This window comes from Saccopteryx bilineata, chromosome 6 (assembly GCF_036850765.1).
Source record: "Saccopteryx bilineata isolate mSacBil1 chromosome 6, mSacBil1_pri_phased_curated, whole genome shotgun sequence".
Lineage (NCBI taxonomy): Eukaryota > Metazoa > Chordata > Mammalia > Chiroptera > Emballonuridae > Saccopteryx > Saccopteryx bilineata.
The window spans coordinates 206,833,313-206,903,063 of NC_089495.1; the positions used below are offsets into that span (position 1 = coordinate 206,833,313).

The 69,751-nt window shown below is 56.4% G+C and overlaps 1 protein-coding gene and 1 long non-coding RNA gene across 2 annotated transcripts; one reads left to right on the forward strand and one right to left on the reverse strand.

Moving 5' to 3' along the window:
• Positions 1-3,642: 3,642 nt before the first annotated feature.
• On the reverse strand, positions 3,643-5,154 carry LOC136308871 (uncharacterized). The gene is made up of 3 exons (XR_010726184.1): positions 4,918-5,154; positions 4,376-4,651; positions 3,643-4,283 (listed from the first exon to the last, which is right to left on the reverse strand). It is a non-coding gene; the product is annotated as an uncharacterized lncRNA (long non-coding RNA).
• Positions 5,155-7,810: 2,656 nt separating this feature from the next.
• Positions 7,811-51,973, forward strand: TGM3 (transglutaminase 3). Its single transcript, XM_066235816.1, has 13 exons — positions 7,811-7,946; positions 20,500-20,673; positions 22,028-22,270; positions 22,891-23,009; positions 24,301-24,429; positions 27,329-27,506; positions 27,861-27,996; positions 37,726-37,829; positions 39,555-39,800; positions 43,535-43,843; positions 46,503-46,660; positions 50,401-50,534; positions 51,321-51,973. The coding sequence occupies exons 1-13, from the start codon at positions 7,940-7,942 to the stop codon at positions 51,466-51,468; spliced, it is 2,085 nt and encodes a 694-aa protein (XP_066091913.1). The 5' UTR covers positions 7,811-7,939; the 3' UTR covers positions 51,469-51,973.
• Positions 51,974-69,751: the final 17,778 nt, after the last annotated feature.

Here is a 69,751-nt window from a genome sequence, read left to right on the forward strand (position 1 = left end):
ACTTCCAGTCCTTCCTCCCTCCCTTCCTGAGAATTAAAGAATAGTAACTGGATCCATCTGGCGAGGGCCAAGGTGGCCGATCCCATCCAACCAAGAGCCAGGACGCCAGCTGTAAAATAATTCAGTACGACGTCGTCTGGGGCTGCACCCATTTTTTACTCAGCTCATTCGGTACGTGACAAGAACAAACCAGGGAGGAAGATGCTTCCTTCACCCCCATTCATAGCTGCCTCGCTTGAAAGGTAGGGATGGGTTTGATGACCAAGCTTGGAGGTGGGGGTGGGGTGGAGTGGGGGCCGGCAGCTGACACCACTGTCCTATGAGGCTCTCTTATCAGCTCTCTGCTGAGAAGGCACTTTTTTTTTCCTCTCTCTTGTTTAATAATGTATCCATATTCGTGATTGACACGCAGACAACACAGCAAAACAAAGTCAGGGAAACAAGAACCATTTGGGTTTTTGTTGTGCGACCTCCTAGGCTTCTGGAATCCCTGCCTTGGCCGTAAGAGAGGTCAGAATCGGATCATCCCCCTCGTAGAGCCTTCCGGTCTACTTGTATGTGACTGTCTACCGCTAACGTCCTTCTGAGAGAACACGGCCGTTCTTACAAACACGGCACTAGGTTGTCCGGCTGTGAAAAATGTCATCATTGTTAAAAAAAAAATTTTGAGAAAATATAGAATTGCATAACAAATCAAGATGACCTTTTAATACTTTTTTTTTTTTTTTTAATGTCTGGGGGTGACGCCGGTTAACATATTTATACAGGTTTCGGGTGTCTAATTTTACAGCGCATCTCTGCACAACGTATTGTGTGTTCACCCCCACCCCCCCAAGTCACGTCTTCATTCACCATCATTTATCTCCCCAGTATTCTCCCGAGCAGTCACCACAGTCTTATCCACGTCCATGAGGGGTTTTCTTGTCCTTTCTTTCTTTTTGGCTCTATCCCTCCCCCTCCCTGCCCCCTGCCCTCCCCAGCCCAGCAGCTGTCAGCCTGGCTCTTTCTATCTGAGAGTCTGTCTCTATGTGCTTGTTAGTCCGTTTTCCTCATCAGAGTCCTCACCTGAGTGAGATCATAGGGTGCTTGTCTTTCTCTGCCGGGCTTATTTCACTCAGCACAACGCCTTCCAGGTCCACCCGTGCTGTCGCAAAAGGTAAAGATTCCCTCCTTTTTTATGGCCGTGTAGTATTCCACCGTGTAAGTGGATCACCACTTTTTTTTCTTATCGACTTATCTACTGATGGGCACTGGGGCTGGGTCCAGATCTTGGCTGTTGTAAACAACACTGCAGTGAACATGGGGGTGCAGGCGTTCTTTTGAGTTAGAATGGACCGTTGCGCACATTCTAGTGTAGAGCTTCCCCCACTCACCACACTCTCCCGGACAGCCCTTCACCCCTTCCCAAACCTTCCGGTTCCTTCGTGAACCACATCCATATTCGAGTGGATTATGGTCTGTCAGATGGCAAAACATATCGCCAAGCACGGAATGCACGTGATAACCAGGGAGCCTTCAGCAGGCGTGTGATTTGAACATGCCTTCCCCTTAATAAAGCCCGTTTATTATCAGTGCCTAACATGAGGTGGAGCAGAAGACTTGGAATTTGAGGTTTCAGCTTGGAGTCTGGCTTCTGCTGAGACCCACAGCCTGTCCGGGCATCCGTCTCCTCCCCGTGACCCGGGAGGTGTATCCTGAGACCTGCTTCCTAGCAGCCGGCCGGGCACAGGGGACACAATGAAGGCCAAGGCAGATCTCGCGATAACCATACGAATGTTTCACAAGGTTCGTAGCATTTGCTGCCGTGGATGACACTGAAAAATAGTTCCCTCCTCTCGCGCGCCCAACCCCTTGGGCCTTTTTCTAAAACGGATTTTCTCAACCGAATGGGAGGGACTGAGATCACCGGGCAGACGGGGGCGACGAGGGCGGTGTTCAGGGGCCTGGAAAGCCGGCGTTGCCAGGTGACCTGGGCCTCGGCATTCTCACGGGCAAGAGGAGGAAACTGGACCAAGTGACCCCTCCATGCTCCTCTGGCCCTGAGCCGCAGGCAGGTCAGGCTGTCATCCTTATGCAAATCACTTCTCTCAGCGTGGTCTGGGTGGGGCCGGTTGACCTCCCCAATCTGTTTCCCTTCTGAGAATTTACCCAACCCCGGCGACCTGCCCTCTGCCCTCCCCTCGCTGTGCCCTCAGTGCCCGGGCACTTGGGGATACGACCGCCAGGCGTGGCCCTCAGAGTCAACACACAGGGGGGTTTGGCTGGGGTTCCTCCTCTTTGCTTTGTTTGGTTTTTCCGCTGCGTGCTCGCAAATAGCCAAGTGACAGCTCAGCGGGTAAGCCAACCCTTCCCGTCCAGGGGCCTCCGACCCCGGGGTGAGCCGGCGCTGCCCACTGAGCTACCCTCCCCAGTGCCCCAGGATTGAGCATCCCCGTATGTTTCCGGGTGGAGCCCGGGCCTTGCTGGTCCTTTCCCATGTCCCCAGATGCTGCGTTCTCCAGATAAACTGGGCTGCGGTCTTTCCCCGGGGGTGGGGGTGGGGGTGGGGGTCGGCCCCCTGCGCTCCCTCCTCTACTCTCTGTCCTGCGGCCTGGAGCGCCTCCCTCTCTGTGATCTTAGATTTCAGGGAATGCCTGAAATGCCTCCTTCTCAAAAAAACAAAACTAAACTAAAAAATCACGCTTTTTTCTCTCCATCATCTGTAATCATCATCACTCTTGCTGAATTCTTTCCTCTTTTGGTTTTTACCAGATTCTGTCTTTTCAAAGAAAAAGCTCTGTGGCTCCCCGCCTGCCTGGCCTCTCTCAGTCCTGGTAAGGGACTTTCACACCCTGACCCTCCCTCCCTCTCAGGTTTTGCCTATTACCCTCGAGGCTGTGATGTTAGTCTCTGTGGGGGCCCTGCCAGCGGACTCAGCCCTGAGTTAGTAACACCATCATCACCGGTATCAGTTCAGTGACAGCAGTCTCTCCTGAAGGAGAGACCCAGAAGGACCCAGGTTTTCACGGAACCTGGTGACTCGTCAGAGACGGGGAGATGGGAAGGGGCTTTCCACCCCTCGTCCTTGTCTCGTCTTGGGTTGGCTGTGGTTCAGCTCCTGCTGTTGCTGTTGGTTGCCTAGTTACGGGCCGTGCTATTTAGCCTCTCTGAACCTCTGGCTTCTTTTCTATACTACGGATTAACAGTGCCTTCCTCGTAGGGCTGGCCCGAGGCTTCAAGGTGAACTGATGTGAAGTGTTTTTGCACAGAGCCTGGTGACACAGACTTACCACTGCCAGATATTTTTTAATTTATTTTTATTCAAGTATAGTTGGCCTACATTCTATTTTCATTTTTCTTTCTTTCTTTTTTTTTTTTTTTGTGAGCAAAAGAGAGAAGGGAAGGGGGAGAGATGAGAAGAAGCATCAACTCATAACTGAGTCACTGTAGTTGTTCATTGATTGCCTCTCATGACACACAACCGTATATTGGCTGTATTCGTTTCAGGTGTACAACAGAGCGATTCGACATGTTTATACCTTACATGGTAATCACCTCCCCCACACTCCCCTTCCCCCCCTGCACTGATTCTAGACACCATTTACCAGGTTTATTAATAGGTGGTGCATTGTTTGTTCAGGGACACAGGGGCACATTCGAGGCTCAGTGGTTAGGGAAGTCAGTGCCTCTGGTCATTTTCCAAGGGCTTTGATAGATGTCCTGTCGTGATTCCCCAGAATGCCGTGGAGGGTGGGTAGACGGCGCCCATGTCATCGTACCCACTTTTCTAAGGGGACACCGGAGGCTCAGAGAGGTTGAATGATCTGCCCAAGGTCTGTCTGATTATATTGAATAAAAACCGGTGCTCCGGGTGAGTTAGAACACGTCTCTGCGACTTAAACCGAGGTTTGCTCGGACCACCGCCAACCCTCTTTCCGCAGTGGGATGAGGGACTTGCTTCCGGCCTCAGTGAGGCTGAGACCCGGATACAGGAGAATCAGGGAGTGTGTTCCAGGCGGGGTCATTTTTTTTTTTTTTCAATAGGCGTAGAGACAGGCTGGGTTCCGGGAAAAAGGACGAGGCGCGTCTTGCCGGGGAGTTCATGGAAGAATGGCAGAAAATAATGGGAATTAAGCTCGAACACACACCCAAGGGCCTTGAATGCCAGAGTAAGGAATTGAAGCTGTGAGGGGCCACTGGGAGCCACGGACGGTTTCAGAGGAGGGGAGTAACGCGATCTCACGATGTGAGGCGTTTCCGGATCATGACTCCTTGGGAACGGTTGATGAAAACTGATATTTAACCTAGAAAAAAAGACAAGACTTCTTCGAAGGCTTTGGTGGAGGGACCGGGGGCGGGGGGGTGGGGTGAGGTGGGGGGGCAGCGTTTGCCAGACCTGGGGAAGAATGCGACTATTGCCAGGGGAAGGAGGAACCGGACTTGTTTCACGCGGGCTCCGCGAGGGATTGGCGGGGAAGCAGCGAGGGGCAGTGGGTAAAAAGCTCTCGAGACAAACTCTCAGCTCGAACGAGGAAGACCTTCCTGGTTCCTGGTCCTCTCCATGCATTTGAACCCCAGCCGACTGAGAGCCCGCGGCACACCCTGGGCACTGGGGGGCGCTGGGCACGGAGCAGTGACGGAGAGGGACGAAGTCCCCGTCCTCACGGAGCATCTATGAAGCGGGGGAAGGACACACCTTAACGAGAACCACCGCGGAAATGACAGTAACAGCCAGAACCGTCTCTGGGGCCAGCGCGGGTGTCTAAGGAGAAAGGTGTTAGGAAAGGGGACCCTTGTGGTCCGAGAGAGGCGGAGTCCATAACGTCTCCTTGAACACACATGTTGCAAAATCTTCAGCAACCCTAAAGCCCTTCATTAGAAGGAGAGAGAGAGAGAGAGAGAGAGAGAGAGAGAGAGAGAAGGCAGAGCTCAACTAACTTCTCCTTTTTGCAAAAGCCCGTATTTCCCCGCTCCGTCTGAACTGAAGTTCGAGGAGCAGAGAGAGTGTGGCCCAGCAGGAATTTCATCCTGCGTGTAGCTGGGTGACTCCACCTATGCACTGAAAATCATTTAGCCGTCATTGTGACACAGAATGCAAATCATGGCCCGCCCGCCGGCCTGGGGCCGCAGCAGCGGCCATGGCGCAAGCCTCCAGCAGCCACCCCCAAGATGGCTCAGGGCGGACTCGGGGGTGGCGGGCCGGGGGGGCACGGGGGGTGGGGGGCAGGAGGCTGGCAGGGCCCTGCTGCAGTGAGCAGGCTACCGGGGAGCAGGCGGAGCAGCAGGGGCTGGCGGGAGCACTGCTGTCACACCACCCTGTCTCCAGAACAGGGTCACCTCCGTGACTTCATGCCTCTGAGCCTCGCTCCAGCCCCGGGAGGCGTGTGGGCAGGCTGATGGGGAGACTGAGGATCCGAGATGTGCAAGGACTTTGCCGGGGTCATGGGGGGGGGTGGCAAGCAAGCTGCAGAGGCTCCTCTGCAAAACCTGACGCTCAGGACCGGGGAGCCCTTCTGAGGGGCAGTAAGGGTCCCGATGCCGTCCATGCCGGGGCGCGGCGGGCAGCGCCGGACGCAGTGCTGAGCTCTCGGTGGTGGCCGTCTCCTGTCGTCTCACGGGGTTCTCCTCCCTCGGTCTCACGGGTGAGGAAGCAGAGACCCTGAGAGGTGAGGTGACCGGCAAAGTCCCGGGGTCCTCTGTAAAGAGAGCACTGCCTCCCTGTCCCCGCTGCAAGTGGTCATCCAAGGAATGCCCAGGGTCCAAGGCTTCTCGGCTCCCAGCCCAACAATACCAGCAATAACTATAATAATAATAATAATAATAAAAACCTCTGTTTCTTTACAAGACACTTGAGAGTGGGCGGGGCACGTGTGCATCCATTCATCCCGTCTGACTCCCACAGTCCTGGGGATTTCTCGCGGGACTGACTGGCCACAGGAGGGCCATGTCCCCATCCCAGCGAGTGCCGGGGGCAGGGGACAAGACCCTCACGCAAACCTCCTCCTCACAGTCCAGCCCTCCTTGCCACACACACCCTCTCTCTCTCTCCCTGTTCTGGGTCACCTGCCAGAGCCCACGGCAGTCATTCTGTCTGGCCCAGCGGCAGAGCCACCTGTCCCTTGGAGCCACCGGAAGCCCGGGAAAGAGGGAGGTCCCCGCCTCTCTCTGGCAGCCGACCTCCAGGTCAGGTGAACAGGTTCTGCACCCGCTCACATACGGATGTGCATGTCCTGACTGCATAGATTCAGGTTAAACACCTTCCCCCCCACACACACACACACACACAACTCCCCGCCAAAAAATAGCAATAAAAATAGTTCCCATGTCCTAGGATCGATATGAAGATAGGGAGGAAGGTAATAGGTGCGAAGTGGTTAGCCAGTGCCGCCCGGCGGTGAGCCCTGAACCGATGGGAGCTGTCCCCGCCTTCACGGCGCGCGTGACTGCTTCACGCAAACGAGCGTCCGCGCGCCCCTGCTGCGTGGCCCGCCCACACTGGGTTTCCGAGGTGGGAAATAATATTCAGCCTGTGCCTTCACGGAACTCGGTCTAGCGCTCGGGCGAACGCACCCAGATCCTCCTTCTCGGGAGATTCCGATGGTCACAGAGGTCCCATGACGTTCAAAATGCTGTTTGGAGCGAGAAGACGAAGGTTCCTCTCCCCCCCCCCTCCACCCCGCCCCTGTCTATTGGGTCTCACCTTCCTCAGGACCCAGCACTCCCCACCCCGTCTTCTCAAAGACCCTAGGTTGTCACCGTGGTGCTGGGCCTTCATTCCCGCTCCAAATCCGGGGTGGGGGCCCTGGGACACTTCTGCTCTGTCGTGAGTCCTCAGAGCTTTAGCTGTGTTGTGAAACTCGCTTGTCTATCATGGATGAAATGTTGGCGTTTGTAAATATCCATAATAGGATCTCCTGGGGGGGGGGAATCTATATATCCCCTTAAAACAACACGCAAGCAAACAAATAAACGAAGGAAAACAGAATTCCTGCTGCCCCTCTTTTTTTTTTTTTTTAAAGCAACATAGACCCTGGGCCCAGAGGGGGTCCGTGACTGACCCTCCAGTCCAGCAGACAGCATGTGACAGAACTGGGTTGGAACCATGTCACCACTACAAGATCAGTGGCTGTCCCTGAAGCCTCATTCAAAAGAACCGTTCCCCACCCTCCCACCCCAACCTACACAGTCTGGAATCAAACTGGCATTCGAATCCAGATGGTATCAGGCTTCTTAACCCGTCCTGGGTCACGTCCCTGCACTTTGGACTTGCATCGACTCATGCGATGCTTTCCTCTCTTTAGTGAGTTGACGAGAGTGATTACAACCAGACACAGAAGAGGCTTCCGTGGCCCCGAGGTCAGCCATGGCCCAGTGGGCACTGGACCCGGTGGCTGCTTCTAACCGCAGCCCAAACGCTCTTTCTGTGCTGGGTGTCCCACCACCCTGTACAGGTGGAAGCCACCCCTAGGCGTGCATAGAACACGAGAGAAGACTGAGCCGTGTCCACGCTCCCGGGTTCTGCGGAGACCTCGCTCGGGAGACTCCTTGGCTCCAGCTCCGGGACCAGATACTTCAAGAAACACCACGGCCAACCTTCCTAAACCCTAAAATCCAGAGAGGCGTTCGTCTTTGGGAGGAAAAAAAAAAAAAATCTCCAAAGCGAACTCTTTCTTCTCTCCCTTCTTCTCCCCAAGCCGAGCAGGTGTTGCACAAGCAAGACCATTGGCGCGCTCCCAGTGGGGGACGGGGGATGTCGTAAGAAACGCTTACAGGCACTACAGGAATGACCTGGTGCCTCGCCCCACCTCATTACGATTCTAATTGGGGTGTGGAGGAGAGGCTGCTATAAATGGTAAGGCGATCCCCAGCAGGCAGCTGGCCTCCCCACTCACTCACTCAACTCACTCCTGCCATTCCCAGCGGAGCCCCAAGGAGAGGAAGAGGCCGAGGAAGGTGAAACATGACAGGTGAGTGCGTGCGGCATCGCCGCCGCCGCCGCTGGCTGCGTGCGGGGCGCCCGGGCTGCTCCTGGACCAGGGCGTCCGGCTCAGGTCAGCCGCCTGCCCCGGAGGAGGCTCTGAGGGCTGGAGCTTAGCCTGTCAGGATTCTGTCCTTTCCCGGAGGCTGGCCCAGTCTCTGCAGCCTGGTCCCCTGGGGAGAGGGGGGGGCGTGGGACGTATTTGGGATGTCGGTCCTGAGTCGCGGGCCGGGTAGCCGGTGCGGCTGGAGGTCACACACATCCCCTCAGACTGGTGGCCGGGCTTCCCCGCGTCCCCCTTGGCGCGGTTTGGCTAGCTGTCAGGAGCGCGGGCGGAGAAGAGAGCACCTCTCAGAGAGGCAGGAGGAATGCAGAGGGTGACAGCCGGTGACTTGATTTAAAAGAAACCGTGAGCAGCGCCAGAGTGCTCCTAAGTAAACTGCACCTGGGCAGGGAAGCGGCCCAGCCTCTGGGAAGGGGGCCTTGATGGGCTGCAGGCTCCCCGGCAGCAGAGGCAGGCGTGCTGTCAACACGGCCCCTCCAGGCAGCCCCCAGGGGAGACGGGGCTGGATAAGGGCGGCAGGGACAGGAAGCACGGCTCCTTCAGCTCGTGGGCAGGGCCCCTGTCGAGGATTGGGGCTCCTGAGAGACAGACAGCACCCCTGCGGAGCGGGATGCTCACCGCCCCTGGCCTGTCCCTGGCGGGCGGGCGGGCGCTCAGTCCAGCGCGTTGCCAAGCCCAGAGCGTGAGTCAACCCCGCTGTGGACGGCGGCGAGGGCCGCAGGAAGGCTTGCCGGGGGGACCGCTGAGCACGGTGCGGAAGGCCACAGTGCCGGTTACTTTCGGGGACGGCAGACCGGGACAGGGTGGCTGCAGACCGGGACAGGGTGGCTGCCGGAGGAACCCCCCCCACGCCCCCCCCCTCCCGCCGCCCGGCTTTCTCCTGTGAGCCTGCGTGGGTGTGTCAGCACACGAGCTGGCTCTAGGAAGAGGCGCTTCGGAGCTGGTAGACGGAAGGGGAGGTCAGCTGTCCCCGAAGCCACGGCCTTCCCTCCAGGCGGCCAGAGCGGGGCCAGGAAGGTCTTAGAGGCTTATCCAGTCGCTCAGACAGTTGGCGGTGGCAGCACCCAGGCTGGGTCCCCCACCCCCACCCCCACCCCCACCCCGGGCTTTTCCCACCGTGCCCTGTTACCAGAGCCGAGTTCACCCACGAATGTGTGTGACATTCAGGACACAGCAGAGCGATGCTGAGCCCTGTCACCACCCAGCCGCAGGTCCCCAAGGGCCAGGTAGATCGACGTCCATCCGGGCTCCTTCCGGTCCGGGTGACTCTCACCTGGAGAAGAAAGCAGGGACAGAGAGGGCTGGGCCCCAGCCGTGCTCACCCCCTGGGGGCCTGTGCCATCCCTGCTCTGCCCCCACCCCGCCCCCCACAAATGGCCTCACACCAGCCCGCTGGGGAGCCCTGCGTGACACCCCGACGGCCCCGTGTGTCAGTGCCCATGAGTCATGGAGAACGCGTTAACCTCTTAGACCTCTCAACATCTAAACCAACCGGAGGTCCTCTGAGGTCACGGCCGGGCGTGGAATGACTGGTTGGGAGAAAATGAATGTGTTAAAAGGCGGGGAACAGACGAGGGATTACCTTGACTCCCTTCAATTCGCCGCGCACGCTGAGCTCCTAGCTCAGCTCCTGTCACCCGGGCCGGGCAGCGCTCGGCCAACGTCTGGTGAATGACTGTATCTGTTGGACACCTGGGGACAGGAGCCACAGGAGGGGTCTGGGGAGGGCGGGGAGGCCTGAGCTGCGGTCCCCGTCGTCCCCCGTGAGCTCTCCGCCTGGTCGAGCTTGGTTTTACGGGGCCGGGGGGTGTTCTGGGTGGAGGGAACCGGAGAATGAAGGTGGCTGGGTCCGCAGGTATGACCCAGAGGACTATCAGCTCAACGTATGCTCGTCGGAGAGAGCTGTGCCCAGCTTCCAACTTGAGGTTCTTGTTGGAACCGGCATGGGTTCAGTGACCGTGGCTCCCAGTGGCGAGGGCAGCCCGGGCTATGGGTGGGATGAGAGGGTGAGAGGAGGGTGATAGTTGACCCTTGAACGTGCATTTGCACTGGGTCCGCTTATATACACAGGTTTTTCAAATTGACCTGCACGGTTCAAACCTGAGTTGCTCCAGGGGTTGACTCTTCTGTTGAAGATCTTGTGTCTGCAAGGGGGTACATGGGTCTTTAACTCTGAGGGCAGCGGGCACCCCTAACCCCCAACCTCAGCTCCCTTAATCCCCCCTGGCCCCACATTGTTCAAGGTGTGGCACCCTCCGCCGGCTGCCCCCGAGTCCAGGGCCCCTGGGTGGACACAGACCTTGGGTCCACTGCAGAGTGGAAACCTGGTTCCCATCCCCAGATCCCCCTGGAGGCCCTGGGTCAGGCGCAGAGTCCTCAGGATTCAGCCATGACCGCAGATGTCCTGCCTGCAAACGGCCAGAGCCCCCCCATTCCAGGGGCTGACGCTCGGACCCCAGGCGGCACGCTGGCCCTGGAGGCGGGGACCCGCCTTCTCTCTGGCTTCACTCCTCAGTCTACCGAGAACCCCGTGCCATTCCGGGCCGCGGGTCTACGCCAAACGCCTCTCCTTGGGACTGGGTCAGCAGCGGCTCTCTCTCCCGTGTTCCTGCCTCTTTCTGGTCTGGAAGTCCAGGAGGGTCCCGGGTTCTCCTCGCTCGGTTCAGCCACCTGGACCCCCGCGGTCTCTCCGGTCTCCCTGAGAGCGGGCAGCCCCCTGGGCTCGGGGGCCCAAGGCTTCAGGCGCTCAGTGTCCGTCCGTGATCGCACAAGCTGCCTCTGCCCCCCATCCCAGTCTCACCCACCCGCTTTCTTTTTCTGGGGCAGCAGCTGCTCCCGGGTCATCGGACGCTGACCCACTAGCCGCTGCCTCCCCCTGGAACGAGGGCCGCCCATACTTCCGCCTCTGTTACCTGGAACGACCTCGGACGAGTCCACATCCGGGGACAAGCTCTGCCTTAACCCTCAGCTCTGCCCCCTCGCAGCTGAGGGATCCTTGGGGGGCAGGTTCCGTCACCAAAGCGTCTCAGTTAGTTCCCTCGGCTCTACAATGGGGTTGTTGTGGAGCCCCCCCTGTGTGTGCTCGGCCCACACAACTGACTCATTCGGGGGGAACTTTTCATGAGCCTGGAGGAAAACCCTCCGAGATGAAGTCCATTTCTTAGTCAAAGGTGATTCTCGGGGGGGGGGGCCTCTCCCACTAGGAGCCCCCGCCCTGCGCCCCCCCTGGCCAGCATTCCCGAGTCCCCAGGGTCCCCGCCCTGCACCCCCCACCCCCCGGCCAGCATTCCCGAGTCCCCAGAGCACCCCCTTGCCCCCCCCCGCCAGCATTCCCAAGTCCCCAGGGCCCCCGCCCTGCGCCCCCCACCCCCCGGCCAGCATTCCGAGTCCCCAGGGCCCCCGCCCTGCGCCCCCCACCCCCCGGCCAGCATTCCCGAGTCCCCAGGGCCCCTGCCCTGCGCCCCCCACCCCCCGGCCAGCATTCCCGAGTCCCCAGAGCACCCCCTTGCCCCCCCCCCGCCAGCATTCCCAAGTCCCCAGGGCCCCCGCCCTGCGCCCCCCACCCCCCGGCCAGCGTTCCCGAGTCCCCAGGGAGCTGCTCTGCTCACCTCGGGTAACTCTCTGCGGGGCCTCCACCCTGCTGGGCCCGGCTCCCAGCTGAAGCAATCAACCTCCTCCCCAGGGCCCGCATGCCGGCCAGGGGTGTGAGCTGACGCTGGGAAATTATTTTCTCAGCAGCCCAGAAGTGGAGGGAACGGCCCCCCCCACCGGAGTCTTCGGAAGGGGCTGAGAGATGGGTTCAGGAGGGGCAGGCATTCCCCTCTCTTAGCTTTGCTTTCCTCCCTCATAAAAGGGAGGCAGTGATTCCTCCGCCCCCACCCCACCCACCCACCCACCCGTGACCCGGCCTCCCTCCCGAAGCTGCTGTGTGGCTCAGGGCGAGAGGCTCAGTGTGAGAGTTTGAGTGAGTGTAAGGTGATATATCGACCCATGGTAGTGATTCTCTGTCCTGGGTGCTATTACAATCACCAGGAGAGTTTTTTAAAAGAGAGAGAGAGAAGGAGAAAGCCAGTGCTGTCTCTAACCCAGAAATTCTAATTGCACCGGCCTGTGGTGGGGCTCAGACCAGTCTACACTCTCCTGGGGATTTCCACGTGCAGCGAGGGTGGAAATGAACTTGTCCAGGAGTCCTTCTGTTCCAGGAAGGGGGGTCTGGCCCCGGGAGCCTTGCCTGCCCAGGGCCAGCCTGCAGGGAGGGTGTGGGCTCTCAACTCTGCGTGGAGAAGATTTCACGGCAGGAGTCCAGGCGGTGCTGAGGGTGCGTGTATGAAAGCCGGGGAGAGCCCGGCCGGCTGGGGGGCAGCTTCCGCTCAGTGGAGAGTCAGGAAAAGGGGGGGGGCTTAGAGACGGGTTCGGGGTGTGGGCCTGGGACCAGCTGCCTCTGCCCACGGCTGCCCTGGTTGCAAGTCTCTTTGGGGACCCTCGGAGTCTCGGAGCTGCCGGCCTGCGGGGGGAAGGGAACAGCTCCCGCGTGCTCCAGGGAAGGAGAGCGTGCACGGGGCGCTTTGTTTGGAGGGTTTTAAAAGCTGGGAATTTAGGGGAGATCCCAATAGAACAACAGAATATTCATCAGCTTTTTTCCACGGGTGCTGTTTCGGGGCCGTGGTCTGTACCGGTTGGTCCGTGCCGAGTCAGGGGGTCATCACCGGTCCTGGCATCACCCTCCTGGTTTTTTGCTGCCTTTCTGGGCCTGGAGCTGAGACACAGCGGAGGTCCGGGCATCCCCTCGAGGGAGGTGAGCCTCTGCCTCTGGCTGTGAATTGCTCAGACAGCCTGTTCAGCGTCTTGTCTCAGTTTTCCCCCTTCTACCCGCAAGGAGTGGTCCTAGCTTCTCGCCCCTCCGCGTGGCCTCTCCCCCCTCCGCGTGGCCTCTCCCCCCTCCGCGTGGCCTCTCCCCCCTCCGCGTGGCCTCTCCCCGCTCCGCGTGGCCTCTCACCCTGACCGCATGACGTCGGGCGGGCAGCCGGCTGCAGGTGGCAGCGCTACCTCCCTGGCACCTTCCTGGAACCACCCCCCTGTACCACCCCTCCCCCCCTTTGGCAGCCTGGAGCCCCACGTGGTCAGACGAGGCCGGCGGGCCGTCTGGGCTTGGGTCCAGGCTCTGCCTGACTGTGCGATACTCGGCCGGTGACGTCACCCGGACTGGACTTTCAAATCCCTCATCCATGAAAATGGGGATAATAACACCATGGGGTTTGTGTGGCTATTTAATATGACATAGCACGAAGTGAAATGCTTAGCGCACGCAGTGCCTGGCGTCCCCAACGGCAACAACCCCCCCCCAGGAAAACTCCTGGGTTGCGTTTTTGCCATTCTGTGTGGGACCCCAAGGGAGTTGCACCCCCCTTCAGCTTCTGAAGGTGCAGGTGCTAGGGATGAGTGCGTGTGGGGTCCCAACAGTATCCCCCCAAGGGAGGGTGGGCCGGTTTCACTGTCTCCTTCTCTACCGATGGGGAAAGTACGTTCCAGAAACATTGAGACTGTGCCCCAGGCCTTGGCCTTCCCGACCGCTGGTCCTGGGGGCCTTCACTTCACCCCGGGGGGGCCTCACTGGCCCCTCACTCAGCCAACTGGATGCCAAGCAATCGTGCCCCTAGCTCATGCCGCACAGGGATGGCACGTGTCTGACTCTGGGGGAGAGAGAGAGGGAACAGGCACAGGCGAGAGAGGGGTGGGGGGGAGGAAAGGTGAGAGCCAGGAGCTGGCAGGGTTCCCTGTGCCGTGGGGAAGGGCGTTGGGAATGACCCACGTCCCCTCCGGGATGACAGGGATCCAAGACCTGGATCCCGGGCCAAGCTCTGCTCCTGAACCACTCTGTCACCTGGGCAGATGGCCTCCGCAGGCGGGGCCTCGGTTTTCTTACCTGGGCTGTAGGAGGATGGGGTTCTCCAGGCTGCGGGGGCCACCTGTTCGCAGGCTGTAGTAAGATCAGCTTAGTCAGTGGGTTATGACCAGCAGTGAAAATTAAAGCGGAAGAGAAAGAAACAAAAAAACAAAAAACACATCGGTAAGAGTCCGTACTGTTTTGTGAAACTTTATGTCAGGGAGGGACCCAGGCATGGACACAGGGTGTAAAGACGTATTTCTTCATGGGGGGAGGGGCTGTCTCTAAAAGTGCTTGAAGGCCGCTTGACGGGCTGATCTTTGTTTATCAGCTCTAACGAACTCTAGAAATCTGGAAGGTAAACGTATGTCTTCGCCTAGAGAACAGGCACAGGCGGCGGGTGGGTGGGGGGAGACACAGCCGCGGCCCATGGGCCCCCCGGCCCACAGCTCTCCGCTGGGGTCCCCCCCCCCCGGAACGGGAGGCGAAAGACCCCAGCCACTGGCCCGTAGCCAGGTCCTCCTTACCCACCTCTGCCTGACGGAGCCAAGAGGCGGAGGGGAAAATAATATGGAATGTCCACTGTGATTGAAACATTTTTAAAACTTTTTTTTCTTAAAAAAAAAAGAACACATGCTAAGTGAAAGGAACCAGACCCACAGACCACACATGGGCGTGAGTCCGTTCTTGAGACGTGTCCGGAGGAGGCGAATCCAGGGGAAGGGAAAACAGCTGCGTGTTGACCAGGGGCGGGAACCGGGGAGAAGTGGGGGCGGGGTTCTCTGGGGCTGACGAAGACGTTCTAGAACGAGACAGCGCTGGTGGCCGCGCACACTGGGAACGGACTAGTCCCCGCGGGACGGTGGCGCACTTTAACACGGCCAACGTGCTGGGTTTCATGTGCTGTGGAAGTTACCTCCATTTATAAAAATAATCATAAAGTTAAAAGGAGGTTGCCTGGAAGTTAGTATATTAACTCCCTCCTCCAGGTCATCAGCCAGAGCTCATTCACATCACACGCACGCGCACACATGCACGCGCACGCACCCCCGCTGCAGCGGAGCCTGGAAGGGCAGTGCCCGTGCACACGGCGGGTGTTGTTACCAGGAAAGAAGGAGGGAATGGACACAGATGTGTAACAGTCCCGCCACATCAGGACCGCTGGTGGCACTGACGTTCTAGGGGGTGGGGACTGGGGGGTGCGGCGTGGAATTGTGGGAAGAGCCCTCGAATGAGCGTCCAGAGATACTTCCCTCCGGACCTCCAGGTCCTCGCCTCTGGACGGGGTGGGAGTCCAGGACCTGCCTCCCAGGACGTTTTTCCCTCTGATGTTTTTAAGAGTGTGTGTTAATGAGTCAATTACAGGGTGGGGGCAAGGCTCCTTTTATTTTATTTTTTCCCTTTCATCCAGCCTGGTGCGGAAGACAGCCCTGGGACTTCTGAATGTCCCTTGTCTTTGTAGACTTCGAGGGTCGTGGGTCTCCCCAGCCCCTGCCCTTTCCCTCCCAGGACACACTCTGGCAAAGCGGGCTGTGCATATGGCTACCTCGCAGGGCGGTGGGGGCGGGGGAACCATGGAGCCCAGTAACCCGCAGGCAGACAGGGTTGTCAGCTCCTCCATCGAGGGCTGGCACAGCCCGTCCTGGGGTCCAAGGGCAGCAGGGAGCAAGAGGAGAAGGACTTCAGAAACCACCCCGGAGGCTTATGAGCGGGCTCTCCGCCCGCCCGTCCCCGCCCGTCCCACCCCGGGACACAGAGGCGCTGGGCTGTTCCCCTTCTGGTCCCCGCCCGCCCGTGTAAATGCCTTCTTGGAGCACAGGAGCCCCCTCCAGGGGGCTCACTCCTGCTTCCCTCAGGGTACAGATGCGGGGCAGGCAGGACAGCACAGAGTGGGGGACCCCCTCCCGCTGGCTGGGTACCTTCTGGACTGCAGGTCCTGCGCGCCCCCCCCCCCACTCCAGGCAGGGACCTGGGGGCCACAGCAGCAGAGGAGGGCCAGGGAGACCTGCCACTCCCTCGATGGTGACCTCACGTCAGAGCCGTATCTCTCTGAGCATCAGCTTCTCGTTTCTGTCGGGATTCCACTGACATTGTGTCAAGTGCTCTGTGTACTGTTAGCAGCGGTTGACAGGCAATCAGCGGACGGCGAACGTGGGTCCTGCTTCTCCTCACCCTCCAGCTCGGAGGAGCCTTGCACATCCCGCGAGCACGGTGACAGAAGCAGCGATGGGGGGGGGGGGGGGAGCACGCCAAGTGTCTTCCAGCTCCTTTCGACGTCTCTGCAGACAGGGCGCCTGGAGCTCAGTCCGCTCTCCGCCATGTTCCCTGTGGACCAGCCGGGGGCCTCTGGGTGGCAGGGCGCTGTCTCGCTCTCTGCAGAGCCGCGGCACAGAGTGCAGGACCCCTGGCAGAGTGGAGAGAGACGGGGACCTGTGGGGGGGGGGAGGCTGAAGCCGGCTTTACGTGTGGAATCCCTGAGCCCCCCTTTCCTCGCCCCTGTGTTTGACCGAGACTGTCCGGGGAACATTCATCCTGCTCTCACAGAACTCATGGTCTGGAGCAGAGGGCTTCCATTGGCGGGGGTGGCGGGTGGGGTGCGGTGGAGAGAAGACAGGCATCCTTTTACGTTTGGGAGAAGGATGGGGCATCTCTAGGGGGTTCATGTTATCTGAACCCACATGTTCCTTGGGGTTCTTCTTTTTTTTTTTCTAAACCAAGACAAGGAACAGAGCTCTACCTAATTTCGACTGGCAGGGGTCGCAGCAGGCAGTGTGCCAGGCTGGGGAGGAGACGGGGGTGGAGAGGTGGGGCCGTAGCCTGGAGAGAGCGGGCAGCTGTAAGCCCCGGAGAGCCCAGCTCGGGGCTGCCGGCGGGGGTCTCGGATCAGGGCTGTCTCCCTCCAGCCTGGGCGGTCAGGAGCGGTCATCCTCTCTCCTCGCCCCCCTCTGCCCCTCTATTCCTCCCTTTGCCCTTCCCTTCACCCAGCAGGTCGTGCCCAGTGCACGCACATCTGGGTTTTTCTGAGTTTGTGCCAAAACTTAGTCATTAACCCTTTCAGCAGCTCTTTGCTGAGTGGGCGGACAAGCACGAGAACGAATAAGAGGCTGTGTGGATGCAGGACACGGGAACACACTGAGCGGGCGGCCAGGTCACCTCCCGGTCACCTCCCGAGCCTCCCTCTGCCGTAGCTGGGTTTGGTTCTCTCCCCCCCCCCCCAGAGGCTGGACTCCACTTGGGGGAGTATCTGTGACGATTCCCCTGCCCATCCCCAAAGCTGCACGGGGGTGGGGGCTGGGGGAGGGGGCCGGGGGAGTCCCCAGCCCCAGGTCCACCCTGGGGCCACACCCTCTTCACCTCACCTCTCCCTCTCTGGACAGTGGCCTCTGCTCCAGCCAGATAACACCTGCTCTCCCGTGCCCGGGCCTCCCCGCCCGCGGCCCAGAACGCAGGCTGCTCCATTGCACCTGGCCAAGTTCTCTCTTCCTTCCGCATTTCCACGAGGCTTGTTCTGATCCTTGCAACGGAGAGGGACTCTTTCCTGCCTGCCTCTCCTAGACACCTTTCCCGGGGTGGGGCGGGGGGTCCGATTTACCCTGTCCCGTCATTCATTCATTCCCTCCTCGCCTGGCCCACCGCTGAAGCTCTTTGAGGGTCAGAACACGGCCAACATGGCGCCCAACCTGGTGGCCTCGAACTAATATCGGCCCTCTGTTCATTTTATTGAATGAATGCCCTCCCCCCACCACGGTCACCTTTTCTTATGGACTGAATCTTAAGCTCTGGTCATGATGGTCATTGCGCGACCTTAGTTTGTGTGTGTTCGTTGGTTCATCTGATGCCCTTATTCCTTCGTTGATACCCATGGTCCTGAAGGGAGTCAGCCATGTGCAAAGGCCTCAGGACACAAACATCAAGAGAGCACGTTCTGATGAGCAGGGACAGGCACCTATGAGGAGCCGCTGTGCCCACACCCTCGTGGCTGTGGCCTCCTCGCGGAGACAGAAACCTCGCTGGCCTGCGGAGGAATAGAGGAGGCCACGGCTCTGGTGTAACTCAGAGGAACGACGCTCTGGAAAGGGTGGTGTAGCCTAACGTGTTCGTACCTTACGGTGTCGCTCGTCAACCAACCCTTCTCGGTTTCGCTGGGTCACCTGCGCCGTCGTCGTCGTCATCGTCGTGGTGTGAGAAGACGTGGGGTGGGGAGGCTGGGGGCGGGGGCAGTGAATTTCCAGCTGTGTGTCTGCAGGGCATTATTATCCAGAGAGCTCGTGTCCCTTTGACCGGCTCCTGTAGACGGCTCTTGCCAGTGAGCCTGTGAATGAGCCCCGTCTCGAGGCTGAGGCACGCGGCTCAAAGTCGTGCTGACCCCACCCACCCCCAGGGTCAGAGGCCCGGGCTGGCCCCAAGGTGCTGCGGGGATGCCGTCTACAATACGCAGCCAACACTGGCTGGATGTCGGGGTGGTGAGAGGCACTCGGTGTTGGGGGAGGCGCAAAGGGAAAAGCCAGCAAGGGTGGTGACCTGGAGAAACGGAGCCGCAAGCGAGGTAGTGACCTGGAGAAACGGAGCCACAAGCGAGGTGGTGACCTGGAGAAACGGAGCCATAAGCTAGGGTGGTGACCTGGAGAAATGGAGCCACCAGCAAGGTGGTGACCTGGAGAAACAGAGCCGCCAGCGAGGGTGGTGACCTGGAGAAATGGAGCCACAAGCGAGGTGGTGACCTGGAGAAACGGAGCCTCCAGCGAGGTGGTGACCTGGAGAAACGGAGCCGCCAGCGAGGATGGTGACCTGGAGAAACGGAGCCGCCAGCGAGGTGGTGACCTGGAGAAACGGAGCCGCCAGCGAGGTGATGACCTGGAGAAACGGAGCCGCAAGCGAGGTGGTGACCTGGAGAAAAGTAGCCGCAAGCGAGGGTGGTGACCTGGAGAAACGGAGCCGCAAGCGAGGTGGTGACCTGGAGAAACGGAGCCACAAGCGAGGTGGTGACCTGGAGAAACGGAGCCGCAAGCGAGGTGGTGACCTGGAGAAAAGTAGCCGCAAGCGAGGGTGGTGACCTGGAGAAACGGAGCCGCAAGCGAGGTGGTGACCTGGAGAAACGGAGCCGCAAGCAAGGTGGTGACCTGGAGAAACAGAGCCGCAAGCGAGGTGGTGACCTAGAGAAACGGAGCCACAAGCGAGGGTGGTGACCTGGAGAAACGGAGCCACAAGCGAGGGTGGTGACCTGGAGAAAAGTAGCCGCAAGCGAGGTGGTGACCTGGAGAGAGACGGAGCCACCAGCGAGGTGGTGACCTGGAGAAACGGAGCCACCTCCCATTCTGTTGGAAGCCCCAGCCACCAGGTAATGGCGTGAAAAGGGGGCAGAATACGGGGTTCTCCGGGCCGGTTGGGTGATGCTACACTGAACACCCGGCCTGTTCGGGAGGGCCGAGGGCCAGCTGGCAGGCAGAGGGGACGGCACTCGTGAAGGCGTGAGTGGTGTCGGAAAGGACAGGTGGGTGAGGGGGGAGCTCTCGCCGAGCTCAGGCAGGGTCTTTGATTGGAGTGTGACTTTCATTCCTGGAAGTCTGGCCCTGCCCTGGCTAGCCCTGCTGAAAAGCTGTCCCCTAGGCCAGTGGTCCCCAACCCCCAGGCTGCGACCGGTACCGGTCCGTGGGCCATTTGGTACCGGTCTGCAGAGAAAGAATAAATAACTTACATTATTTCCATTTTATTTATATTTAAGTCTGAATGATGTTTTATTTTTTAAAAATGACCAGATTTCCTCTGTTACATCCGTCTAAGACTCACTCTTGACGCTGTCTCGGTCACGTGATACATTGATCTGTCCCACCCTAAAGGCCGGCCCGTGAAAATATTTTTGGACATTAAACCGGTTCGTGGCCCAAAAAAGGTTGGGGACCACTGCCCTAGGCCGCTCCTCCTCTTCCGGAAAGCGGCCAGAGGAGGTGACCTCTGAAAACGGCTCCCTGTTCGCTTGACTCGGAGAGCCTCACAAAAGCGTGCAGATCAAGAGGTCCAAGACTTCATGTTGACTATCAGTACATTCCTGAAAGCCGCCCAGGCCATCAGGAGGATGCCTCTCCGAAAAGCCACCAAGCATCTGAGAGCTGTCCCTTCTCAGAAGCCGCGGGTTACCCTTCTGTCGTCACCGCGGTGGGGCTGGTTGGTGGGCGTGCCCAGGCCAACGCAGGGGCGGCGGCCCAAGAAAGAGCGCCGGGTGTTGGCTGCACGTGCTTCAGAACGCAGAGAGGGGTGCTGAGTTCCACGGGCGTGGACGCAGATTCTCTGGTCACCCGGCACAGTCAGGGGGCGGATGAGCTCGTGCGCGGGCTCTCCCTGCCGTCCGAAGCAGCAGATTGTCCCTAACCCAGACGGAGAGGCCACCCACCCAGAAGAAACAGAAGCCCCAGAGGAAACACAAGACACAAAAACTTATGTCCCGGGAGTCGATTCAGCAGAAAATAAATAGTAATAAAAGTAAAAGAAAAAAAAAAAAAAACAAAATGCTCCCCCTTTGGTGACGTCTACGTTGTCCTCATGTTGCTGTTTTTTTTGCTTCTCGGGATGTAACATCCTCTCTTTTCTGCCTCACAGATTTCAGTCACCACAGTGTCAACTGGCAGACAACTGTCAACCGGCAAGCCCATCACACCGACAAGTACTTCGGCCAGGAGCTCATCTTGCGAAGAGGTCAGGAGTTCACATTCTCGTTGACCTTGAGCCAACCTCTTAAAGCTGGAGAAAGTCTGGAGTTCACAGCCTCCACAGGTACCTACCTGTTTGTCCCTCCCCCCCACACACACACACCGAAGTAGCCCATGGGGCTGGTGACAGTGACACTGGGTCACCGGGCTGTGGGCTCTAGCCCACCTCTCCCACTGACTTGGCCCCACACCTGTGAGTGACCTCGGGCAAGTCTCTGCCTGTCTCTGAACCCAGGAGGCCTTATCTTCCTTGATCACGAGGAATTTGGCAGCCTGACCAGACAGTGGTGCAGTGGATAGAGCATCGGACTGGGATGCCGAGGACCCAGGTTCGAGACCCCAAGGTCGCCAGCTTGAGTGCGGGCTCATCTGGTTTGAGCAAAAGCTCACCAGCTTGGACCCAAGGTCGCTGGCTCGAGCAAGGGGTCACTCGGTCTGCTGTAGCCCCACGGTCAAGGCACATATGAGAAAGCAATCAATGAACAACTGATGATTGATGCTCCTCATCTCTCTCTGTTCCTGTCTGTCTATCTCTATCTATCCCTCTCTCTGACTCTGTCCCTTAAAAAGAAAAAAAGAGGAATTTGGCCAACAAGGTCTCTCCAGTTGCCTCCAGCGCCATCATGGGGTGCTTCCTCAGATGATGCCCCTCCAAGGGCCCCCGGCGATTGTACTGGAATCTGACCTCTCCCCGCCGTCTGCCCAGCCAGTGCTCCCTGGTCTCCCCTGACCGCTGTCTCCTTCCACAGGGCCCTCCCCCTCCGAGTCAGCCAGTGCAGGGCTCCCTGGTCTCCCCTGACTGCTGTCTCCTTCCACAGGGCCCTCCCCCTCTGAGTCAGCCAGTGCAGGGCTCCCTGGTCTCCCCTGACCCCCGTCTCCTTCCACAGGGCCCTCCCTCTCCGAGTCAGCCAGTGCAGGGCTCCCTGGTCTCCCCTGACTGCTGTCTCCTTCCACAGGGCCCTCCCCCTCTGAGTCAGCCAGTGCAGGGCTCCCTGGTCTCCCCTGACCCCCGTCTCCTTCCACAGGGCCCTCCCCCTCCGAGTCAGCCAGTGCAGTGCTCCCTGGTCTCCCCTGACCCCCGTCTCCTTCCACAGGGCCCTCCCCCTCCGAGTCAGCCAGGGCTCCCTGGTCTCCCCTGACCCCCGTCTCCTTCCACAGGGCCCTCCCCCTCCGAGTCAGCCAGGGCTCCCTGGTCTCCCCTGACCCCCGTCTCCTTCCACAGGGCCCTCCCCCTCCGAGTCAGCCAGGGCTCCCTGGTCTCCCCTGACCCCGTCTCCTTCCACAGGGCCCTCCCCCTCCGAGTCAGCCAGTGCAGGGCTCCCTGGTCTCCCCTGACCGCCGTCTCCTTCCACAGGGCCCTCCCCCTCCGAGTCAGCCAGGGCTCCCTGGTCTCCCCTGACCCCCGTCTCCTTCCACAGGGCCCTCCCCCTCCGAGTCTGCCAGGACGAAGGCGGTGTTTTCACTCTCCCACGGGACCAGTGGCAGCAGCTGGTACGCCAGGCTGGTGTCCCAGAGGCACAACTCTCTGGTCATCTCCATGTCCAGCCCGGCCAGCGCCCCCGTGGGGTGGTACACGCTGAACATGCAGGTCTCCTCCTCGGTCCACAGCGCCACTCGGAAACTTGGAACGTTCATCCTGCTCTTTAACCCCTGGCTGCAAGGTGCGCACCTAACCACCTGCCCTCCCCACCAGCGACACAGCCGTGCCCACGGGAAGGGGGGGAGGGGAGCGCGCCCTGCGGGCTCAGGTTTGATTAGGAGAAGTTCGCGGGACGTGGAAAAAAGCATAGGACCTAGAAGTCAGGAGCCCGGGTCTGAGCCCCCTCTCTGCCACTTGACCAGCTACGGGAGCCTGGGCGGTCCCTCTGCCTTTCTGACCCTCGGACTCCTCACCATTGAGTGCACGTCCTCCTGTTGCCTCTGGGGGTGTTACAGGAACCTCGCGATCTTTTACAAAACTGCACAGAACGATGTAATTAATGATAAGGGACAGTGACCGCAGTACAGATTCTGCGACATGCAGATGGCTCTTCTCCCTCCTCAAAGGAGCAAGGACCTCGTTCCTGGGGCTTCCTTCTCAGACTCTCAGCCCATCCCAGCCTCTTTTCCAAACTCAGATGAGTTGGAAGCGTCACAGCCCAAGGCGTCCGTCCTCAGTGGGGGGAGCGGGGAAAGGGTGCAGGTACAAGACGGTCCAGCTCCACGCCAGGAGCCAGGACCGCTGTCTCTGAGTCCTCCGGAGCGTTCTCATCCCCCGACATCTGGCTTCTGTGTCACGCAGCGGACGGCGTCTTTCTGAGTAACCAAGCTGAGAGAGAGGAGTACGTCCTGGAAGATTCCGGCGCCATCTTTGTGGGAAGTGTCAATCGGATTAACATGGTTGGCTGGAACTTCGGACAGGTAAGAGGGTCACGGGGAGGCTGGGGGTCGTGTTCCTGTCACCCAGAGGCTGATCTCACAGCCTGGTGGGAGCTCCCCAAGATGTCTGTTTGCCTGCCCTTCTAGTCATTCATTCGTAAAACATCTGTTGACCACCTACTGTGGAGCAGGCCCTGGCCACACAGGAAACACAGGAGATGAATAAGACGGGTTTCTTGTCTTTGAGAGGCTGACAATCTAGTGGGCAAAACAGACACGTACCTGAATTGATGCAATGAAGCGCTCTTAGGGCCAAACCAATGCGGAGAAGGTCCCAGGAGATACTTTTGGGACAAAGCTACAGTTCCTGCTAATTCAGGCCCTAGAGGATGTGATGAGACCTTCTTCCTGTGTGCATTAAACCTTCCAAGGGTCCTTCCTTTGGAAAGGAAACAGCCAGCGTTGCCGGGTCCGCTCACTCTGAAAAACACTCAGGGACTCCCTCTCCCACTGGCCAGCACGTGAAGGCAGTAGAGTGTGGGAACTCAGCTGGGATGCCTTGGCTATGCAGGGGAGGCAGTGCCGGTCCTGCTGACCTCCAGAGCCCCTTCTCTAGTCAACATTCACTGGAAAGTAGAGAAAGGGGGGTGGGGTGAGGGGGTAAAGACAGAGAACGCCTCTGGGGGTGGAAAGCGGGGTCTCTTTGATGGCACAGTCTGGGCAAGCCTCTCCCGGGAAGGAACTGAAGGAGGCAGGGGAGCTGGCTGGACCCCCTGGGGAAGAGCATCGAATGCAGAAGGAACAGCCCTCGCGAAGTCCCTCAGGCAAGAGAGAGCTTGGCCTTCTCCATTGGAGAATCACTGACCAAAAAAAAAAAAAAAAGTCTTATTTTATGAAGATAGCTCCAAATACCTCTTTTAGCGAGATATTTTATCTTTATTATTACTTCCCCGGGAGTCTGAATAATACATACGCTCAAGGTCAAAGCCAGAGTCAGATGGAACCTTTGAGATGAGCTTGGGCTTATCCCGTGCAGATGGTGACACAGATGGTGACACCGGGGCCCAGACGGGCTAAGTGATCTGCTCCCAAGCTCACACCCGGAGAGGGTCTCGTTCCATTAGCACGGGGTCTCCCCGCGTCACGGGAGCTCTGGGCGGGTTGGCAGGATTCCAGGTGGTCGCTCCTCAGTGGCTCTGAGTGCTGCAGGTCACCGCGTGAGAGGACCTGGGCGGTCGTCATGGTTCCCACCAGCGCAGCCCTCGCACCCTGAATTGGCCAAGGCCTCTCGTCATTTCTCTCCTCGTGACGTTAACGATTCCATTTCGCGCAGTTTGAAGGGGACATTCTGAACATCTGCCTCTCGATCCTGGACAACAGTCTGAATTTCCGCCGGGACCCCAGCACGGACGTGGCCCGCAGAAACGACCCCAAGTACATCGGCCGGGTGCTGAGCGCGATGGTGAGTGAGAAAGAGAAAACAGAAGCCGTAAGAACCAGTTGTTGCCCTAGGAGGTCAAACTCAGCTGTGGGCGGGGCAGGGGCGCTGGCTGCACGTGGCCTCATGGTAGCCTCACAGAATGCGGCCGGGGGCGGGGCGGGGGGCGGGAGGACTGTCACCGACCCCCTTCCGCACCCACGTGGAGCAGGAGGCTCCGCTAAGCTGAAGGACTCGCCTGATGGCACAGAGAGAGGGTGGCGGAAGCTGAGCTGGGACCAGAGCTGCCTGATTCGAAAGCCCTTCTCACACGATAGGAGGACCCGCCCTATTAAATGTCCATCAGGGCTGGGGTGGGGGGGTGGGGGGGTGCACAGCTGAGGCTTGGCTCCATCCTGGGCTTTCTCGGAAAGGACCTATGTTCCTGAATGACCCTGAGGGGGAAGCGACTTTGGTTTAGTTTTTTGTTGTTGTTTTTTCTATTGATGAGAAAAGAAAGAGAGAGAGAGAGAGAGAGAGAGAGAGAGAAGCATCGACCCGTTGCTCCACCTCGTTCCATTTAGTTGTGCACTCACTGGTTGCTTCTCATATGGGCCCTGACTGGGGATCGAACCCGTGACCTCGACACACAGGGACGGTGCTCTGTCCACTGAATCACCCTGCCAGGGCCAAGCTCCTTGGGTTTGACCCTCTCCACAGCCCTGAGCGCTTGAATGTCAGACCAGAAAGGCGGCAGGCCAACCCACTTGTGATCTGCAGGGGGAAACAGGAGCCCCGGGAGCCAGTCACTTGCTCACAGCGCACAGCCTGTGCGTGGAACCAGCACAAGGCCTTGAACTACCCACCCCTGGGCCTTTTCACTTGCCCAGTCTCTCCACGCGAGAGACCTGTCCCCTTACACACACACACACACACACACACACACGGATCTTGGGGGAACCTCTCTTCACTCCGTGTATACAGAACGCGTCCATCAGAAAGCGTCCCAGTCAGGATCAGCCTGTGTAAGAGTTACAAATTAAAAAGCAAAAAGCCGGAGCCTTCTTGGTCTTTAATCCTCTGACACTAAGTAATTACCCCCAGAGATGTCTTGAACTTCTTGTTTAATGGATGAGGCATGTCCCAATCTCTTTACTTCTGAATTGGAGACTATCCAAGCTAACAAGCTAATTACACAGTTAGAAAAAATATCTGAGCCACCTCCTGACGGGTTGATACATATCTGGGGAAGGGGGAGGGGGAGGTAATCCAAGAGGGCTTCCTGTAAGAGTGGAGCCTTAAACCTGAAGAACCATGCAGGAAAGGAGTGGGGAGGCCCAGGGAACGTGGAAGCAACCAAGGCGATGATGGGTGGGGACCAGGGTGGGCGGGGAGAGGTACAGAGAGGAAGAAGTGAGGCCTGGGCCGAACCTGGAAAGCCAAGTGGCCCAGGAAGGGTGGGACTTAAGCCAAAGCCGAGGTTAAAGGGAGCTGGCCGGTGAGTGATCGATCGGGGTGACTTGGGGAGCTGAGCCTCCCTGGCCCAGGCGAGGGTGGGCGAGGCCTGCCAGTCAGCTCCCAGCAGCTGCTGACTCACTTTCACCCTTGAGTCAAACCACTTTATTCCGGTGCCAATTTCCTCAGCCCGGCCTCCCTGCTGCTCTTCCCCAGACCTCCTGGCTGGGCTGGGCCAGGCCATTGAGTTAATTACGGGCTGTGCAGGGCTTTGAAATGCTCTGCTTCCAGCCAGAGAGGACCCTGCTGCCGACACACACGGCAGGACAAGGTGTGCCTCTAAAAGACCATGTCACTCGGGTCTCTCACTCCTTACTTGTAAGAGAAGAATGCCTTACACCAGGGGTCCCCAAACTACGGCCCCCTGAGGCCATTTATCCCGTCTCACTTCCAGAAGGAGCACTTCTTTCATTGGTGGTCAGTGAGAGGAGCATAGTTCCCATTGAAATACTGGTCAGTTTGTTTATTTAAATTTACTTGTTCTTTATTTTAAATATTGTATTTGTTCCCGTTTTGTTTTTTTACTTTAAAATAAGATATGTGCAGTGTGCATAGGGATTTGTTCATAGTTTTTTTTATAGTCCGGCCCTCCAACAGTCTGAGGGACAGTGAACTGGCCCCCTGTGTAAAAAGTTTGAGGACCCCTGCCTTACACTGAATGAATGAATAGCAATATTCCATCTTCATTCCTTCCAAGAAGAAGTTAGTTGCTAAAGCTCTAAAGTTAGCCGGCCCCCGCCGCACTTCCAGAAGGGGCACCTCTTTCATTGGTGGTCAGTGAGAGGAGCATAGTTCCCATTGAAATACTGGTCAGTTTATTGATTTAAATTTACTTGTTCTTTATTTTAAATATTGTATTTGTTCCCGTTTTGTTTTTCTACTTTAAAATAAGATATGTGCAGTGTGCATAGGGATTTGTTCATAGTTTTTTTTATAGTCCGGCCCTCCAACGGTCTGAGGGACAGTGAACTGGCCCCCTGTGTAAAAAGTTTGGGGACCCCTGCTCTAAAGCGACCTTTGACAAGACCAGTACAAGGAAGGAGAGTTTCAAACCTTGGACCTCCCCACCCTCCAGTCAGGCAGCAGCGACGGCAGCCTGTGGGTTGTGGCGAGACACCTGCAGGCTGGGGCCCGGACCCCACTTAGCCACTGACAAGCCGTGAACCTCAGTGCCCTCCCCCGTGAGCCCGCCCCACGCGATTGGTTCTGGGTTTTAGGGGCGATCAAACACCGCTCGCTGAGCGAAGCACTCTGAAGTGCATTGTCACTCGGGACCCCTGAAGGAGCAGGATTACAACCTTCATTCCCATGTCACCTAGAAAGACAGGGAACCCCCACCCCTCCCTCCCTCTTCCCCTCACCTGCTCCCCTGACTCTGCCTGTCGCTCTCGTTTCATTTAAGATTGCTTTGTTTTGTTTACCTGCCCAGATCAACGGCAACGATGACAGTGGCGTGCTCTCCGGGAACTGGAGTGGCAACTACACGGGGGGCCTGGACCCCAGGAACTGGAACGGCAGCGTGGAGATCCTGAAGGAATGGAAGAGGTCGGGCTTCCAGCCCGTCCGCTACGGCCAGTGCTGGGTCTTCGGCGGGACCCTCAACACAGGTACCCCGGGTGGGACTCGCCTTCGCCGGGGGTCAGCGGGCAGTCGCAAGGTGCTCCCCCGTGGGGGTCAGCAGGCAGCCGTGGGTGCTCCGGGGGGGGGGGTCGGCCGGCAGTGCGGGGTGCTCCCCCAGGGGGGTCGGCGACCAGCCTCGGGGTGCTCGGGGGGGGTCGGCCGGCAGTGCGGGGTGCTCCCCCAGGGGGGTCGGCAACCAACCTCGGGGTGCTCGGGGGGGGGTTGGCAGGCAGCCACGGGTGCTCCCGGGGGGGTCGGCGGGCAGCGCGGGGTGCTCCCGTGGGGGTCGTCCCCACTGCCACCCGCCCGCAGCCTCAGACCGGCCGCCCCTCCACTTGCAGTGCTGCGGGCTCTCGGCATTCCCGCCCGGGTGATCACCAACTTCAACTCAGCTCACGACACAGACAGAAACCTCAGCGTGGACGTGTTCTACGACCCCCAGGGGAACCCCCTGGACAAAAGCAGTGACAGTATCTGGTGAGTGTCTGACCCGTTCTGAGCGCCGGTGCGGAGCGAGCGGCTTCTTGCTCTCTCCCCGGCCCCTGGGACCCGGCTCCAAACGGGAGCTGGGGGGTTTGTCTGTGCAAACCCTCTGTATCCGAAAGGAAGTGTTAGAACCGTCCTGTCCCCTGTAGGCAGTCCATGTGGGGACAGGTAACACGTCCGTGCGTGGTTTAGAGTAGAAATGCTGATGGTGCCGCTTACACACCTAGGAAGACCCCAGACAAGTCTTGTCGGCGCTCTGCAAACTCTGACCCAGCTCCGTCTGAGACCGGCTCACACCCACCCTGCAGGATAGCAGACCGGGCTCAGGGGCTCAGCAGAGCGGCCCTCAGTGATAGGGTCCGTCAGACCAGTGCTACTCCAGAACACACGCATGGAAGCTATTGATTTTCCAGTAATAAGGATCCATTTGTCTCACTTTACACAACCCATATAGCTCATAAACTTTCTTAAAAAAAAAAAAAAGAAGTGACCCATTTTCTCTTGTGCATGTATACATTTCACGCATCTTGGTGGATAGAATGGAAAGTTAGTTTATTCTAGTTTCCAACCGTAAAATGCAAAGCTTTATACGTATACCAGTATATGTATTTCTAACCGTAAACAGGCCATAGTAGGCACATGTCTGCACACATATGTCATGTGTAATACACGCGACCCGGAAGTAAGTTACATAAAACTTATATACATGTATCTATAACTTCATATAGCAGGATATCCACATAAAATAGACTGTTCGAGGTTATACCATGCGCCAAATTATTATTAGATGGCAACTTAAAATAATTATGTCTATATCTGTACGTCCACATAGATATCTGTGTGTCTATACAGAAAGTATGTACATAAGTCAGTAGTCCATGGCTTTATGCCATTTCAAAGGGTGCGCGCACACACACACACTCATACACACTCACACACACTCATACACTCACACACTCATTCACACACACACACATTCACATACTCATACTCACACTCACACACACTCATACACTCATACACACTCACTCACACACACTCACACACTCACTCACACTCTCACATACTCACACACACTCACACACACTCATACACACTCACACACTCATTCACACTCACACACATACTCCCACTCCCACACACTCATTCACACACACACTCCCACTCCCACACACTCACACACTCCCACACTCATACACTCACACACACTCATACACACTCACACTCACACTCTCACATACACACTCACACACACTCACACTCACACACACACTCACAGGCATAAATAAGGTACTATAACCTGATAGCAGATGCTGTCTCATTGCCAGATGTTCCACGTTGTAGTAAAAAAAAAAAAAAAAAATCCTTCATGGCTTATTATTCCCAGAATAAGTAGGCCCAACTTTCCCTAAAGGTGCTTAGTGTAACTAACAGGATCAAGTCGAAGGAAAATAAAAATTAACGGCAACAGCTGTGAAACGGCCTCCGTGCTCCAACAGGGAAGTGCGGGTGTGAGCAGCCCCTCCCTCCCCTGCGCAGGCGAGTGTGGCTCCTGTCACTCGCCCGTGGTCGCGTGTATTCACGGGGGAGGGGGGACACACGGACAAGCTCCTTTCAGGATGTTCTCTCTCGATCTGCACACACACAGCCTCCTCTCCCCCCGACACTCCTACGCGTGGCGAGGTCTTCTTTTCCTTCTTCTCTGAGAAGAGCATGTTTTTTTCTTCTCTTCTCCCTGGTTCTTTGTTTTGTGGCTTGATCCAAAACCCCACTGCGAGCGGTTCCGGTGGTTGGGGCAGTGCCCGTCTGGCCTTGGTGTCCTTCACTAAAGGAGAGGATGGGTCCGGCCAAGGTGACCGATGTGGTGGGCGTGGGGGTGGGGGCAGGGCTCCCTTTAGGCATCGCCCTTCCTTCGGCGATTCTCCTGCACGGTAGGAACTGCAGAGAGACCAGGAGGCTCTTAAGACTCCGGGGTAGGAACTGCAGAGAGACCAGGAGGCTCTTAAGACTCCGGCCCTCTGCTGAAAGCGTTGCCGGGGCTATCAGGGAGCAGGGCGTGGGGAAGCCATCCGTAGAGGCTGATTAAGGAGGGACGTGTGTGTGTGTGTGTGTGTGTGTGTGTGTGTGTGGCACCGGCGCGTGACTCAGATGCAGCGACATGTCGGGGAGGGGTCGTCAAGAAAGGCTTCCTGGAAGCAGGAGGACGGGGCTTCTCCGATGAACCTGGAGTTAGAGCCCAAGCTCTAGACCCCTTGGTTACTGGTTGTGCTGCCACCTCATGTTAGCTTCATAATTCACTCCAAATGTAACCACGTGGGGCAGGGGCAGCCCCCGGAGAGTCCAGGGCGTGTCTCTCTCTCTCTCTCTCTCTCTCTCTCTCCTCCTCCTCTCTCTCCCTCTCTCTCTCTCTCATTAGAGGGTGTCAGACCCCGAAGCTCTGTCTTCTGCCTCCAGTCTCATCACCCTTCACCTTCCCAGGACCCACCAGCCTTTTCCAAACCTCCCTCAGAGAGCAGTGGTCACTGATGACCCTCCGACCCCTTTCCCTGCCTGCTGACCGTGGCTGGGGAGCCAGCAGGGGACCATCTGAGGACAGGGAGTCCCGAGTCCCTGCTCTGGGACTTAGGGAAGCCACCCCCTCTTTCTGGCCCCGAGCTCCTCCACCCATGAGCCGTAAGGGCTGGCCTAGGACGAGACGTCCGCTTGAGTTCCCCACCAGCTTTAATCTTTTTGATTCTCTGCCACTGCAGCTCAGCCCACATTTTGGATGAGCACTACCCCTCCCAAGGGGGCTCTCCCCTCCCCCCTGCAGGGATCCCACCCAGGGTGGGGGCATCACGAGTCATTTTCTGCTTGGAGTGACATTACTACTAACCTGTTATTATAAGGACTCTTTGGGCTTGGACAGAAACCTTCCAGCTGCATCTCCGTAGGTTGCAAATGGTGAAAAGCTTTTAGAGAGTTGTCTAGAAGATTCTCCCAAAGTATTAGAGTGGAAGGGTCAAGTGAGGTCAAGCATCTGAAAGTGCCTAATAATAACAACAACCGCAGCTAATAATCCATTGAGCAATCGCGCCCTGTGCCAGGTCCTCGGAGTTGCTCCTCGGAAATGATGAGGCAGGCACCCCAGTTGTGATCCTCCCCACTTTGCAGTTGAGAAAGCCACGGCATGGGTCATCGACCCCAGGGCGTGGGACTCAACGGTGGAGCAACCGGGCTTTGAACCCAGGCAGCTTTGTAGAAACTCCGGAGTGCCAGGGAGATGCCAAGCAGGGGATATTTTTTTTGTTTTATTGTTACTCCTCTGACTGGTGTGTGAGGAGTCAGAGGGGTTGGCTGGAGGCCAGCCAGGGCTCTGATGGGACCGGGGGCTGCCCAACCCCTCCAGATGGAGAAGCTGTGTTCTCAGGTTCCTGCTCAGGCGGCCAACGCCACTCCTCAGGGAGACTCAACCCGGTCGTCTGGGGGGGGGGGAGGCTCAGTGAAGGAAGATGACTTCCCCCCCCCAAAGTCAGACCGTGAATTAGTGTCCAAGGGGAGAAGTAGAACAAGGGGACACTCCCAAGTCCAGGAGCATCAGGACGGGAGGGGACCTTCAGAGAGGGACCCGCTCACTCTCTCGATGCGAGCCCACAGGCCGGCCGAGGAGGAAGGGTGAGCAGCCGGAACCGGGCAAGCTCTCTAAATCGGGGCGTGCTGGCTCCCCGTGAGGTCTCTAACTGGTCTGTGCCCCCTTTGCAAAATGAAGGGCTCGATGAGGGGGACCTCGGCCGCTTCTTCTACATCTGTCTTTACGTCACGTCCTCCCAAGTGAGTCCACTCCTCACAGTGGTTCGGTGGAAGGGGCACAGGTCCTGGCGCCCTCGCGGCTGGAGGGTGCGGACGCTTTGTAGGGAGTTGTTATTGTTGTTGTTTGGATGGCTTCACTTCTAGGGGTTCCCGCTCTGGACCCCCGACCAGGGGGCCCGTGGGGAGGGTCGCTGGGGCCTGCCCAGCAACCCCGTGATCTGGAAGGGCTTGGCCAAGGAGCTCTTCCCGTCGACATGGCGGGCCTGTGCTCTTCGTGCGTCTGACTTGGTTCCCCGGTTTCTGGAGCCTCGGACCCGACTCTGCCTGTCGACTCCGTGGAGCGAGCGAGCTCTGAGGCGGAAGGCTCGTGGGACCGCCCCGCCCTGTCTCCGGGGAGGCGGCACCCGCCAGTTCTTCAGAAGAGCTGTAGGCACCCCACCCCTCAGCCCAGCCCCGGGCTCCTGATGCAATCTCTCCAGGGCCACGGTCACAGCCACGGCCACGCCACTCAACCTCCACCAGGACGTAGCCAGCCTGCCATGGTCCCAGAACACCCCGCTCAGCTCTGCAGCCAGGAGACCGAGGCTCCCAGAGTGGCCCAGGCGTGGAGTCCTTCGGTTCAGAACACACGGTTCAGTGTGGACTGGGTGTGCCAGGCTCTGCGCTGGGCACTGGGCACGGAGGGCAGTGAGATACGGGGACAGCCCTGGAGGTGTTCCTGGCTGCATGAGACGGGCGATCGTGGAGTTTAGAAGTCCAAGAGTTTTTATTCTGCGCATGAGCCAGAGATAGCACGGAGGTCTGGTTGGCATGTTCTAGGCCTGTCAGGAAAAAAGAGAGTTTGGGGAGGAAGCTAGAATCTGCGTTCGGAAGGACAAAGCTTCGGAACTTACTGGTGGAAAGGGGAGCGGAGTGGGGGTCACTTTCCAGCCCAGCTCTCCTGACCCCGATTCACATACAGGCGTCCCTGGAGTGGCTGTCTCCAGGGCGGCTGGTCGATAGACTGGGAAGATTTCATTAGCACTGCCGGGTGCAGGGAGGTAGGAGACCCAGCCAGGTCTCTTTGACCAAGCGCCTGGGTCAGTCTGACACCTACCACCTGTTGGTATCCTGAGCTCCTGCTGCTCAAACCCTCAGTGAGGCAGAAACGGAGGCCAAGTCCCCCCCGAGTGTGACACACGGGAGGAACAGACCCGGACTCCCGTGGCACAGCAGTGCCCGCGGGCATGTGCTAGGCGCATATATTTCAAAGCAAGTGTGAGGAAGGTGCTGGCTCCTGGGTGACGGAGGAGCCAGGGTGTGTCTGTTATCTGCTCTGCCTCAGATTCTCACCTTGCAAATAAGTATTAAAACAGCTATGTACCAATTTTTTTTTTCTTTTCTTTTACCAACCCGCCCGTCCCCCAGGGTTCTCTGCCAGGAAGAAAATGGACTTGAAACACAGTTTTAAATCACGTGTTTCTGACCGGACATTATGTGATGAGCCTGTTCCCTCTGTCATTATGTCATCTGCAAAAATAAGATTTAAATATATCCTATTCCATTGGGCGGTCAAGCTGTAGCTCTTTTCCTGCTGTGACCTTGTCCCTTTCCCTCCTGCTGTGAATAACATGGTGGTGAGCATCCTTATGTGTACACCTTGACCAGTCTCATAAGAAAAAATCTTCTAGACATGGAATGCCCTGGGTTCAAGGGAATGAACGTTTTAAAGGCATCTCACATCTGTGGAAGGATTGTATTGTAGTAGCCGTGTTTCGTTCTAGTAGTGACTAAGGGCGTTCTTTCTGCCCCTTCATACCATTGGTTGAATATTATTATTTTTAAATACCTGTCTGTTTGCCTCTGGTGGCCTTATCCCTTTCTGCCTTGTCTTAGAAGTGATCGTTTCGTTCCCTGTTCCCTGAAGGAAGGAGCAGGGTCATGCGGCCTCTGATAAGTAGGTCAGGAGCAATTGCTAACTTGCTGACCGCGGCGTGGTGAAGGGCAGCCTCGTGCACCTGTGCCCACCCCCACCGCCTCGTGCACCTGTGCCCACCCCCACCCCCGGCCCCACAGGGAGCCTCGCACGACCTGCAAAACGAAAACAATTCTTTTTCCTGATTTAAAAGAAGATGAATACAGATAACGAAATAAGAGTCGTTAGTCATCGAACTACCCCAAAGAAAAATGCTGATAGCATGGGCGATCGATCGCTCCTTCTAGACGTTTCATTCTGTTTATATCCGCCCACCTTAGATGTCTGTGTGTTGTTGAGTTTTAATTAGCCCAATAGGGTTGAGGTGAATAGTCTGTTTTATAATTTTTTTATATTCTTCTACATTAAAAAGAAAGTAGAGAGACGGTGTAGGCTGGTGGTTTCAGGCGTGGACGCTGCGGCCCTTCTGCCTGGATTGAGATCCCACTCTGCCAAGTTACTCGCTGGGAGACTTTAACAAGTCACTTGTCGACCCTGGGCCCGTTTTTGGAACCGTCGACTCAGGGTAGTAATTATTCCCATCCTAGCGAGCGCTGTGAAGATTAAATGAGTCGGTACAGAGAGCAGTTAGAACGCTTGATCACGTTCTATATGGACGCGCGCTGGAGTAGCGACTCGTGTTTACACAATATGCACATTTTCAAACATTCACTTATTTTGTAATTTATAGAACGAGGAAGTAATAAGTGATTTTCGTTTTAGAAACCGAAAGCATTACCAAAACAGATAACAGAAGACCTCGTTCAACATGCACTCCCAATCTGTGCGTTTATAGACGCAACACAGACGCCAAACCGTTATCTAAGCCGCGGTCCTCGAAGAGGATAGAGTTACCGGGGACTAGCTCTCGCCGGTGTTTCTTAATGTGTGATTTTCTGAATCCAAATGGGTTCGTCATATCTGCATCTGTCTTTAGAAACCTGCATGTATCCACTGTGACCTACGTGATACTTTGTGGCTTGCGTTTCTCCCCCGAGGATGTGATTTATCAGACAGCGTCCCCCGTAAGGGCGAGCGAGACTCAGCTCACTCTTTTGGGGCAGCAGCCTGATCTCCGGTTGCATGGCTGTGCCACAGTGTATCCGAGCGTTACAGCCCTTCCTGATGAACTTTTCCTCCATGGTTTTTTGCGGCCTGATCGCCGGTTGCATGGCTGTGCTACAATGTATCCGAGCATTATACCCCTTCCTGATGAACTTCTCCTCCATGATTTTTTGCGGCCTGATCGCAGGTTGCATGGCTGTGCCTGCCACAATGTATCCGAGCGTTACAGCCCTTCCTGATGAACTTTTCCTCCATGGTTTTTTGTGGCCTGATCGCCGGTTGCATGGCTGTGCTACAATGTATCCGAGCATTATACCCCTTCCTGATGAACTTCTCCTCCATGATTTTTTGCGGCCTGATCGCAGGTTGCATGGCTGTGCCTGCCACAATGTATCCGAGCGTTACAGCCCTTCCTGATGAACTTTTCCTCCATGGTTTTTTGCGGCCTGATCGCCGGTTGCATGGCTGTGCCACAGTGTATCCGAGCGTTACAGCCCTTCCTGATGAACTTTTCCTCCGTGATTTTTTGCTATTACACCCAAGGCACTCACGAGAGACTTGAGTTACCAGGAGAAATCCTCAGAAGTGAAATTGCCGGCTCGTCGACTCAACAGACTTTTAAATGTCTTTCGTAACTCTTCGCCAGAAATGCCAGACGCAGTTTAAACTCCCACCAGAGGCGTAAGTCAGGGCTGGTTTCCCCACACCTGGACAGAGCATCACAGAACAGTGTGTACCATCCTACGCCTTCATCTTTGTTACCCCGACAGGGGCAGTGGTGTCTCTTTGTCATTTCAACTTTCTGTGAACAGTCGTGAGGTTAGAACTATTTTCACCTGTTCAGTGATCGTTGGTCTTGCTTATGAAAACTGCCTGCTCGTTGGCCCTGATTGGCATGTTTGATTCTTTTTGTATTCTGTGTACGTTTCTTGTTGATTGGTAAGTGCTTTATAATCCTAATATTAGAGTAAGTATCTACCATCTATGTTGCAAGTATTTTCCCCCACGTCATTGGCTTTTTTTCTCAGTTGTTTTCTCTCTCTTCTTCCGATCGAATAACTTCTACCAATCTATCTCCAAGTATACTGGCTCTTCCTCCATCCTCTCTGTTCTGCTGCTGATAAGCTCATCCGTGGAATTATTTAATTTCAGACATTGGTCTTTTTTTCCAGTTAAAATTTTTCATTTGGCTTCCCTTTTTTATAGTTTCTATGTTTCTGCTAAGAACTCCCTTCTTTTATGTGTTATGAGCATATATACTTTTTTTATTTTGTTGAATATATATATATATATATATATATATATATACACACACACACACATGGGCTGTTTTAAAGTCCTTGTTCAATAATTCCAACATCTGGATGATCTAAGGATTAGTCACTGTGAATTGCCTTTTCCCTTGAAGGTTAGTCATGTGTTTCTGGTTCTTCATATCTTGAGTAATTTGGGCTTGCATGCTGGACATTGGGTAGTGGCCTGGATTCTGACATTCCGTCCTAGCCGTCCACCTGGGTGAGACTCACGCGGCACACTCGGTCTCCCCTGTGGCGGGCAGTGAGCCAGGTCTCAGGGCACGTCTGTCAGTCTTCAGCTGGACCGCGTGTCAGCGGCCTCATACCTGCTCCGTTAGGAAACTGATTCCAGACACTTGGGCAGAGTTTACATATAAATTAGGATTTCCCTTTCTCCGCTTCTTTCCTTTCTAAGACTTCCCTCCCTCCCCCTCTCTAGTGACTGGGGCTTACTCAGGCTGCTGGAGTTCTCACTGCCCTGCGCTGGACCCCAACTGCAGCCTAGCCTTAGGGCAAAGTCACCAAAAATGCAGCCTGCTCGTGTTACCCCCTTCCTCCGAGTTTCAGCTGCCTTCCAAGGACCTCCCACTTTGTTCACGCTAGGAATGTCGTCTTGTGCATTTTTACAGTTTATTGTTACCTGTAGAGGGGAGTCTCCGCTATGAACTTACTCTGTACGTTGGGAGCAGCATCACAGTTTGTTTGTTTGTTAGGCATATACCGGTTTCATATTTTTATGTAGTCGAATAGATCAGTCTTTTCCTTTATGGCTTCTGAAGTTGGTTCTCTGCTTAAAACGATCTTCTCCACCTTGCAAGTATAAAAAAAAAAAAGAAATTGTTTTCTCAAGTTGGCTAGAACCTGGATTTATTTTAGACATATTTTCTTCTAGTAAGTTGAACCTCAGACTGCCAAAGCCAAGGACAGTGTCCTTGCCGTGGGACTGCGGGGGGGGAGAGGCAGAATCGAGGATGAATAAGACTTTGGCTAATTGGCTGTTCCTGGTGAGGGAGGGGACCAGCGACTGAGACGTATCCCCTCAGGAGACAAGGGGTGTCGCTGCTGAAGAACATTTGAGGAGTGGCCATTCATCAGTACAGATCTCAACTTGAGCGCTCTGTGGCTCCTTGCCAGACGTGTCGTTCTTACCGCGGCCCCGTTCGTTTTCAGCCCACCCCAAAGAGAGTAGTGTGCCTTCCCCGGATACGCAAGAGGGAGCCGTGCGGGCTTCCCCGCTGGGTCGCCGGCTCTGACCTCGCTCTGCTCTGCTCTGCTCTTCAGAACGTCGGTAGAACATGATGGTCAAGGACCTGGGTTTCGGAGTTAGGCTTCCCTGGGTCCACACCGATTCTGTGGTATCGTTCACTGCCTAACTTCCCTGAGCCTCAGTTTCCCCTTTTACGAGATGGGCACAAACACAGTGCCTACTTCACAGTGCCATCAGCATTTCAGTGAGACCACACTTGCCTGGGTTTAGCGCAACAGCTGGTGCAGGGCAAACTCCCCCTGGTGTGTGTCAGAGCCCCGCACCGCGTCGGATCCGAGGCGTGGTCTCTGCCGTTCACCCGCTGTGTGGCTTTGGGCAAGCTTTGCAGTCTCTGGTTCTGTCGTCTTCAGGAACTTCCACGTCTGGAATGAAGCCTGGTTTGTGCGGAATGACCTGGGCTCCTCGTACAGCGGATGGCAGGTTCTGGACGCCACCCCCCAGGAGAGGAGCCAAGGTAAACCCCCTGTTGGTCCACTGGGGGGGGGGGGCCTCCCCTGGGTGTGGCTCTAAGTCACAGCCTCTCAGTTCCTGGCAGTATGAACGGTGGCACAGGAAAGTCACCCGAGCCCTCTCCGCCACTGGAAGACACAGTAGGATTGAAACGATACTTCCAAAGTCGGTTCCCCCTCCTCATTTTGCTTGGCTCACTCAGGCTGTTATTTAACTACGTGCCTTCCCGGCACCCACACAGCCGCCATTGCTGCGGTGGATGGAGGCCTGGCACGTGCCAGGCAACAAGGAAAAGAAGGCGTCCTCGGCCAGTAGTGATTTCCCTGCACCAGCTCTGATAGCCTGTCCCTCCCGCACGGGACTTGTCCATGACCTTCAGCAGCAGTTGTTTCCTTCCAACTTAAAAAAAAAAAAAAAAAAAATGTCCACGATACACGTCACACGTAACGCACAGCTAAAAATCATGGTTAAACCGTTCTCCAAGGACTGGCGATGAAAATTAAGCCCCCCAACCGCAGCCTCTTGACTAGAATGAATGTGACTAGACTTGGGGGGCATCTGGGGATGAGACAGTAACCCTGCAGATATATTCTGGATCACCGTGTTTCCAAACTTTTTCCTGCAACCCCTTCGTGGTTACCAACGCTTCGTGGGTTGTGGCCATCGTTTTAAGAAATGGAATAGGATGGCGTGAATGGGGTCGGGGGAAGGGAAGGGAAGGAAAAGAAAAGCCAGCAGAGCGCAGTGGACACAGTCAGTGTTGTCCTGTGAAACTCCGGCTTCGGGCTCATCTATGTGCCAAGATGTAAGATCTATTTCTAGATGTCCTAGTTATGGGGGGGAGGGGGGGGGGGGAGACCGTTGAAGGTGACTCTTTTAGGAACATAAAACTGTGTGTATCTTTCCTGTGTATTTGTTTTTATAAACACAAAGAGGAAAATATTCCTCTTTCTGGTCTACTGCACCTTGCTTTTTATTTTTTTTTTCCCAGCGGGGCACTTCACGAATGAAACTATATCTATATCTGTATAGCTACATTGACTTCATATTCATCCATCCATTATCTGCCTATCTACTTACTTATCTATCCATCTATCTGCTTACTTACGGATGCACCCATCCATCTATCATATATATATATATATGATATATATATATATATCATATATATATATATCATTCTATCTTTTGAGCTATCTAGCTCTCTCCCTCTCTCTTATCTATCTATCTATCTGAGCCACCTACACTGAGTGCTAGAGAAGGGAGGTGACGGTCAGGTCTTGGGAGCTTAGAGAAGGGTGAGACCCCTGTGGGCTGGGTATTGGAGGGAGCCTTCCAGGAATGGAGGTGTGATGATTTGGGAAGAATGACTTGCAGACGTGGAAAAGAGTCAACCCTCCACGCCAGACAGCAGACAGCGAGACCAGGGGCCGTGGGTCACTGTGAAGCGGCACCCATAGAGAGCCGGACTGGGCCAGTCTTTAAGGGGGCGGAGCCTGCGCAGGGTGCCTCCGAAGAAGAGAACGACGGTCTGGGAGGGTCTGTGCCGAGTGTCCCACGAGGGGGCAGGCTGTCGCAGCCCCGAGGAGTTTGGCAGAGTAGAGGCAGTGCAGCTGGGTGGTCCTGAGTGGTCCGCAGAGCAGCCGGCCCTGGGGCGGGCTGTCGCGGACTGAGCCTGGCTTTGGCATGCATCCAACCTCTGCCCCTCCCCCACCGCCTTGGCCGCTAGGCGTGTTCCAGTGCGGCCCCGCTTCGGTGGCGGCTGTCCGAGAGGGCGACGTGGACCTGGACTACGACATGCCCTTCGTCTTCGCGGAGGTCAACGCCGACCGCATCACCTGGATCTACGACGACTACCGCGACGTCCGGCGACAGAACTCCTCCGACACGTACACGGTCGGCAAGTACATCAGCACCAAGGCCGTGGGCAGCTACTCCCGCCTGGACGTCACCGAGAAGTACAAGCACCCGGAAGGTAGGAGGGGCGCAGGGCTCGAGGCAGGGAAGGCAGCCTCGCGGCTCCCGGGCGGGCGGGGAAGGGAAGGGAAGGGAAGGGAAGAGGCCGCGCGCACGCTCCTCCCGCGCCCTCAGCCAGTTCTACCTGAATGGGAGGGCTGCGCCCCGGCACCCGACGCCCAGCTCCCCAGACGGATTCCAGTGGGGACGGAGCTGGCATGGACAGGCTGGCGCCAGCAGAAGCTTGCCACAGGCCCAGGCAGCTCTCCTGCCGGCTTGCCTCCCGCTGGGTCCCTTTGCCAACCCCACGGATGGGGTGACAGCGCTGTGATTGAATGGCGTGGGGAGGAACATGCCTCCCCCCTCGTGGGAGGGCCCCCCAGGGCTTTGGGAGAGACGGTTCAGTCAGCCCACTCCCCTGGCCTCCACGAAACGCAGGCAGGAACCACAGTCTGAACAAACAAAGGGACAAAGGCCCCCCTCGCCAAAGGCGTGAGGCTGGGCTAGGGTCACCCTAGAGACCGTCTGAGAAGCCGGAGGGGGTGGGACTGCGTTGTGCGTGCGTTGCGCGGAGATGGCCCAAGTCCCTGACATCTTAGCATCCACGTGGGTACTGCCCCTCCCCCACCCCCAAGGTCACCAGGAAGACCACCTGGTGCTCTGTTTTGAAATTGCTATCCGAGTCCGCGGCCTCTTTAAGGATTCTCCACAGTGACCGGGGAGCTCTGCATTTGACGGTGCCGTTCATTTTCAGAAACAGCCCAGAGTAAATGAATGTTTGCTCTAGTAGCAGGCCAGGGTCACTCTTTAACCGGGCCAGCATTGCACTCTCTCCAGAACGCTTTGGGATAGTGGCCTCAGGGTGTCCTCACAGTTGGTTCTGAGGGTCAGGAAGGTGCTCCTTATAAAGGTGGCAACAGGACGTCCTCAGGTCAGCCTTGAAACTCTGTGCACCTGCTGGCTGTCGGTGCCGGCTGCAGTCTACCTGCAGGAAGAGCTGAGCGCAGGAGATGGGGTCTGTTTCCAAGCTCCCGGGGATGAGCCCTCGGGCCGGTGGTGTTGGTGGACGTATTGAGACACAGCTTCAGGGCAGTGAGATTGAGGATCTCCACGGTCCGTCCTCTGCTGGCCATTCCCACAGCCCTGGGGGTCAGAGGGCCCTTCTCTCTCAGTCGATAAAACAGGGCCTGGGACCTCCCCAAGTGCCTGCTCTGTCCTCAGCTCCAGGGAGGTGACAGAGATCACTCAGATGGGACCCCTGCCTGGGCACAGCTCCCAGGCCAGGGGATGGCAGGTGTAGGACAAGCATTTTCGATGATGTCATGACGTCGAAACAAGTGCAGAGCCCGGGGAACACGTCACCCCGGGCAGGAGGCGAACCCCAGTCCTACCGCTTAGGACGGAGGGGTGCGGGGTTCCCAGGATACCTCTGATCCCTCCCCTCCCTCGCTCGTGAAACGACAGTAGTGATGCCTGTCATCGGAATACACGAGCTGGTGTCCGAAAATCGCCAGGGGCTTCCTAAAGAGCGGCAACGTTGTTTACCAACTTACACACCTGCAGCCTCACTGGACTGGTGGCCGCCGACGTGCCTTCTGAAGCACACTGCTTACAGCAGGGGTCCCCAAACTACAGCCCGCGGGCCGCATGCGGCCCCCTGAGGCCATTTATCCGGCCCCGCCGCACTTCCAGAAGGGGCACCTCTTTCATTGGTGGTCAGTGAGAGGAGCATAGTTCCCATTGAAATACTGGTCAGTTTGTTAATTTAAGTTTACTTGTTCTCTATTTTAAATATTGTATTCGTTCCCGTTTTGTTTTTTTACTTTAAAATAAGATATGTGCAGTGTGCATAGGGATTTGTTCATAGTTTTTTTATAGTCCAGCCCTCCAACAGTCTGAGGGACAGTGAACTGGCCCCCTGTGTAAAAAGTTTGGGGACCCCTGGTTTACAGGATTCTGTGGGGTGCCTCATCTCACTGTCCCGTCTTGGAGACTCTGGCTGTCCCAGTCAGACCTCCTAAGCGACGGGATGGGGCCAGGGGGTCGCTAGGTGGGGGGGGGGATCCCTGCGGGGGCCCTTGGCAACGCGCCCAGCCCCCGACGTGGTCGCAGGATTCTTCATCCTGCCTGTTTTGCTCAGTTCTCTTTTACCCGTTGATGCCAGTTTGGTCTCTGAGGGCCCCGGGGAGGCAAAGCTCATAAAATGGGTTGCTAAGCGTTTATGCAATAGCAATACCAAGGGAGAAAACAGTAGCAGGTGAGTAAGCCCAGCAGGTGACCTATATAGGTATCTAGGCTCTGAGCCTCGTTGTACAAACACGCCTGCTTCAAGGTCCTGGGCGCAGAAGGCTCAGCGGCCTGCACAGACATCAGCCTGGGTGTGGACTTACGGCTCGGCTGGAGAATGGGACGGCACCAGGAGGAGCCCAGCCCATCGGGAGCTATCAGCTTGGGTAATCTGGCCGCCTGGCTCCTTTGCAAGTCGGGTGTGTGGTGTAGGAGGGACCTTGGGCGACGGGTCCTGAGGACTGGCCTTCTCTCTGCCTCTAATCCCCAGATTAGACTAATCGCTCAGGCCTGGCCCTTCCCCTCTTAGGGACTTTGTTCTAACGTCAGATGGGCTTGGATAAGCTGGACTTATCCTCTCTGAGTTCTCCGCCAGTGACCTGTCACTTACGGGAAAGACCTCCTTAAGTTGTCAGAGTGCTTTTTAAGAAGTCATCCGGCGTCTTAGTGTTTTGCCACGTTGGTTGGGGCGGGCGGGGGAGGGGGGTGAGTATGGTCTGCAGATTGAAACCTGGTTAATTCTCCTTTGTGTACCTCTGTGTGTGTTCTGCGTTCCTTCCTGGAAGGTCAGCACCTTCTCACTGAGAGGGGGTCAAGGTAGGGAGCCTAATGTGAAGAAAGTGGTCAACATTGGCTCGGACGCATGGAGTTGATTACTTAGCTCTTAGCACCCAAGAGCCATGGTTTCTAATGGACATCATGGCCATTCTCCTGGGTACTGTTTATACCGTCACACTCACTCAGCAGGGCCCACGATCTGACCAAAAAAAACCCCAAAAAAACCTGTCCTTTGTGTTTTTCACACCTGAACTCTCATGACAATTTCAACTAGTAACTTGGAACTCTGCCAACCACGGGAAGTCCTTGTCAGCTGACTCGGACGAAAGGGCCACTCATCAGCTCTGAAAGCGCCTTCAGAAACCGAACAGAACAAGGTGGTTCAGCGGTTTGGAAAGAAAAAAAATGAATGAAGTCTATTCTAAATCACACCTATCTTCTTTCTTTTCTGCTTATGAACTCACCCTCAGCTTTTCAGCCCAGTTGTTATTTGTGTTTCAATGATCTGTTTGCTCTTTAAGTCTTACAAGGGACTTTTCTCTCCAAAAAAAAAAAAAAAAGAGAAAAGAAATCTAACTTAATCGACCTAAGCAAAACACCAGGTCGCATAGCCATATTCTACACAGAGGCCGACAGAGCTTTGCCGATGGCTCCCCGGAAATCTCAAGCCGGTTGGAAAAGTGCCGCCGGCCAGCTGGTCTGTGACCCGAAGTGCAGGCGGGGGGAGGGACACGGAGAGCCGGGGAGGCCGGATACCTGCTTGGATCAGAATCTTTGTGCGGCAGCAGAACCAGTATTCATCCCAGGCCACCTGTCCAGGCAGGGCCCTGGCCTTCGTCCAGGCTGTGCCCGCCTCCCTGAGCTGCTTCCTTCTTTTCTCCCCCCTCCCCGGCCCTCCCCCGCGCGCAGGGTCCAGACAGGAGCGCCAGGTGTTCAACAAGGCCATGGGGAAACTGAAGCCCAACAGAACGTTTGGCCCCACGTCGGCCGAGGGCGAGAGGGAGGAGCTCCGGGAGCCCAGCATCTCCGGCAGGTTCAAGGTCAACGGCATCCTGGAGGTGGGCAAAGACGTCCACCTGTCCCTGATCCTCAAGAACCTGACCAGCGACCTGAGGACGGTGACGGTGAACATGACAGCCTGGACCATCGTCTACAACGGCACCCTGCTCCACGAGGCGTGGAAGGAGTCCATCACCGTCTCTCTGGACCCGGAGGAAGGTAAGACGTCCCGTCCGTCCCGTGGGGCTGGCGAGGCGCCCGCCGTGCGCCCGCCCGAGGTCGCCGGGGTTCCGTCGGGGCGGGGCGGGGCGGGCGGGAGGCTTCCCGCTGCAGCCGACGCCAGCCGGAAGGAGCCTCACACGACCTCGGCGGTGAAAGCCTGGGGTTTGGAGGTTTTGTAACTTTCTGTCGTGGCGCACGGTGCAAGTCCAGGGTAGTGCCAGCCCAGATTCCTGCACGCCCTGGATGAGGAAGCAGGGAGGCTTGGGCAACGAATAGACATGCCTCATTATCCCTGACAGCAGCGCTTTCCAACGGGGGGGTGCCGCGGCACCCGGGTGTGCGCTGCAGGGGTTCCGACAGCGTGCTGCAGGGGTTCCGACAGCGTGCGGCGCCTGACTGCTCAGTCAGGAGCGCTGACCTCTCTTCCCTCAGGTTGTCAGATTAAAAAAAAAAACAACTGGCAACAGCCAACCCAACAATAGCCACCCAGGGTGAATGAAGCAAAGTATATCTATTTTTTTTTTTGTCAGATCAGCAAAAAGTCTAGCTGTGGATGTGCCACAGAATCCTAGGACTCAGTTTATGTTGTGCCATGAGGTGGGAAAGGTTGGCAATCCCTGCCTTCCAAGGGTATATACCACGACCTCCTCTGACCTTCTAGAAAGAATAGATTCTAGTATTATCCCCATTTTACAGAGGCCAAAACTGATGCCTGGAGAGTTTTGACTCTCGCTTTAAGAAATGAAGCGTCGTCATAGCTAGCCAGCGGGTCTTGGTCCCGGGTGTCCTGGTGCAAAATCGGACGCTCCCCTCGGCTCCTAGGCTCTGTGGCGGCCACACACCCCCCTCCTGCCACCCCGCCCTTCCCCACGGTCCGCCACTTTTAAAGGTCAGAGCCCAGAAGGATTGCAACACGCGGGCAGGGTTTTGACCCCTCGCCGAACGCAGTGCCCAGCGGCTGCCCCTGGTGGGTGGGGAGTGGGGGTGAGTGGAGTCCAGACTCACCCCCACTGGTGTCCGTGACAGGTTTTCTCGGAGGTCTGAGGCTGTGGGAGGAACAGCAGCACAGACCGAAAAAATTAAATGAAATGAAAGGAGCGCAGGTAGGTGGAGCAGAGAATGTCTGGTGCCCAGGGAAGGATTAGAACGCAGGTGTGCCCACGCTGGTCAAAATCCCTCAAGCACGGTTATGAAAAGCTGGAACTTACCGAGCAGATTAGCCAGGGTGGGGTGGATTTGCTCCACAGAGGGAGCTCATAAAAACCGATTAATTACACAGCCCATCTTGAAAAGAATTCTGCGTGCGGAGAGCCCGGGATGTGTTACAACGTGTCGGAGGGCGGCATTGCCCCGGCGACCGGACTCCTCACAGAGCTTTGAGCAGAGACCTTGCCCCATGGCGGGCTGTTTACCTTTCTCACGGGAGGGGCTACTTCTGCAGGCCTGGGGTCAGTGCAGGGAAGGACACGGGTCAGAGAAAGACGCACTTCTGCCAGAGGCGGCAAAGGGAGATAGGAAGGGAGGAGGTGAAGCGGTCTCGGAGGCCTGACGCCGTCACCTACGTTCTGGGGGACCCTGTTAGTCCTAGTCCCCCTTCCCTTTCCAGAAGAGGAGCCTCAGGCTTCCCTGTCTGAGAGGCCGGGCCAGTTGATGCCAGGGCGTGTCATCATCACACAGGAGGGGGGAGGGGACAGAAAGGGCCGATTCCTCCAGGCTCTAAGGGCAGAGCTGACGTCCTCCCCGCAGTCTTACCTCGGAGGGGACCTGACGCTGTGGGGGCCAGGCACCCCCCGGGCCAGCCGGCATGACCATGGAGGGAGAGGTGGGGGTGCCGTGGACCCTGGAGGGCGGGGCCGGAGAGGGTCTGGGCGCTTGGAGAATGGCTAGAAAGATAAAGAACGGCTGAGGAAGGCACTTTCCACAGACAGTGTGCCCGTTCTGGCCACAGGAACTGTGAGGAGCACGGGGGTTCTCTTCAGGGAGAGGTGGTGCGGGCCCAGCCTGGGGACCCTGCACTGCGTTCAGCGGGGAGCCCCGGGAGACTCTGGAAGTGACGTGGCCTGATGGGGGTGGGGGAGTTCTTTTAAAGCCCCCCCCCCCCGGCGGATGTATGTGTGCGGATGACCTGGAAGCAGGACAGTCCAGAGGTGACGGGGGGGGGGGGGTGTGTGTGTCAGATGCTGTCCAGGCTCCGAGGCGACCTGGGAGGGCCCTAAGCACTCCCTCTGCCAGTCCCTGGCTTCCCTTCCTCGTCCTTATTGTGCTGTCATCGTCATTGTCATCACCACCTGACAGTCAGCTAACCTTCCAGTGCCCCCCCCCCCCCCGCCCCTTAGAAGGAAACCTGCCCTCTGACGTTTTCTGGACGTGGAGGAAGCTTTAGGCCCTCCAAGCCCATCCTGCTGGGAATCGGCTCGGCTCAGCCGGCCAGAGTCTTGACCTCCCCCTGGGCCCCCTGCCTGGAGCCCGCCCAGGACAGGGTGGGGCGTTTCCCTGCAGGGCCTGGCCCGAGGCAGGGAGGGCCCGGTCAGGCCCTGGGCCGCAGACATTGCTGGGCAGCTGGCGCTGACCCAGCTTGGCCTCGGCTCTGAAGGGGGTCTCAGGAGCCGGCCCCCACTCCCTCTCACTCTGCTGCCTGCCTCCCCCCCCCTTCCAGAAACGCAGCACCCCGTGAAGATCACCTACGCGCAGTACGAGAAGTACCTGAAGGCAGACAACATGATCCGGATCACGGCCGTGTGCCAGGCCTCCGACGAGGCCGAGGTGGTGGTGGCGAGGGACGTCATCCTGGACAACCCCACCCTGACCCTGGAGGTAAAGGGGTGGCGAAAGGGTGCCCCCCGCAGCCAGCCCACCCGCCCCCATGCACCACAGCCATCCCAGACCACCGGCAAGGCCCTTCCCTGCAGGAAGGGGCAGAGGGCTGGGCCAAGCTCAGGTCCAGCCTCTGCCAAATGGCCTGGCCAAGAGATCTTGCTCAGACCGATAATAATACCCCTGCTCCCTGACGGGTGAGATAAACAGGCACATTGCCCCGTGGCTTCGTCAGTTCTAGTTCTAGACCCACTCAGCGCTGAGCACCTGCTGTGTTCTGGGCCACGCCAGGCTCGGGAATCTCAGAGGGGCACCAGGGACGGGTCCCACCTGAAGGACACACTGTGGAGCAGGTCAGCAGTGGGCACCATTCACTCTCTAGAGCCCGGAGTTAGAGACCAGTGAACTCTCAGGAGCCCAGTCTCATGCCTGCATGTTCTGCCACCTCGCACAGGAGAAAACCAAAGCCCAGAGGCGAGGAGGCAGGAGCTAGTTACGGCCAGAGCCCGGCTTTTAGAGCTCAGGTCCCGGGACTCCCAGCTGAAGGCACTTTTTTCTTATCTTTTTTCTGAAGTGAGAAGCGGGGAGGCAGGGAAACAGACTCCCACATGCGCCCGACCAGGATCCACCTGGCATGCCCACCAGGGGGTGATGCTCTGCCCATCTGGGGCGCTGCTCCGTTGTAACTGGAGCCATTCTAGCACCTGAGGCGGAGGCCATGGAGCCATCCTCAGCGCCCAGGCCAACTTTGCTCCCATGGAGCCTTGGCTGTGGGAGGAGAAGAGAGAGAAAGACAGAGAGGATGGAGAGGGGGACGGGTGGAGAAGCAGATGGGCGCTTCTCCTGTGTGCCCTGGCTGGGAATTGAACCCGGGATTGCCACACGCTGGGCTGATGCTCTACCACTGAGCCAACCAGCCAGGGCCCAGGACCCTTTACAGGGTACCCAGGCACATCCGCAGCCAGCAGCGGTATCTTCACAGTGGTTAGGAATGAGCTGCCTGTGTCTCTGCTTCTGGTTATGGTCTCTGCCCCCAGGCTCTCTCTCAGGAGCCCAGGCTGTGGGGGCTTGGAAGTCTGAGGAAGGCACCTAAGACCACCCTGTCCCTTCCTAGACCCAGGGATGTCCTTGTGCTGACTCCAAGCCCATCTCTGATCTCCAGCCCCTGGGTCCTACCTGCCCCCCCCCCCCCCCCCTTCCCCGCCAGTCGGGGCTGGAGGACACCATAGGCAGACAGCACAGAGCTGAGGAGCCGGAGCTGGCAGGCAGGGACAGCCAGAGGAGAGAGGGCCTTCCCGTGAGGGACCCCGGAGAGCCTCCAGGGTCAGGCGTCTGCTGTCTCTGCCACCTGCCTCTCCCGTCCGGACGGCCAGCGCCTTCCTGTGTTCTGTCTCCACGCCACCAGCCTCCCAAGCCCCAAACTTCTGAAGGAGCCGGATAACTGTGGCTGCCCCTGTCCCACCCCTCCCGAAGCTGCACTCTCGCTGCAGGGGTTTCTGACCTCAGACAGAGATCGGGGGGACCCAGGATGCCCACTCCCAGGCGGCTAGCCTGCAGATGAGCCCTTTCACGGTCCCTGTGAGCCCGGTCTGGGCTTCGGAATGAGCGGGGTGGTCCCCCCCTGCGGGGACTAGGGAGCCAGCGCCTGGACAGCCAGTACAGGGGAGAGCAGGGCCGGCGGTAGTCCGGATGCCGGGCCCTGTAGCGGTGTATCCAGGCCCCGCCATTTCTCAGCAGGGACCCCGAGTGAGTTCCTTGATCTCTGCATCTCAGTTGCTCCAACTCTGTCCCGGGGATGATAAACCACTTTCCCCGGCAGGGTACACTCCCCTCAGGGAGGACTTCCTGACATCACACGCCCTGCCCCCGATTAGGCCTGGTCCCCCGCTCAGACACCCTCGGAGCCTGTGCCCTCTCACTTCACAGCGTTTGTCCTGGTAGAACTGACCCCTTCGTTTCTGCGACTGCTCGGTGGCGGTCTCCCACGGGACGTGAACTCCCAGGGCTCTCCTATTGACTCTTGCCACTCATCCTTACAGCGACCCGTTTTGCTTCTTTGGGGCACCTTTGTGTGAACTTCCTCCCCCCGGCACACCCTGCCCTCTGCGCTGGCCTGCAGAGAGCCGAGACATCTTCGTCTTGGCTGAAGGAAGGAACCCGTTCAGAGCGGGCACGCGCCAAGGTTTAAACTCACGAGGGCGATCTGTGCAAAAAGACAAAGACAGGAATCGGGGCAACACTCTGTTCTCCCCCCCGGCACTGATAGATGGTGCGCACAGAGGACCTTCCGCAGCAGTCAGACCGTGAACTCTGAGGGTCGTTCCGAAGGGTGATCCAGCCTGCGGGAACCTGTGAGCCACGGGCCGTTAGACACAGGCTCCAGGGGGCTCCCCCTGCTCTCCTCTGGGGTGCCTGGAGAGACTGGGGCCCATGGGACTGGGTGGTAAAACAGCAACACAGAAAGAAAAACAAACGCAGGAAAATCTATTGAATATCCGTGTGTGGAGAACGTGGCACCCCGGGGGGTGGCCTTGTTGCGACCCAGTGGCATCATATTAGGATTCACCCTTCAGATTGTGTCGTACTCTTCAGCGAGCCCCGTGGGAGAAATTACAGTATCGATCGCGGTCCCTAAGATGTTTCCATGATGTACAAATTGCCGGGAGCTGTCGCAGAGCCCCGGCGAGAAGAGCAAAGGAACCCGTGAGGGCCTGGCTTTTCTATCCGTCTGAACCGCCGCTTTATTGCCGTAAAACGGTCGCTGTAAGGATGAGTGGCAAGAAAAAGGAAAAGGGGAAAAAAAAAAAAGATAAAAAGCATAAAAGCAGCCCTCCTGTTGCGCTCCTCAAAAGGAGAAGAAAGGAAACCTACGAGCCACACAATTTCAGTTCCTCCTCCTAAGACGCTCTCTTCCCGGCCCCTCCGGTAGCCGGTAGCCGAGAGGAAGGCCTCTAGAAGGAACGACAAGTGTATGCGGTCAGGGCAAGAGACCGAGGCCCAGTTGTGTCTGCATCCCCGCTGACCGCCAGCTTCCTCCCGCCTTCGGGAGCACACGTGGTCCAGGTTCCGTTTCCGACAGGAGACCTTGGCCTCTCCGGCCCCTGGCCCAGGACCGCAGGACACCGGAGCCCTGTTCCGACCGCAGCATGTGGCCTGTGGGGCAGTCCCCGGCTCGGCTCCGGGAGTTCAGAAGGGCGTTGTACCAGGCAGGGTGTCATCAGAGGAGAAGGACCCGCGTGGAGGCCGGGGCCCCACGGACACCGTGTCCCGTGGAAAGGAGGGGGTCTGAAAAACCCAGAGCCTCCCAGGGCGGGGCTCCCAGGCTGGGAGGGGGCGGCAGAGCCTGTGAGCGGAGCTCCGAGAAGAGCGCTGTTCTGAGGGTCAGAGTGAAGCCTCGGCCGACCCTCCCAGCGGCCCGCAGCGGCACCAGGCCGTCTGTCCTGGGAAGAAGCGGTCTCCCTTCCCAGGATGAAACGGAAAGGGGGCCCGAGGAGGAGCCAGCAGGGACGCTAAACCCCTCTCAGCCACTCCCGCGTGCCCCCTCGTCCCCTTGCCTAAGCCTGGGTGTCCCGTCTGTGGTGCGGAGGACGTAGCCACTTCCGACGGTCCTCTCTGCCCTCGCCCTCCGTGGCGTCCTCACGCACACGCCCCCCCAGTCGCCCGCCCAGCCCCGTGGGCTCTCACGGCGCGGCAGGGGTGACAGGCGGCCCTGCCCTGACTCTGCCCCCTCTCTCCCGCAGCTGCTGGACCAGGCCCAGGTGCGGAAGCCCGTGAACGTGCAGATGCTCTTTGCCAACCCGCTGGATGAACCCGTGAAGAACTGCGTGCTGATGGTGGAGGGCAGCGGCCTGCTGCTGGGCAGCCTCAGGATCGAGTGAGTCCCAGGCCGGCCGGAGGGGCCCCGGGGGGCGTGGTGGGAGGGGGGCTGAGGGGGCTCCTCCTGGAGCGAGGCCAGCGTGCTGTCGTGCTGTCGCCTCTGCCGGAGAATGCGCCCGGGGCCATGCTTGTTTGCATTGGTTTTGGAAGCTCACCAAACCTGAACTTTTGGGAAGTCTGAGTCACCAGAGCTGGCAGCTAGCTGGTCCTTGGGGCTTAACAGAGTTGGGAGCTCACCGGACCCTCACCACCCCCTCGCTGATGGGTCCTTGGGCTGGAGGGGCCCAGTGACCCGGGGCAGCAGCGATAGCAGGGGTCCCCAAACTACGACCCGCGGGCCGCATGCGGCCCCCTGAGGCCGTTTATCCGGCCCCCACCGCACTTCCAGAAGAGGCACCTCTTTCATTGGTGGTCATTGAGAGGAGCATAGTTCCCATTGAAATACTGGTCAGTTTGTTGATTTAAATTTACTTGTTCTTTATTTTAAATATTGTATTTGTTCCCGTTTTGGTTTTTTACTTTAAAATAAGATATGTGCAGTGTGCATAGGGATTTGTTCATAGTTTTTTTTATAGTCTGGCCCTCCAGACTTCACGGTCTGAGGGACAGTGAACTGGCCCCCTGTGTAAAAAGTTTGGGGACCCCTGAGCTAGAGGGAGCTGAAGCAGCCATGACCTTGTCTAGCCCCCCAGCAGAGCAGGACGGGAGGCCACCACCAAGGCCTCTCCAGCCTGCGGTCTGCAACTCTCACCCCCAACACTGATTCATGCCCTCCCCCCGCCAGTGTGCCTAACCTGCGCCCCAAGGAGCGGTCCCGGGTACGCTTTGAGATCATGCCCACGCGGAGCGGCACCAAGCAGCTGCTGGCTGACTTCTCCTGCAACAAGTTCCCCGCGATCAAGGCCATGCTGTCGGTGGACGTGGCGGAGTGAAGGGCCCGGGCAGCCCCACACAGACTTGGGTACCACGGAGCAGGCAGGGCTTGGCCGGCCGTCCAGCCTGGGAGACAGACCCACTCCGTCCCCCCAAGGCTGCCTGGACGGGGAGCTCCAGCCTTCCAGCACGCCCCCTCCCCCCCCCCTCACTCCCAGGCTGGGCTGGCTCCACCCTGACCTGAGACTGATCACTTGGGCAGCTCTGCTCTCTGGCCGCCCCTCCCTGGGGCCGCTGGCTTTGTGAGCCTCACGGCCTCTGCTCAGACCTCTCCTCCACCAGTGCTGCAGGAGGGGCGGGGGGGAGGCGCCTGACCCCGCGACTCTCTGAGCAGATGCGGACGGTCTGGACTGTGGGCTGATCCCTAGCCTGCCGTCAGGACATTTCTGCTCCTCCCTTGGTCCGCTGTGGAGGGGAGGGGACGGTTGGCCCTATGTCATGACACTCACCTCCTTACACTCAAAATAAATATTGAAGAGAGCACACCCACACAGCACTGACTCTGTAAGACCGCTGCTTCGCCGGAGGTGGGACGGGGGAGAGAGGGGGCTGGGGCCATGTCCTTCCTGAGGAGGGATGACCTTTGGAGGTGGGCACATAACCCGGCTCTGACAAACGGGGCATAAATAGGAAAGTTTTCTGAAAGGCTTTGGGGAAAAGATTCAAACCCGTCCCCCACACTCGCCAAAAAAAAATAAGAAATTGGAGGAAGAGAAGTCCTGCCCCCCCCTTTTTTCTTTCATTTTGAAGAGTGTCCGATCCTGACCATGTCTGGAGCAATGGCAGTCACTGTGTCAACATGAGGGGAATACCAAATAGAACAAGGAAATGACTCAGAGCGCCAACGTTGACAATACATCTAATTAACCAGCTCTGGATCTGCCAATCTCTAGTTCTAGACCCACTATTAAGTGGCACAATGTATGTTCTTATGGTCTAAGACACTTTTCGTTGGGTACATGGAAATTAAAGGCTTCCTGACTGACTCACCGACACCCCCACCACCACCGTGAAGGAGTCTGCCATGCGCCGGGCGCTGTCCCGGAGCCGGGCGTCCAGAAATGAGGCAGCCCCAGTTCCTGCCAGGGAGGAGCATGTGTCATTCAGAAGACACACAGAGCCGTGACCCACACCTTGTTCCTCCCTCTGCCTCCATTCAAAGCCCGTCCCTTCCACATCCTCGCTGTGTGAGCCTGATCAAGCTGTCGGGCCTCTCTCCCTAGTCGTCCTGTGTGATAAAAATCAGGATGATAAGAATAGAAGCTGTCTCATGGGAATTTCATATGCCCCGTGTTTGGTAGATTCATTAACAAAAAAGCACGGGGGGGGGGGGGAGCTCATAGACCCCAGACAGCAGTGTGGTGATTGGCGGGGGGGTGGGGGGAGATGAAGGAAGGGGTAAGGAGGACACATGGCGGGGCGATGAATGCAGACTGGACGTGGGGACAGTGGACACAGCACGGTGCACAGAGATGGGCTGTAGCATTGGGCGCCTGCCCCCTGGATGATCATGTGAACCGGGTGGGTTGGCTGAGGTTTTACCAGACCTGCATGGCAGTCTGAGCCCTCCCTTGCCCATTGAAAAAGGCCGTACCCAGCCCACCCCCCAATAAACCTCTTAGACTCCTACCTATACCTCAGTGACTGCTTCCTGGAAGATCCAATGGACCCCTGATGCCAACCGTGTGGCACCACAGGGCAAGCCCTGACCACGCCCCCTCCCGTAAGCCCTCCCAGGCAATCCGGGAGGGGAGCCTGGGGGGGGGGGACACCCTCAGAGACCTTGGCTTCCCAGGCTGCCCCGATCCGCGGAGCCCACGTGACAACGGGCTGGATTCCTCCCATTTGCTGTTTTACTGAATCTGATGGGTCCCCGCAGAATTGCGAACCCTCAGACTTCTGTGCGCTGAGCCCCCAGCTATTTGCTGATCACAGGTCAGGTGTTTCTGCCCCGCCCTGGTTCCCACGGACGCTGCCTGCCGCTCGTGGGTTTCCGCTCCTGTGAGCTGCGATCCTCCTGTGTTCGCCCGGCAGTCTCTCCGATTTAGGGGGCTCCCCGCCCCCTTCATTCGGCTTTTCACTGGGCGTTAGGAGGGGGCGGCAGCCTCCAAGCTGCCCGCACGCTGGGAACCGAAGTCTTGCTCTCCGCCTCTCCGTCAGCGTTTCGTATCCCTTCCACACTCTTTTGAGGAAAGGGTGAAAACTCTCTCCATGTCAGAGGGCGGCTGGAGGCTGAGGGAGTGAACTGGGTCGCCGTGGAGAGTCGTTGGCACGTGGCAGCGTGGGCACCCAGGTCGACCGGCCCAGGTGCCCAGTCTCTATGTCACGCTTGCAGCCCAACCTACGCGAATTCTGCACAGGGAGCCGGTGGCCGGTGCCACCCCAGGTGTACAAAGAGCCGGGGAAGTCCGTGATGCGGAAACTCGGGGGCGTCTGTCTGCGCCGCGGTGCCCGGCCCTGCCGGGGAGTTCCCGGACGCCGCCTCCCGGCCCACTTTCCCGGAACGCTCGGTCCCCGGCCCTCTCATCTCTCCACTGAGGACGTGCCATCCGGCCGCCGGCCGCCGGGGAAACCGAGAGCTCCTCTTCCCAGAAGCAGCCGCTTCACCCATCCTGCCAACCAGTCCTCCTCCCGACCTGGGAGCCAGCTTCAACTGGCTGGGTCCAGCCCACGTGTCCCGGAGCTTGTCCGGGAGCAGGGGCTCCTCCCGCCATCTTGGCACGTGTCAGCCCCCCCACCCCTGCCAGCCACCTTCCAGGGCGGACAGTACTGACCCACCCCGTCCCCAATGGAGGGTCGGGGAGGCCGAGAGCAGATTCCCTCGGTGTTCTGCTCTCATGATCCCTTTATAATAACCTACAGCACTTTTCGCAGTCATTTGCTTATCTGCCCACAGCTGCCAATCTCCAGGGTGGAAACTGGTACAGGTGCATTCAGATGATTTCTTGATAGCACATTATAATACATAATATGTTCGGGAACATCGCACAGTTGAGGTGTTTGACTTCTCGCACGGCGTGACTTGTCATGTTATGCAAAGCCGCCGTACAGCTTCCTGAAGCCCGCGGGCCGCCGCGGGTGAGCCGCGTCTCCGATGATGTCCGCGGGTCGTCCCTGCGTCTCCCTCCAGCGTGCCCCGGAAGGTGTCACCGAGCGGGGTTTCCATCCGCGACAAAATAAAATCCTGTGTGACTTAACGCGGTCCAACTTTATGGCTACTGTGTAGGAAATTAGCTTTTCCCACTTAGCAAATAAAAAATTCTAAATAGAGACAGACACGTCGGTTAAGCTATTTCAAGCAAATTTATGCAGAGTATGAAAATTCCTTAAATACGGAGCTTATAAGAAAGCGGGGGTGGGGGTGAGGAGAGTCGCCCTTCTGTCCCCACCCTCTGGTGCTCTGTCCCCCAGGGGACACTCAAGGTGTCCGTTTGGAGGGTGTCTTCCCGGTGTCACCGGGCCCTGGAGGGATGAGAGTGAGGATCCTCGTCCAGTTCGGTCGGTCGTGGGAATTACAGGCTTTGGAAAATCACGGGGTGGCCAGTGTTTCGGACTGAAGACCCAGCTTTCCGGTTAAACCCGCAAGGCGTGGGCGGGCTGGGGGCGTCACTCGACAGAAAGACGTTAGTATTTCCGTGTATGACATTAGCAACGCCACTCGCCAGATCCTGGAAGATGTGACCTTCGGGGTGACCAAACCATGAAACTCCAGGGCGGAGATTTCACTGAATCACTGGATAAACCAGCCCCTCCCGTGACCAGGTGGTCTGTGCTTTCCGGTAGAGGGGAGGTGGAGGGCGTGAGCAATAAAAAGAAAAATCTCATGGACACGGACAACAGCGTGGTGATGGGCGGGGAGAGGGGGAGAAGATGAAGGAGGGTCTAGGGAGGATAACTGGCCACGAACAAAAGCTTTACTTGGGGGGGGGGGGGGTAAGCACACCACACGGCATGCAGAGATGTGTTGTAGAATCGGGCACCTGAAACCTGGATGATTATATCAACCAGGGTCATGCCAATCAATTCAATTAAAAAAAAAAACACCACAGGATAAAAAATAATAAAAGTAAAATGAGGAATCAAATAAATACAAGCTATGAATTCAAGTACTGATTAGTACAGTGATAACTCAGCGTCTGGATGGGGTGTGGGGGGAGGGGCAGGTAGGGCCAGCCCTCTGGTCGGTGACATCGGGGTAGAAACCCAACCTGAACTACAAGGACCAGCGGAGCCACGTGACTGTCTAAAGGCCTGAGCTCCAGAAACACGTGGTGATGTCCCGCGGTGGGAGGTCTGGGGGGCGGGGCCAGGGGCGGGGCACGCAGAACGGAAGCAAATAGTCCCTAGTGGAGCAGGGACTGTAAGAGGATTCAAAACAAAGACAGAGGGCTGAGGGGAGGGGGACCCACCTCCAATCGGGCCTTGTGGGCTCCTGGAAGGACGTTGGCTTCTATTCTGCATGAGATGGGGAGTCCGGGGTGAGGAAGGCAGGGAATCAGGGAGGCAGTCAGACAGACTCCCGCATGTGCCTGACTGGGATCCACTGGCACGCCCACCAGGGGGTGATGCTCTGCTCATCTGGGGCGTTGCTCTGTTGCATCCAGAGCCATTCTAGCACCTGAAGTAGAGGCCACAGAGCCATCCTCAGCGCCTGGGCCAACTTTGCTCCAATGGAGCCTCGGCTGCGGGAGGGGAAGAGAGAGAGACAGAGAGGAAGGAGAGGGGGAGGGGTGGAGAAGCAGATGGGCGCTTCTCCTGTGTGCCCTGGCCGGGAATCGAACCCAGAATTCCTGCACGCCAGCCGACGCTCTATCACTTGACTTCTATTTTAAAAGAAACCCTCTGCATGGAACCTGGTGCAGCTGCTACGAACAACGGTATGGAGAAGCTTCCTGAGAAATAACTAAATAATGCAGGACTACCATATGATCCAGCAATTCCAGTTCTAGGTATTTTTCCAAAGAAAATGAAAAACACCAACTAGAAAAGACACCTGCACCCCTATGTTCACTGGCAGCACGACTTACAATAGCCATGATCTGGAAACAATCTAAGTGTCTATCGCTGGGTAAACGGATAAAGAAACTGTGGGGGATACGTGTGTGTGTGTGTGTGTGTGTGTGTGTGTATCTGTATCTATGGCCTTGTTTTTCTTTACTTTTTAATTATTTATTTTTTTATTGTACATATGAGAGAGACCATAGGAAAATCTGACTGTCCTATGTCCAGAGCTCTGTCTGACTTATTTCACTTAGCATAATGCCCTTGAGGTCCATCCACGGTGTCTCAAATGGCAAGATTTCATTCTTTTTTATGGCCAAATACTATTCCATGTGTATATATATATAATGGTGGTGGGGAGTAGGAAAGATGGGTGAAAGGGTCTAAAAGGTAAAAAAATAAAGAAAAGAAAAAATAAAGAAAGAATCCTCTGGTTCTGGCTGGGGGTCCAGTAAGGAGTCTACGGTAACCACCCAGTAAGAGGGGCCGGTGACTCGGATCAGGGGGTTGGGGGAGACCTGGTGGAGAAGGTGGAACCCAGCAGACAGCCTGAGAGACAGGAGGTGGGTTGTGATAAAAAGGAGTCCTCCAGTGGTCACGACACCTGTTAGCCAGAGCAGTTTGGTGATTCCACGTCTCAGGAGTACAGCTCTTTTTTTTTTTTTTTGTATTTTTTCCTAAGTGAGAAGGGGGTGGGAAGGCAGGCAGACAGACTCCTGCATGTGCCAGACCGTGATCCACCTGGCATGCCCACCAGGGAGCAATGCTCTGCCCATCTGGGGCATTGCTCTGTTGCAACTGGAGCCATTCTAGCGCCTGAGGCAGAGGTCATAGAGCCGTCCTCAGCGCTCAGCGCCCAGGTCAACTTTGCTCCAGTGGAGCCTTGGCTGCAGGATGGGAAGAGAGAGACAGAGAGAAAGGAGAGGGGGAAGGGTGGAGAAGCAGATGGGCGCCTCTCCTGTGTGCCCTGGCTGGGAATCAAACCCGGGACTTCCACACACCAGACCAACATTCTACCACTGAGCCAACCGGCCAAGGCCAGGAGTACAGCTCTTTTGTTCTTCCCCCTTCCAGGTGAGCTCTGGGGGCTGGAAAGTGGGAGCTCTTTATCTGTGTACCCCTCCAGGTTCACGCTGCCCCCACCACCACCGGTCTGGGTCTGAGCCCCTAACTACTGTGCTGGGACCCTGGCCTGAGCCCAAGGAAACATCTTCTGCGGGCGGTCGAGGCCCCAGGTTCTCAGAGCTCCGCACCAGTCCTGTGGAGAAGAAGTGGGTTTCAGGATGAGAAGCCGGCTGGAGGTCCAGCTGGGAGGCTGGAGCGATCGGGGAGGACTTCTCCGATGAGCTGGCCTTGGAGGATGTTAAGACTCCCTCACGTCAGGCTATGGGCCCTGGACCCTGGCTGGGGGAGACGTGAGAAGGGAAGATATGTTGTTACTAAGCTTGAAGGAGCCTGACCAGGCGGTGGCGCAGTGGATGGAGCGTTGGACTGGGATGCAGAGGACCCACATTCAAGACCCCGAGGTCACCAGCTTGAGCGCGGGCTCATCTGGTTTGAGCAAAGCTCACCGGCTTGAGCCCAAGGTCACTGGCTCGAGCAAGGGGTTATTCCGTCTGCTATAGCCCCCGCCCCCAACCCCAGTCAAGGCACGTATGAGAAATCAATCAATGAACAACTAAGGAGCCGCAACAAAGAATTGATGCTTCTCATCTCTCTCCCTTCCTGTCTGTCTGTTTCTATCTGCTCCTCTCTCTGACTCTCAAACAAAACCTGAGGGAAGTGAGGCTGGCGGACTGGAGCTGGGAAAAGCCGGACGCTGGCCAGCCAGGGTTCATTTCAATGTGGCCGATGGTATTTTTCCAAAAACGGCCGCAGTAATAGTTCTGATTCCGCATGCCTTTCCAGACTCAATCACTAGTTGGAACCTAATGTCCTCCTTTCTCAAAGGGCGGCCGTCCGAGACCGCCTTGACGGACGGGACACCGCGTGCAGGGGAAGTGAGGCCGTGTGACTTCTGACCAATCGTAAGTGACAGCATGGCTCCTGCCTGGCTCGCTTTCCTTGTAGGACCCTCGTCTCGGCCCCACCCTCCCTGTGGAGAGAAAGCCCGGGCCACCTGGACAGGTCTCGTGTAGACGTGCCAGCCGGAAGCCCAGCTCAGTTTCCTGCCACCGACCCCAATCAACCGCCAGCCACCCCTGTGAGCAAACGGGCTTCCGGCGGCTTCAGCCCCAGACGCTGAGTGAGATAGAGGCTTCCGCGGAGGCCCCAGGCATCCCGGAGCAGAGACGAGCCGTCCCACCGGGCCCTGCCTCAGACCCGCACTTGCAGGCACTGCAGACGGGGTACCCCACGCCACACAGAGCGGGGGCGGTTTGTTCACAAAACAGCCGTGATGGCCCTGGCCGGTTGGCTCAGCGGTAGAGCGTCGGCCTGGCGTGCGGGGGACCCGGGTTCGACTCCCAGCCAGGGCACACAGGAGAAGCGCCCATCTGCTTCTCCACCCCCTCCCCCTCTCCTTCCTTTCTGTCTCTCTCTTCCCCTCCCGCAGCCGCAGCCGAGGCTCCATTGGAGCAAAGATGGCCCGGGCGCTGGGGATGGCTGCTTGGCCTCTGTCCCAGGAGCTAGAGTGGCTCTGGTCGTGGCGGAGCATCGCCCCCTGGTGGGCAGAGCGTCGCCCCTGGTGGGCGTGCCGGGTGGATCCCGGTCGGGCGCATGCGGGAGTCTGTCTGACTGTCTCTCCCCGTTTCCAGCTTCAGAAAAATACAAAAAAAAACAAAAACAACAACAAAAAAACAGCCGTGATCGGGACCAGCGCCCACGCAAGCAACGTCAGCTGGTGAATCAATTCCTCAGCATCGTTCATTTCTCCCTGGCATCTCCAGGGTGACCAGTGTCTAAGGAGGCCTTCTACACGGGCATGAAAGCCAATTACAGCCTCTCGTGGAAGTCCTAGTTTATGCCGGCTCTGCCCCCCCCCCCCCCCCCCCGTTGTGCTCAGCGGGCGCCTGAGCCTTGGGCGCGCAGACGTCCACGCCCAGGGCAGGGACCGGCCTCGTGATTCTCTTTAATAGCGTTTTCCCCTCGTGACGCTCTCTCACCGTCAACGAGGCACCTGCTCCTCCTGAAGGAAGAGCACCGGGAGACTCCAGGTGACTCTGGGGAAAGGAATGTGACCCGAGGCACGGGGTTATCCGCCCGCCTGTGACCTCTGGGCCGGCCCCATCCCAAAACTCAAGCCTCTTTAACCATCCATGCAGCCGCCTGTGCAACTGCTGGGTCCTTCACAACCGCCTTGAACACCTCCCACCGGGCGTCAGGCTCGGCTCTGCGCAGGCAGAACGCGGGGACCCACGGGCTCGTGGAGTTGACGCAGTTACTGCGAGCCAGACAGAAGCCGGTAAGCAAATAAAATACCAGCAGGTGGTGACAAGTGCCGTGAGAAGACGCTGGTGTCCTCCCCCCACCTCCCCGCACCGGGAATAAATAGTAAGCTGCCTTTCCCTGCGGCTGGGGGAGGCCTCTCTGAGGACGGTCTCCTCTTCCCAGTGAGACCAGAAGGAGCCAAGCCTACAGACCTGTGTCTGCAAACAACAGGAACCGCCTGACCTGTGGTGGCGCAGTGGATAAAGCGTCGACCTGGAAATGCTGAGGTTGCCGGTTCGAAACCCTGGGCTTGCCTGGTCAAGACACATATGGGAGTTGATGCTTCCAGCTCCTCCCCCCTTCTCTCTCTCTGTCTCTCCTCTCTGTCTCTCCCTCTCCTCTCTAAAATGAATAATAATTTAAAAAATTTCGAGGAAAAAAAAAAAACGGGAACCGATTCTGGCTGGAACAAGGAGAGGAAGTTTTCTTGTTCAAGCGCTGATTCCCCCACACACACACACACACACATGTGCTGCCTCGGGATCACAAGGCGCACGCCCTCCGGGGGCAGCCAGCTGCATCCGGGCAGTCCACAGGACACCCTCGGTAAATTCTGTCAGCCTGGGAGCCCGGGCGTAGAGGAGCAAACCCCAAATCCGCTCCCTTCTCTTACTCCTCCTCTCTGAGCCCCAACTTCTCACCTGCAAAGCTAAGTATGATGATGAATGTCACGTCGCCCGACAATGCCCAGACGCAGAACCCAGATACATCATAATATTCCGTGCGCCAGATCGCCCGGGCCTCCTGGTTCTGCCTCTCAGCCCACCGTGTGCCTGGGCGAGTTATCTCCACTCTCTGTGCCTCTGTTCCTTCATTTGTGCAGATAAATAATAACCGTGCCCGCCTTAGAGAGTCGGGACGATCGTCGAGCTCATCACGTTGAGCGCCCGTCGGAGAGAGCCGGTGTTCGGTGAAGGTCAGCTTTAATTACTATTGCCAGCGTCAGTCACTGGCCAAAGCATCATCCTAGTCAAAGAGGCTCCCCACCCCACCCCACCCCACAGCGCCAGGGTTTCAGAGCACCTGGGGAGGGACACCATCCTTCTGCCTGGTGGTCACTGGGAGGAGGACTTGTGCAAAGACGTCGGACGAACTTGACTTCCGCTTTGGCCAGAAGTGGCTAATCAGGGTTGAGTCGGCGGCAGCCGGGAGAGACGGAGGCTAAGGCTCAGCTTCAGCACAGAGGGTTTGCCCAGAGTGGAGCAGAAGCCCTCAGCTCCCGGGAAGCACAGGGATAGACACGGAGACGGGCAGCGTGGGTGTATCAATAGCAAAGACACCCGAGGAGGCCAGGGCTGGGGACAGCCTGCTGCAATCTTAAAGATCACCAACAGAGGGAGACCTAGACCGGAACCAGCCTGGGGAACTCAGCCACAAGCACAGGCCACCAGACTCGGGGAGACCAGGTGGTTTGAACGTGCACTCCCCCCTGGAAACTGGGCCTGGAACGCCCCTCAGGTGCTCGCTGTCACGGCACCTAGTGACCCAGCACGGGGAGAGGACAAGGCGTGGACTGGAACACAGATGTGTATCAGACGCTGCAAATTCTCTTGGCCTCAGCTGTCACTCGTCTCAGTCATCACGGCAACTCCGGAACTGACTGTGGCATCTACAGCAGCGGTCCCCAACCCCCGGGCCGCGGACCGGTACCAGTCCATGGGCCATTTGGTACTGGTCCACAGAGAAAGAATAAATAACTTACATTATTTCCATTTTATTTATATTTAAGTCTGAACAATGTTTTACTTTTAAAAAATGACCAGATTGCCTCTGTTACATCCGTCTAAGACTCGCTCTTGACGCTTGTCTCGGTCACGTGATACATTTATCCGTCCCACCCTAAAGGCCGGTCCGTGAAAATATTTTCTGACATGAAACCGGTCCGTGGCCCAAAGAAAGGTTGGGGACCACTGCTCTACAGCACTTCCCCTTGACCCTGCGCTTCAGACTCGTGCCCTGTCTTTGTCTCTCCTTCTGTTGCTAAGGACCCAGCTCGGCGTCCACACTGAACTGACCACTTAAAAATAGTTAAAATGGTATGTACGGCCTGCCCAGGCGGTGGCGCAGTGGATAGAGCGTCGGACTGGGATGTGGAAGGACCCAGGTTCGAGACCCCAAGGTCGCCAGCTTGAGCGCGGGCTCATCTGGTTTGAGCAAAAAAAAGCTCACCAGCTTGGACCCAAGGTCGCTGGCTCCAGCAAGGGGTCACTCGGTCTGCTGAAGGCCCGCGGTCAAGGCACGTATGAGAGAGCAATCAATGAACAACTAAGGTGTCACAACGAAAAACTGATGATTGATGCTTCTCATCTCTCCGCTCCTGTCTGTCTATCCCTCACTCTGACTCTCTCTCTGTCTCTGTAAAAAAAAAAAAAAAAAATGGTATGTACGTTTTGCCAAATTTTTTTTAAATAAATATTTGGTTAAAAAAAAAAAAAGACAACAGCATAAAGCAATCATTATAAAACTGTTGGTGTATTGATCACAGGTGAAGACGAAGACGCCGTTTGCATGACAACAGTTACACAGAGGATGGGGAGGGAGGAGATGGAGCTGCGCTGGAATAACGTGTCCATAAGCGAAATCGCTAAAAAAAAAACCAAAAAGAAAAAACTAAAATATTTGGAAAAGAACAACCAGAAAATTAAAAGGCTACACTAGGAAGTATCTACTTAACACAGAGTCAGTAATAGGGGGACATTGAATAGGACAGAAAACAAACTGCACAATGGCAGGTGTAAACCCTATTTTAGTAGGAATTACATTAAATCTAAGAGGGTTAAGCTCTCCAACTAAAAAGCAGAAGCCGGCAGAATGGACTACAGAAAAAAAAAAAAATGACCAAACTATATACTGTCTACAAGAGAGACACACTTCCGGTTCAAAGACACAAATATATTGGAAGTTCAAAGGATGGTAAAGTAGGTACCGTTAGACCGAAAAGAGAAGTATCTTTCCAGCTGTAATAAAAACAAAAACAAAAACAAAAACAAAACCCTTTCTTCACATCAAGCAACAAATGGGACTTGAACGTGTATGAAGTAGTCAGGGAAGCTCCTCCCCTCAGCACAGGGGCGGGGTAGCGTCCCATGCGCCACTGCCGGGGTCCCGTCGCGAGCAGGTACCGTGACGCGTCTTTGCTCTGCTCTCAGAGAGGCTGCCGACGGCTGCTCCGCCGCGTGCGGGCACCTCACGGAAAGGTGGGGGCGGGTCGCATCTCTGGGTGACCCCACAGCCAGGGGAGACGTCGTGTGCAGGGGACAGTTCTAAGGCGCGTTCCAGGCAGAGCTTCAGAGAGTGCCCCGCAGGGCTCAGCCAGCCCCCGCTGGCCACCGTCATGGCCTCCGTCGCTCGGGCTGCCGTGACAAAGTGTGTACCGCGGATGACCGGTACCCAAGGGAAGTTCGTTTCTCACGCAGGCCTGGAGGCTGGACGCCTGAGACCAGGGAGCCAGCACGGGAAGGTGCTGGTAAGGACCCCTTCCGGGTGGCAGGCTACCAACTTCTTATTGTTCTCACCAGGCGGCAAAAGACAGGGAGGGAGCTCTATGGGGGGGGGGGGGGTCGTGACCGAATCACCCCCCCCCCCCCAGCGGCCCCACCTCCTAATACCATCCCATCAGGAGCTGGATTTCAGCACGTGAATTGTGGGCGGGACCCAAGCATTGGGTCCATAACAGTAATCCGCTTATTAACGCCCACTGCATTTACCTTCCGCGTCACCCCGAATGCTCCTTCTCCTCTGCCTCCTTGGGTCCCCTCCCAAGCCAGCGGTCAGCACCCAAGCGCTGGCCTTAGGGGGGGATCCCTAGAAGTAAGACATCCCTAATCACTGCCCCCCACACGCCTCCCAGCCGTTGGCCAGGACCCTCCGCGTGGTGTGACAACCACTGCCCTGGGCGTCTCTAGACCCTGGGCTTCCTGACCGCTGTGGCTTTGCCGGGCTCCGAGTCTCAGAAGCCACGGGCACTCAGGAAAAAGTAGCCAAAAGGAAAAGACCAATGCAAGTGACTTGATACAACATTTGAAATTCTTGCTATAGCCTGACCAGGCGGTGGTGGCGCAGTGGATAGAGCGTTGGACTGGGACGTGGGAGACTCAGGTTCGAAACCCCGAGGTTGCCGGCTTGAGCGCGGGCTCATCTGGTTTGAGCAAGGCTCACCACCTGGAGCCCAAGGTCGCTGGCTTGAGCAAGGGCTTACTTGCTCTGCTGTAGCCTCCTGGTCAAGGCACATATGAGAAAGCAATCAATGAACAACTGAGGTGCTGCAACAAAGAATTGATGCTTCTCATCTCTCTCCCTTCCTGCCTGTCTGTCTCTCTCTGCCTCTGTTAAAAAAAAGGGGGGGGGATTCTTTATATAAAATTAGAACACAAACAAGACCTGGCTGAGTAATGCAGATGGTTGGAGCATCCTCCCAACACGTCAAGGTTGGGGTTTGATCCCCGCTCAGGGCACATGCAAAAAGCAACCAATGAATGCACAATTAAGTGGAGCAACAAATCCAAGTTTCTCTCTCTTTCCCTTCCTCTGTCTCTCTCTAAAATCAAAAAATTAAAAAAAAAATTTTTTTAATTAGACCACAAAAACAGTCCATGGTCACGGGAAGCAGGAGTGAAGCAGATTGTGAGGAGATTGGTTTTGAACGAACATTTCTGGTGCCTGAGTGATACCTTGCTGGAGTTTCCAGTAGACATCAGTTATCAGTTTCTGGCATTCAGGTAATAGAGATTTGAAAGACATCAAACCATAAGTTCTGTTCAAAGTCACGGGCATGGATGAGATGGCTCAAGGTGAAGGTTCGGAGAGAAGGAAAAAAAAAGCTGAAGCGTCCCTTTTATCGTGTAACCATGGTGATTTCTGAGGGGTGATGTTTTAGTGGTAGCAGAATGAAGGAACCTCTGTCCTAACCTTAGACACTTTCCTTTTTCAGCTTTACTGAAGGTGTAATGGACAAACAGCGGGGCATTTAAAGTGTGCCCTGTGACGGTCTGACCCCTGTGCGCATTGTGAGAGGCTAATCACCACTTCCTTCACCTCCCACGTTTATCTTTCTCTGCGCGAACAGGGAAGTTCTATCCTCTTAGCAAACGTACAGTGCGTGCAAGACGATGTCATCAACTGTTGTCACCATGTTTTGCGTTCGATTCTCAGGACTTACTCGCTTTCTGTCTGAACGTTTGTCCCTTCTTCCCAACCAGCCTCCCCCTGGATGCCCGGGCTCTGTTCCCATCGACCACCCTTCTCCTCTCTGTTTCCAGGAGTTCGGCTCTTTCGTACCCTTTTGGTTTGTTGTTTCATATGTATTTACCTAAAGCAGTCGAGAGAGAGCCAAAGGCAGGGCCACGGAGACCCCATGTCACCTACGGGACGTTCCCCCTGACACCCGCTCAGCACCTGGAGGAGGGGCTGGCTCCCACCAGGTGCCCCAGCTCGGGGGCAGGCCAGGGTCATCCTCTAGGTCAGGGGTCCCCAAACTTTTTACACAGGGGGCCAGTTCACTGTCCCTCAGACCGTTGGAGGGCCAGACTATAAAAAAAACTATGAACAAATCCCTATGCACACTGCACATATCTTATTTTAAAGTAAAAAAACAAAACAGGAACAAATACAATATTTAAAATAAAAAACAAGTAAATTTAAATCAAGAAACTGACCAGTATTTCAATGGGAACTATGGGCCTGCTTTTGGCTAATGAGATGGTCAATGTGCTCCTTTCATTGACCACCAATGAAAGAGGCGCCCCTTCCGGAAGTGCAGCGAGGGCCGGATAAATGGCCTCCGGGGGCCGCATGTGGCCCGCAGGCCGTAGTTTGGGGACCCCTGCTCTAGGTGTTACCTATGCCAGGCCTGCCCAGCACCCCAGTCACTGCATGCCATGGGGCTTGCTCAAGGAGGCCAAGAGGGTTTATTTGGTTTATAGTCACCACCTGACCGCTGCCAAGTCCCCTGGGCCGTTTCGGAGGGCAGGTCCCCGCGACAGGCATCCGTCTGCTCCCTTGCCGCAGCGTGACACCTGTAAAACTCAGCATGGGACGCCAGCTCCACCCGAGGCTTTGTCCCCCCACCCACCCACCCAGGGAAGCGCAGGCCCCACCCAGGGACCAGGACACGGCGATGGAAGGTGGGGTGGGGTATGCACAGTGTCCCCTCCTACCACCGTCAACGCTGGCATGGTCCTGGGCCAGAATACCCTGCCTCTGAGTCACAGTTTCCTCATCTGGACATTGGTTCAGCCTCTCTGAGCAAAACCACATGAGATGAGATGATACATTTAGAATTTATATCTGTATCTAGATCTAGATCTAGATACATATAATGTTGTTATGTGCTAAACACACTGACCAGGGATTGTTACGGTTCCTCTAACCGGTCCCCAGGAATGGCCTGCTCTCAAGCACAAGGACTCACGGAGTCTCAGAGAGGACGGCGCTGATGGTCACCCACACACCAATTGCAGACTTTTATCAATCATGAACCACCTTCATGATTTTCACCCTTTTCCTGAGAAGAACTGTTTCTGCCATTTACTTAATATTTGTCTTTAAAATCAACAGCCTCTTCTTTTCAGCAGCAACTGAAGCAAGTTAAGAGCTTGGCGGGAGGCCTGACCTGTGGTGGCGCAGTGGATAAAGCATTGACCTGAAACACTGAGGTCGCCGGTTCGAAACCCTGGGCTTGCCTGATCAAGGCACATATGGGAGTTGATGCTTCCTGCTCCTCCCACCTTCTCTCTGTGTGTGTCTTTTTCTCTGTCTCTCTTCTCTAAAATGAATAAATAAGGCCCTGGTTAGTTGGCTCAGTGGTAGAGTGTCAGCCCAGCATGTGGATGTCCCAGGTTTGATTTCTGATCAGGGCACACAGGAGCAGCACCCATCTGCTTCTCCACCTCTCCTCCTCTCGCTTCTCTCTCTCCTTCTCTCTTTCTTCCCCTCCTATAGCCATGGCTCGATTGGATTGACCCCAGGCGCTGAGGATGGTTCCATGGCCTCCGCCTCAGGTACTAGGAAGAGCTTGGTTGCTGAGCAACGGATGCTCTGCCAGATGAGCAGAACATCACCCCTTAGTGGGCTTTCCAGGTGGATCCCCGTCGAGGCACACGCAGGATTCTGTTTCTCTGCCTCCCCTCCTCTCACTGAATAAAAAGAGAGAGAGAGAAAATAAGTAAATAAAATTAATAAACAAAATCTTTTTTTAAAAAAAAGAAAAAGAGCTTAGAGGGAAGACCTTGCCGCAGAGGAAGCAGGAGCAGCCCCGGGCTGAGGCCAGACCCCGTTCCACGGTGGCCACCCTGTCATCTTCCTCGGCCTCTCTTAAAACCACGCAAAGAAGAAATGAAATTAAAATCAAGTGTGCTTTTCCAAGCGGGCTCACGAAGTGGTGAAACAAGGAGAGAAAAAAAAGAATGCTTTTCCATTTTATTCTATTTTTATTTTTTTATCGATGTTTTATTGACACGCCCATCAGGCCTGCTCCTAGCGTTTGCCATCTGGGGTCAGGGTAGAAACGGAGGCCCACGAATGATGTGTGCGCACACTTAAAAGTCAAAAATCAAGAAAATAGGCTGCTAAAAAAAAAAAATATATATATATATATACACACACACACACACACACACATCTTCAACATGACCTAGAAATACGATTTAGCCTCAGAGAGGAGGGACATTCTGGCAGACGCTACACCGTGGATGAACCCGGAGGAGATTACGCTAAGTGACATAAGCCAATCACCAAAAGACACAGTACAGAATTCTACTTAGAATGAGGTACTGGAGTAGGTCACATGTAGAGACAGAAAATAGAAGGGTGATGGCCAGAGGCTGGGGACAGGCAGACAGGGGACAGGGGGACAGAGGGACAAGAGAGGGACTATTCAGTGTGTGCAGAGGTTCAGTTTCACAAGATGAAAAGTTACGGAGATGGGTGGTGGCGATGGCTGCACAACAGCACGCATGCATTTGACACCACAGAATCACACGCTTTAAAATGTTTAAGACGGGGCCCTGGCCAGGTGGCTCAGTGTAGAAAGCATTAACCTGGAGCACCAGAGGTCACTGTTTCGACCCCGGGTCAGGGCATGCACGAGAAGCAATCAATGAAACTATATGAAACAACCAGTTGATGCTTCTCTCTCCCTCCCTCTCTCTCTCTCTCTCTCTCTCTCTCTCAAATCAATAAAAATTTTTTAATGTCTAAGATGATGTTTTACCACAATTTTGAAAAAATGAACAAAACTTTTTTTAAAAAATGACCTGGAAGACCAGGCATGAATTTTTAAAAATTAAATGTATTGGATGGAGTGACATTGATGCATGAAATCGGTTTCAAGTGTACAAAAACGAGGTTATCATCTGCCTCGCAGGATGTTCTCTGCCTCAGATTAGAGGGCTGCCCCACACCTACAATTAAATTATGTAGGCGTGTCTATTCATTGAGGCGAAAGTCACATAAAATTAACCATGTTCAAGCGAACAATTCAGGGGCATTGAGTGCGCTCACGATATTATACAATCGCCACCTCTGTGGAGTTTTTAAAACATTTCTTTTGTGGGCACCCGGAAATGACTGTTGAATCAGTTTCCATCACCGCCTGGTTTTCTCCGTTGTCAGGTTAGAAATCGTTGTGTTTTTTGTTGTTTGGTTTTTTTTAGGAGGTGGAAGAGTTTCAGATCTCCTAGTTATTGGCCGTTTTTCCCTCTGCCTGGAAATGTCTGCTGGCATCTTCTCAAGCTCACTGATTTCTTCTTAGCCATGACCAGTCTACTAATGAGCCCCCGGCAAAGGCAGTCTTCATCTCTGTTACGGTATTCCTGCCATTGCTTTTTAATTCCTTCTTGGGATTTGCACACCCCTTCGCTTTACATGAGCTGCTCTCTGTTTTTGCCTAGTACCTACTTTTTCCAGGGGAGCCCTCAGCATACGAGTCGCGGTTCGTTTAAATTCCCAGTCTGGCCATCCCAACACTCTTAACAATATCTGAGTCTGGTTCTGATGTTTTCTCCGTCCCTTCACACTGTGATGTTTGCCTTTTAAAATGATTAATTTCCTACATAGTCGTTATGGGGGAAGGAGGGAGGTCTGTCTCCTAGACATGGGACCTAAAGAAAAACCAAAGCAGGCAGGTTTTATTCTTATAAACGAAGAAACAGTACATTTGGAAAAGAACCAACAAGACACAGCAACGTCGGCGTGGGTTCTATTCAGTGAGGAAAACTAAGCAAAGTTTGTTGACACGGATTTCCCGGCTCTGAGTTTCCTACCTCTGGTGACGTCTCTTCCCCTCCTAATGCAAGGAGGGTCCTTCTTACACCAGCTGTATGCCGAGTAACTTTAATTCAAAATAATCAATTTGCCTGACCGGGCGGTGGCGCAGTGGATAGAGTGTTGGACTGGGATGCGGAAGGACCCAGGTTTGAGACCCCGAGGTCGCCAGTTTGAGCGCAGGCTCATCCGGTTTGAGCAAAGCTCACTGGCTTGAGCAAGGGATTACTCAGTCTGCTGAAGGCTCACGGTCAAGGCACATATGAGAAAGCAATCACTGAACAACTAAGGTGTCGCAATGAAAAACTGATGATTGATGCTTCTCATCTCTCTCTGTCCCTGCCTGTCTGTCCCCATCTGTCCCTCTCTCTGACTCTCTCTCTGTCTCTGAAAAAAATAAATAAATAAAAGAAACATTTTAAAAAAATAATCAATTTGCCAAATGGCACATTGTGTGTGTGTGTGTGGGCGGGGGTAACCTTTGCTCCTCTCACTATGTCTAGACATTGATAGAAAAAAAAACCCCACAACCACTGATGTCTCTGCAGGCTCCACAGTGATCTGCCCTTCCATGGGCATGAAGAAAGGTTC

What these genes read in the sequence shown, in the direction of transcription:
- TGM3 (XM_066235816.1), top strand. An exon ending in GGAGTTCACAGCCTCCACAG is followed by an intron (nt 20,674 to 22,027) that starts GTACCTACCTGT and finishes CTCCTTCCACAG; the next exon opens with GGCCCTCCCCCTCCGAGTCT. An exon ending in CGGCGGGACCCTCAACACAG is followed by an intron (nt 27,507 to 27,860) that starts GTACCCCGGGTG and finishes CTCCACTTGCAG; the next exon opens with TGCTGCGGGCTCTCGGCATT.